Source organism: Salvelinus namaycush, chromosome 32 (genome assembly GCF_016432855.1).
Source record: "Salvelinus namaycush isolate Seneca chromosome 32, SaNama_1.0, whole genome shotgun sequence".
NCBI classification, from domain to species: Eukaryota; Metazoa; Chordata; class Actinopteri; order Salmoniformes; family Salmonidae; genus Salvelinus; species Salvelinus namaycush.
In genome coordinates this window covers 11,285,546-11,357,634 of record NC_052338.1, presented here as the reverse complement: position 1 = coordinate 11,357,634, position 72,089 = coordinate 11,285,546, and the positions used below count along the sequence as shown (strand labels likewise).

The window sequence follows — 72,089 nt, the reverse complement described above, 5'->3', positions numbered from 1 at the left end:
TAAGTTTCCCTGCATTAAAGTCCCTGGCTACTAGGAGTGCCATCTCTGAGTGAGCATTTTCTTGTTTGCTTATGGCGGAATACAGCTCATTCAATGCTGTCTTTGTGCCAGCCTCAGTTTGTGGTTGTACGTAAACAGCTATGAAAAATACAGATGAAAACTCTCTTGGTAGATACTGTGGTCTACAGCATATCATGAGATACTCTACCTCAGGCAAGCAATAGCTCGAGACTTCCTTAGATATCGTGCACCAGCTGTTATTTACAAAAATACATAGTCCACCGCCCCTTGTCTTACCAGATGCCACTGTTCTATCCTGCCGGTACAGCGTATAACCAGCCAAATATGTTGATAGTGTCGTCGTTCAGCCACGACTCCTTGAAGCATAAGATGTTACAGTTTTGAATGTCCCATTGGTAGTTTAATCTTCCGTGTAGGTCATTGATTTTATTCTCCAAAGATTGCACATTTGCTAGCAGAATGGAGGGAAGTGGGGGTTTATGCGATCGCCTACAAATTCTCAAAAGGCACCCTCTGGCCCCTTTTTCTCCACCTCCTCTTCACGCAAATCACGGGGATCTGGGGCTGTTCCCGAGAAAGCAGTATATCATTCGCGTCAGGCTCGTCAGACTCGTTAAAGGAAAAAAATATTCTGCCAGTCCATGGTGAGTAATCGCAGTCCTGATGTGCAGAAGTTCTTTTCGGTTATAAGAGACGGTAGCGGCAACATTATGTAATAAATCAGTTTTAAAAAGTTACAAACAACGCAAATAAACGAAGAAAAAAACACAACCGGTTGGGGACACATTGTTACAAAAAACATATATGTATATGAGTAATTGTGTGTGTGTTTGTTTGTCTTTTATGAAGTAGCTTCTATAAGTTATTTGCTCATGCTGTACTCTCGTTCATTCATGGGGAGTTTTTCGTCTTAAAATCATGAAAGATAATTTGATCATTAATGCCTAATTTGACTATTGTTTAAAATAGTAGGTACACTGTAGCGTGTAGGCCATCCCTTAGTCTCCTGAACAGTGTCATTTCAACATAGGCCTAAACGTCTCAGCAATGAGACATTGCGTCTGAGACATTGACAGATCCCTGAGTTAGGGCTTGCCAGCCCTCTCAAATACACTTGATCCTGTGGCTTTACAAATTTGGGCGTGGTGTCTGTTTTTCTGGAAGACAGCGAGGAGGAGTGGCGAGAGAGCAGGACATCGAAAACTCTGAATGCAGGACACACCCTTCTCCCCAGGGATACCAGTCGCTACTGAACCCGCATGTGAAACCAAACAGCTGCGCATTCTAGAGACACATTAACTGTTTTACCGTGGTATTCGATTATGACATGAATTCGTTTTTACAAGCATATGTTTAACAGAGGTGGGTGGTAGTGCGAAGCAGAGGGTTTGGACCCCGAGTGTGCAGATCCAGTATCTAGCCTAGATTTAGGCCTGTCAAAACAGCCAATCTGGTCTAATAGCATTTCGTATGATTCTGTATGTAAATCCAAGACAAATCATTTAGGATGATACAGTATGTTATGTTTCGCATGGTATGTATTAATTCCTGGATGATATGTTCCGAATTACAATTTTGTTTTTGCATTAATAAGTAACTTTGTGTCTTATGTAACGATACCAAACGTAACATATCATGGTAATTTGAGTGTCCCGGATTTGCTTTACCTATGTTACGTATAGTCAATGAGACCAGGCTGCAACAGCCCATTTCTTTGTGGTAGCATAATGAAGGATCTGGTTGACTGGTTTTCATGTAAACACCCCAATCGGCCTATGACAATTTATGGACAGAAACAGTTTTATCGAGTCCCATGTCTCCCCACCACTCTGTTAATAGTTACAAGAATGTTGTCGTGACTGTTCATTGTGCACACATCACTTTTTAGTTCGCCAGCACGTCCTTATCAACCTCTGATAACTTTGTAAAAAATGAATGTTGGCCTAATGGTAATTGGAATGGACAATGACAAACGACTTCAATTATAAACAACCTCGAAAAAAAAACTGCCCATAAGGACGGTCCATGTTTGCATGGTTCATAAAAGTTTCTTACAATAGGCCTATTGAGAAAGGTATTATTTTGGGTGGATATTCAAAGCTTTACAGAAACTGCATAAAATAGGTAGGCTTATACGAGGGGTTAAAAATTGCAACAATAAAGAAGAAAAATTCCAGTCTAAACTTGCAGACTGTTTCAACTTTTGCTAAATGTTTCCAGATGTTGAGGAAAGCACCCTCAGGCTCTTATTGAATAACCTATATATTTTAAATGTGTAGGCTACTCTCTGCAAAACTTCTAAATTAAAGAGAACTTTGCAATAAAATAAGGGTGGTAGGCCTATATGACTGCATGTGGTACTGTCTGCCTCGTGAAGTTTACAGTCCCAATGCATCGGGTTACACTGAGTACACTGTACTTTCCCATAGCTTTCTCTGACTGACACGGAAGGTGGAATCCAGTTGCATTTTTTCTTTTCTTGAGTGGGATAATTTACGAATCTTGCCAATATGTGACAGATGCAATTGAACGCTGAGCGAGAAAAGTAGCAATTACTGAACATCGTAGAGAGAAAACTTTACTTTGAAAAAGGACAGCACACAACGATCCAAATGGCTGAACAGGTAGGCCTACTATGCAATTTTAATATCATACCTTTGGTTTCTTTTTCTGTATTTATTTATCTATGTGTGTATGTATGTGTATATGTACAGTGTGTATGTATGTATATTATTGTACTGCTCTAGGGATGTAATTATTGTTTGGATAACCTTATTTACTATTATGTAGTGATTTTTACCTTACATTTTTCCACTCTTCATGCGATGTGCAATGCAGAGAACACCGGAAGAAGAATTATCGTTTCACAGTGAATTATTGTAATGATTGTTTATGTGTCAATTCATCCCATTAGAGATGGGTTGCCAACTGGTGATTTGACATGAAAATAAAATGTCATTCATTCATTTTCATTCATTAGCACTTGTCAAAACGTTGCAGTTAAAGAGATGGTGGCTTTACACGTCCTAGAAGCAACGAATGGAGTTGTTCTGTTGGTGATAACTTCCCCCCCACTTCTACGCATCGCTCTGGTTACCGTTGGAAGTGGCACAGATGTAGTTTAACCAAAATTCCATTGACATATTATGCTATTCAATTTATATCATGACACAGTCCATGAGATCGTATTAAGTCCTATAGGCGTTTGCATATAGCCAACTTTGCATGCACTCTTGCCAGCTTAACGTGAGTTTACCATGAATCATTTCAATGCACTGATCAGTGTGCATGCTGGACAGCAGCAAAGAATGTGGACAATAACAAATTAATCTAGGCCATATGCTGTTGAGGGAGCAAGGAGCAATTCTCAATTGTGTCTATAGACAGACCATGTGTGGAAATGGAAAGCACGGGGAGGCAATCAGTCCCTTCTTATTCCGACCCCATGGCCTATGCCACAGAGACCTTCTTTGGAGATTAGTGAGGGATGACAGCTAGACGAGCAGACAGACACACGGACGGACTGACACACCGCCCCAGTTTTTTCCTCAAGGCCACCATTATTAGCCAGATAGTGATAACCTTGTGTGAAAAACCAAAGTTAGACAGGCCCAATGGGTAAAAAATCTAACAGCCTATCTGGCATTTTGGGCAAATGCCAGATGGGCTGTTAGATTTTTTACCCATTGGGCCTGTCTAACTTTGGCCACTCCACCCCTGGCACACCCTGAAAATAAACAGTGAGGGGTTGAGCTGTCATACTGTAGCTACCCCAACATGCAGGTATTTCAAGTACCTTCTACATGTAGACAAGTTGTCTGAATTTGCCTTCCAATAGTCTCTCGTTACTTAAGCTTACTCCTCCCGCCCCACCCACAGATGCTCACATTTCAATAGCATATTCAAATATCTATTTGAATAAGGGTGAGTGACATAGCAAAGTTCCTTAACAGTTATTTAATGTTCGTGATTTAGGATAGAAATAAAAAGTAGTATGAACAAAAACCCAACAGTTACAATAGATTGGGTGTTTGGTTCTTGGTTGAAAGAGAGTATGGAATGATGCCCTTCACAATGACCAACATAACAAGTCTGTGTGACACAGTTTCATATGCCACCGCAAAACATAAGGTCTACTTTTCAAACAGGTGATTTGTAACCTGGAAGTATAACTAACTGTATAACTGTGGAGCAGTGCGTGATATGTGCGGAGAAGAATGCTGCAGTGTTGTTCGATGTTGTTGAGATGAAGTAATTCAAGGACAGGGTTAAACATCAAGAGTGGTATCTTTGCGTGGGGTTCAAACACGTGGAGGCATGCAAGATATGCACTTGAGGACGGATGTGAGTGTCTGACATTTTTGGGGTATTTGGGACTGAAGCGAGTGGAGGTCGGTACACTTTGGCACCAAAGGAGGTTGGTGGCACCTTAATTGGGGAGGACGGGTTCATGGAAACCATGTGTTTGAGTAGAATCTGAGGAAAAGTATCAAACACATGATTTCCATGTGTTTGATGCCATTCCATTCGCTCCGTTCCAGTCATTATCATGAGCCGTCCTCCCCTCAGCAGCCTCCACTGTTTGACACACACCTCGGGAGTCTGTCTCGAGAATATGTTAACTTTCTTTCTTTCTTTTGATCTATGATCTATTATAATAATAAACGTCACATAATAAACTTCAACGGACGTTTTTCTTATTGTTATATTATTTGATCCCCCCACCCTAACACGTTTATTTCTCCTCCTCTGGCGCAGCACTCCGACCTGGAAAAGGCCATCAACACTTTGGTCACAAAGTTCCATGCCGCTGCGGCCAATAACGGTCCCACGCTCCAAACCAAAGAGTTCAAAAACCTCCTCGCCTCCCAGCTGCCCAACTTAGTCAAGGTACATAAGCTGCAACGGTCGGCTACATTGCCCTCGCCCTCCCCGGCCACACCTGCCATTGATTCTACCAGTAGGGCGTGGCTCTGACTCTTACTACCCCCCCCCCACTCAACCACACACATACAGTACACACCACATCCTATGACTCCCAAACAAACACTCAAAAGCCTGTAGGCATTGGTTGCCAGGCTGGATGCAAAATAAACTTGGCTGTAATCTACTTGGCACTCAGTAACCAATTGAGTTTTAAACATGTTAGCACATATCATGAGCACCTACGCTGGATTGTAAACCATCTGGATGTCCATGGTTTAAAGGCCCAATCCAGCCATATTTTCTCTCAATATCAAATCAATTCTGGGTAACAATTAAGTACTTTACTGTTATGTTTTTCAATTAAAATGGTAAAAACTAGGACTGTCTGGGAGTGGTCTGAGTGAGGGGCCTAATTGGACGAGCCTAATGAGAGGGATATATAACCTGAAAACTAGATGTTATTGGCAGAGAGGTTTAAAACTCTTTGTTATTCGTCTATTAACTTATACCGCCTGGTGAGGTCACCAGGTAGGCCAAAACTCCATCCCACCAAAACAGGCAGAAATTTCAGCCAGTCTTTATAAACAGCTCTTCACAATTTCACAGTATTATTCCAACCTCATAGTATGTAAATATACACTGAGTATACAAAACATGAACACTTGGTCTTTCCATGACATGGACTGATCAGTCGAATCCAGGTGAAAGCTATGATCCCTTATTGATGTAACTTGTTAAATCCACTTCAATCAGTGTAGATGAAGGGGAGGAGACAGGTTAAAGAAGGATTTTTAAGCCTTGAGACAATTGAGACATGTATTGTGTATGTGTGCCATGGGCATCCTCATTGTGTCAAGAACTGCAACGCTGCTGGGTTTTTCACGCTCAACAGTTTCCCGTATGTATCAAGAATGGTCCACTACCCAAAGGAATCCAGCCAACTTCACACAACTTTGGGAAGCACTGGAGTCAACATGGGCCAGCATCACAGTGGAATACTTTCGACACCTTATAGAGTACATGCCCTGACGAATTGAGGCGGTTCTGAGAGCAAAAGAGGTGGGGTGCAACTCAATATAAGGCAGGTGTTCTTAATGTTTTGTACACTCATTGTATATAAAACACAATAAAACTTTTTTGGACTGCACTGGCCCTTTAAAGTTAAACGTCTCGCTAGGAACTGAATCTGACACATGCTTTATTTGAAACATTAAAAAGGCCAAAGTATCTTCATTTTGGAACTCGCTGCTTAGTTGTCTGAGGCCTAAGGCGGTTTTCCAGGACGAGTCTGAATCTGCCAGTGGGTGACAAAGATAGCTATGCTTCTGGAAAACAGGAAAAGGTCCGTTCAAATATATGAACAAGTGATGAAGGTTTAAGGTTGTTCTCTCATCTGGAGGGGGATTAAACGTTCTGACAGAGAAGTAAATAACAGTTTTCCTTATGAACAGAGCAGAACAACCGTAAGCCTAATTGTAATATGACTCATTGCACCAAGTCGACTTCATCCACCACTTGACAACCAAGTAGAGTATTTCTGCTACACAATAGTTAGCCACAACAGCTAGGACATACAGTACATTCAGATCGAGTGGCCAAAGAGCTCTATTTTCATGTCATCCAACAAATGTAAACGACTGGAGTTTGTTGAGCAGTATCGGCACTTGGATTAGAACCGGTGCCATGGTCAGATGACATCATAATAGAGCTCTTTGGCCACGCACACCAGTGGTGGGTTTGGCGTCGAAAGGTTGTATAAGCAGAAAATCAGTGGTGGAAAAGTACTCAAATGTCAAAGTTTAAGATACCTTAATAGAAAATGACTCAAGTAAAAGTCGCCCAGTAAAATAATACTTGAGTAAAAGTATAAAAGTATTTGTTTTTATACATACTTTAGTATCAAAAGTAAATGTAATTGCAAAAATATACTTCAGTATACAAAAGTAAAAGTAAAAGTATACATAATTTCAAACTCAGTAGGGATGACCAGGGATGTTCTCGTGACAAGTGCGTGAATTGGACCATTTTCCTGTCAAAATGTAATGTGTACTTTGGGTGTCAGGAAAAATGTATGGAGTAAAAGGTACATCATTTTTTTTAGGAATGTAGTGAAGTAAAGATACCCCAAAAAACTACTTAAGTATTACTTTAAAGTATTTTTACTTAAGTACTTTACACCACTGCAGAAAATAACCCCATACCTATTGTAAAATATGGTGGCGATTCCTAGAAAAAGAGCCATGGATCTTGAAACAAAGCCTGAAACATATGACACAGTTCACAAAGTACACACTTTGGCTGAATACCAAATCACTCCATTCCCCTCGCCCCTCCATTTGAGCGTTCACCCACGCTTCCGCCATATGCACATACTAAATGGAGGGAGAAAAATGTACATTTACTATTTTACGTCTACCCCTGAGTCCAGCTTGATACAGCTGCATACAGTACAGTTGAAGATTGGCCAATATTGGATTATGAAGTCAAACATAATTACTACACTGAGGATATCAGTAGTACTGTTGTGAATATAGCCTACCGAGTAATGTAGGCAACAATGTTATACTCTCAAAAGTGTAATAGACTAATTGCTAACTTCCTGCTAACACATGTCTATGCATGATTACTTTATTTCTTATTACATGTCCATAAGTGCTTATTAAGTGTTCAATACCGTGCCTATATAATAAAGAGTTGTTTTTGTGCTCCCTCCCTCCCCCAGACTGGAGGCTCAGAGCAGGGCCTGGGCAAGATGATGAAACAGATGGGTGTGTCGGACGGCGAGGGAATCACCTTCAAGCACTTCTGGGGCTTGATCCAGTCACTGGCCACCACGCAGCATGATCTCATTAGTAAGAAAGTGTCCAAGAGCAGCTGTGTGCTCCTGTAAGGTCCATGCCTTCTGACGGTGGTGTGAGCCAGGGGGAACCAGACAGCCTCATAGTATCCCACCCAGTGTCAGTACCCCTTCTCACCACACTGCTCCCATCCAGACCTGGACACTCACATATTACTCACCCCCCCACTACAGGCATTCTATTCCCCATGCTTGGTAGTGCCAGCAGTGCTCATCTCCTAGCTCTACGCTGCTTGGTTTACAATCATTTTTTGTACTCCCTCCCTTACAAAAATGTCCTGTGGTAATTTTACCACACACAGTCAAATATTCTTGTGGTACTAATCCTGTGGTAGTGTTGTCCCACTGGGCACCGACATCAGGTCAACATCTAGTTTTGATTTACATTTGGTTGATTTGTCAACTAACCATGAATTCAACGTGAAATCAACAAGAAATGTAACCATGTCATTGAATTTAGGTTAAAAGTTGGGTTAAAAAAAAGTCTAAATGCCCTAATTGGATTTTTTTTGCATATCCAATCAGTTTTCCACTTTGATTTAACATCATCACATTTGTTTTTGGGGTTGACATGACGTGGAAACGATGTTGACTCAACCAGTTTTTGCCCATTGGGGTGGAACTCCGGGCTATTCCTGTGGTACCTGACCTGTGGTATCCAGACATTGTGTGGTATTTTGGAACATTTTACTGCATGAATTTGTTATTGCTGGGGTACAAATCCTGTGGTTTTGTATGGTAATTTTGTTTTCTTTTTATGTGGTAATTCAATGTTTTTTGTTTGTGGTTATTTGGTGTAACCACATGGTATGGTAATTGTTGTTGTAATTGTAAATTGTGTGGTAGCTGTATACCACAGGAATTCAGGTTTATGTGGTAATCGGGATCCTAGCTGTACCACGAGGTTTTTTATGGGATCTATATGGTCCTGTGGAACTTTTTGGTTAACAACTGGTCCTGTGGTAACTGAAACCTATTGACATACTGTTATTAAAAATACAATAAAAAGAAACATGACTTAATTACAATACCAATAAAGGACTTAACTCCTAAAATCATATAATTTATTAAAATGTGTTTTTTCCCCAGCCAAGCAGTTATTTTGGTTCAACGTTTGCTTCTGGCAGCCCCCCTCGAGGTCTTCACTTTCATCCCATGATGCAGAAGCATAAGATCAGAACTCAGAATACAGAATGCAAAAACAGTAATACTGAAAGCTAAAACTTCATAACAATAGCAAACACATTCACAAATTCTCAAATAAAAATGTCAGTGTTTTCATAAATCACGAAAGATGTGCAAAACCACTAAATATACACCCAAACGTTACACAACGCCTGTTCTATGACGTTTTTCTCTCCGCCTTCTGGAAATACCTCTAATATTTTGTGACTGAATTGAAACATGTAAATGATCTATCTACAAGTCTGATAATAAATGATCTACAAGTCAGAATCTAATATTCGTACATCTGAGCGGCACCTTCAGCATTCAAAAGTTGTTAGAGCCAAGTGTAATACTGCATTGAAAATCAGACAAGGTCAAATCAGGCACTGTCCGGCATACAAAAAAGATAAGACATGCTGTTATTAGAAATGGGTGTAATTGGCTAATCTCTTCCTCTTCTCTGCAACTGCGCACGTGTGAGATTGAGTGAGCGACAACTAGAGCAAGCAAGAGAAAAAGGGGAGAAACTTTACATGACTCACCCAGAGGTCTGTTGAATCAGGACACAAGGGTTTTGCCCCCCCCCCCCCCCAAAAAAAGAGAAGAGACCAAAAGAGACTGCATAAAATATTACAAATACTGAGCTATATTCCATTCTCAATTTTTTATAATTGCTTTTTTATACAATTGCTCAAAGAAAGAGATTTTGTTAAATTGGTAATATATATTTCTTTTGACACCCCTGTTTTCAGTACTCCAGCACCCTTGTGAGGATAACGACACTGAGACTTAAACATTTTTTTTTATGAGATTACACTCTGTCACGCCCTGACCATAGAGAGCCCTTGGTTCTCTATGGTGTTGTAGGTCAGGGCGTGACTAGGGGGTGTTCTAGTCAATTCCTCGCACTCGCACTAAAGAGCTGGTCATCAGTCCGGTGCCATCTGTGCCAGCTCCCCGCACTCGCCCTGAAGAGCCAGAGACCGTCAGGGAGGCGATGGAGAAGTTGGGAGAGAGAAGAGAGAGATGTTGGTCAGGTGTGTTCTGCACAACATTCGACCTGAAGAGCCTCTCAGCAGTCTGGTGAAACCTGTGTCGGCTCCACGCATCAGGCCTCCAGTGCGCCTCCCCAGCCCGGTACGTCCTGTGCCGGCTCCCCGCACTCGCCCTGAAGTGCGTGTCAACAGTCCGGTGCCACCTGTGCCGGCTCCACGCACTCGACCTGAGGAGCGTGCCATCAGTCCGGTGCAACCTGCGCCGGTGCCCAGTTCAGGCACGGCGTCGAGGCACGGCGTCCAGGCACGGCGTCCAGGCACGGCGTCCAGGCACAGCGTCCAGGCACGGTGTCCAGTCCCACTCCAAGGCCAGAGCCTTCCTCTGTGCCGGTGCCCAGTCCGGGCACGGTGTCCAGTCCCGCTCCATGGCAGGAGCCTTCCTCTGCGCCGGTGCCCAGTCCAGGCACGGCGTCCAACCCAGGTCCATGGCCGGAGCCCTCCTCTGCGCCGGTGCCCAGTCCAGGCACGGCATCCAGTACTGCTCCAAGGCCGGAGCCTTCCTCTGCGCCGATGCCCAGTCCAGGCACGGCATTCAGCCCGGCGCCATGATCGGATCCGGGGTCTGGGCGGGGGCTACGACCCGCACCGAAGCTGCAACCGACACTAGGCACCCCCCCATTTGGTTTCAGGTTTACGGCCGGAGTCCGCACCTTTGGGGGGGGGGGGGGGGGGGTACTGTCACGCCCTGACCATAGAGAGCCCTTGGTTCTCTATGGTGTTGTAGGTCAGGGCGTGACTAGGGGGCGTTCTAGTCAATTATTTCTATGTTTGGGATTGAGTATGGTTCCCAATTAGAGGCAGCTGATTATTGTTGTCTCTAATTGGGGATCATACTTAAGGTGTCCCTGTTCCCACCTGCATTTGTTGGGATATTGTTTGTGTTAGTGTTTTGTGCACTGCGTTGCTTTACGTTTGTTATTTGTTTATTGTTTTTGTTGAAGTTTCACTTAAATAAAGATGTGGAACTCAAATCACGCTGCGCCTTGGTTCGTCCATTTCAACAACCGTGACACACTCTTTATTAGAGTGTTCACAACATTAAGAACACCTTCTTTAATATTAAGTTGCACCTACCCCCTTTGCCCCCAGAACAGCCTCAATTTGTCAGGGCATGGACTCTACAAGTTGTCGAAAGCGTTCCACTGGGATGCTGGCCCATGTTGACTCCAATGCTTCCTAGAGTTGTGCCAAGTTGACTGGATGTCCCTTGGGTGGTGGACAATTCTTGATACACACAGAAACTGTTGAGCGTTAAAAAAACATCAGTGTTGCAGTTCTTGACAACAAACCGGCACGTCTGGCATTTACTACCATACCCCGTTCAAAGGCACTTCAATATTTTGTCTTGCTCATTCACCCTCTGAATGGAACATCTCAATTGTCTCAAGACTTACAAATCCTTCTTTGACTTGTCTCCTACACTGATTGAAGTGGATTTAACATCAATAAGCGATCAAAGCTTTCACCTGGATTCACCTGGTCGGTCTATGTCATGGAAAGAGCAGGTGTTCATTCATGATGTTTGTACACTCAATGTATGCAACGGCAGATTTCCTCCTCTTTGTCTGAAGAGGAGGTGTAGCAGGGATCGAACCAAGACAAAGCGTAGTTAGTGTCCATGTTTTAATAATAAACAACTGAACAAGACACCATACAAAATAACAAAAGTGAATCTAACCGAAACAGTCCTATCTGGTGCAATGAACACAAAGACAGAAGACAACCACCCACAAACCCCAACACAAAACAAGCTACCTAAATATGGTTCCCAATCAGAGACAATGACTAACACCTGCCTCTGATTGAGAACCATATCAGGTCATACATAGAAACGGACAAACTAGACACACAACATAGAATGTCCACCCAGCTCACGTCCTGACCAACACTAAAACAAAGAAAACACAAAAGAACTATGGTCAGAACGTGACAATGTATTTATTTATTTTTGAAAAAAAATTGACTAGATTATTGTATGGGACAATATTCAAAAGTTTTTGAGAAAGATAATTTGAAAAATGGAATGTTATTGAGTAAATGTATTAATTTGTTTCTTTTCATTTTGATAAGAGATGAAAATGTAATGGATTGAAGATTATTTGTTGATGTAAAAATGTAAATTAATAGATTTTAAGGTTGTGTCATTAGATTTGAGGTGGGGTTGTGAGAAATTCTTGAGAAAAAAATGTGGTTCAGTCGATAAACACTGCCTTGTATTCACACCCCTTGACTTTTTCCACATTGTGTTGTGTTACAGCCTGAATTTTTTATTAATTACATTTAGATTTTGTGTCACTGGCCTACACGCAATACCCCATAATATCAAAGTGTAATTATGTTCTGAGATTTTTTGTTGTTGAAATTAATAAAAAATTTAAAGCTGAAATGTACTGAGTCAATCATTATTCAATCCCTTTGTCATTGCAAGCATAAATAAGTTCAGCAGTAAACATTTGCTTAGTCACATAATAAGTTGCATGGTTTTTGAATGACTATCTAATCTCTCATACAATTATCAGTTGAGCAGTGAATTTCAAACACAGATTCAACCACAAAGACCAGGGAAGTTTTCCAATTCCAAAGAAGGGAACCTATTTCTAGATAGGTTAAAAAAAGAGGAAAAAGAAGGAAGCCTGTACATAATACAAATATTCCAAAACATGCCTGTTTGCAATAAGGCACTAAAGTAAAACTGCACAAAATGTGACAAAGAAATACACTTTTGGCCGGTTTCACAGACAGGGCTTAGATTAAGCCAGAAGTAGGCCTTAATGTGTACTAGTTAAACTAGGACATGTAAGTAGCTTTCATGAACGTGGCTTAAATTTGGCTTAGTTAGTCAACGACTGTAGAGTCCTGGAGTAAGGTAAGTAAGCCTAAATGAGAACACCTGGGTTAAGCCTGATTAGGTTAAGTATGAGCACATGCTGTTGGTCTAATGGTGCTCACAAAAACCCGGAATGGAATAGAAAACACCATTACTGGTGTGAATCTTGAGACAAAACAATGGCAGAGGCAAAAATGATTTGTTCCAAAAACTTTAGTGAGTATATAAAAACGCTACTAAAACATATTTTGTCAAACCATCCAGTTGTTGAAAGTAAAAACCATACTTCTGCTACTGAGCAAAAGAAAAAGAGTGGTTGGGCTGCAATTTGCAGTGAATTCAATGCAAATGAAAATGTAACCACAAGAATAGTACAACAACTTCAGGTGAGATATCTTCATTATCAGGATTTCTCATATTCATATTATTGTGACATCACTTATATTGAATGATGTCTGCCTTTATAGACTCTGTGGAAAAACCTTAAACTGGCTTTAAAAAGAGAGAATGCAGAGATCAGAAGAGAGCGATTTACTCCTGGTGGTGGACCACCAAGACAAGACAAGATTGATCAATTGAGTGACTTGCTGTCTGGAATAATAGAGCACCAGCAACCTCTGGATGGTATACCAGACGATGACCATTTGGAAAGTTTAGATGAAGAACTGAGCACAAACGGTACATATACCAAAGAAAGTACATGTACCATGAAATGAAAATGAGAATTCTACATGTTGATTTGGATATGACGTTGGAAGAGAGGGGTATGATCCAAAAAAGATACAGTAATGAGAGACAATTGTGATTACCAGCCATGGTGAACAATATGTAAAAAATGTTTTGTCATTTGGATATTCATGAGTGAGTATTTAAATCACCATAAACTACATTTTAAACCAGCCTTGGTTTAGTCACTCATTTAATTTTGCTGCAAACTATTTGAAATTTGTACAGAACAAACATTATCAAAGCAGAAATAAGCCATAATGAATACATGTCATATTTAAATGCATCTCATCTAGTTGAAGTGCTGCAATGTGAAAACAACTCTTTGTGCAAGTCCTCGTTGGTCATTGCCTGCCTCAGCCATGTGCACATCTGCTTGATCCTGATCTTCCATTGGAGGACAAGGTACTTGTGCAGCACAGCTGTAGCAATGATCACCTTGCAGCATCTTCTTGGCTTGAAACGAAGTGTATTGCGTAAACACTGGAATCGATTTTTCCATACTACAAACATACGCTCGACCATCCATCTCGTACGAATATGAGCTATGTTGTATCTTTGCTGCTCAGCTGTTGTGGGATTTATGTATGGAGTGAATAAAAAGTTACTCTGACCATATCCACTGTCACCAAGTAGTAGTCCACTATGTTGTCCTCTCTGAAACTGAGCACACAATGAAGAGTTGAGAAAAATCCTTGAATCGTGAGTTGCACCTTTCCAACGGGCAACAATGTTTGAGACCTCTAAATTAGGAGTGCATACACCCTGAACATTGATAGAAAACCAGTTCTTACGGTTCCTGTACTCCTCAGCATCTGGAGTTGATGGGAACATGACATCCATCTATACAGCCAATCACTCCTGGGAAGTGCCCATATTCATAGAATTGCACTTTATAGTTGGCTTGGCCAGCAGCACCAGGGAACTTGATGTAAAGACTCCTCAGTTCACAAATGGCCCTGCAGACTTTATAGTTGGCTTGGCCAGCAGCATCAGGAAACTTGATGTAAAGACTCCTCAGTTCACAAATGGCCCTGCAGACTTTATAGTTGGCTTGGCCAGCAGCACCAGGAAACTTGATGTAAAGACTCCTCAGTTCACAAATGGCCCTGCAGACTTTATAGTTGGCTTGGCCAGCAGCATCAGGAAACTTGATGTAAAGACTCCTCAGTTCACAAATGGCCCTGCAGACTTTATAGTTGGCTTGGCCAGCAGCACCAGGGAACTTGATGTAAATACTCCTCAGTTCACAAATGGCCCTGCAGACTTTATAGTTGGCTTGGTCAGCAGCACCAGGAAACTTGATGTAAAGACTCCTCAGTTCACAAATGGCCCTGCAGACTTTATAGTTGGCTTGGCCAGCAGCACCAGGGAACTTGGTGTAAAGACTCCTCAGTTCACAAATGGCCCTGCAGACTTTATAGTTGGCTTGGCCAGCAGCACCAGGGAACTTGATGTAAAGACTCCTCAGTTCACAAATGGCCCTGCAGACTTTATAGTTGGCTTGGCCAGCAGCACCAGGAAACTTGATGTAAAGACTCCTCAGTTCACAAATGGCCCTGCAGACTTTATAGTTGGCTTGGCCAGCAGCACCAGGAAACTTGATGCAAAGACTCCTCAGTTCACAAATGGCCCTGCAGACTTTATAGTTGGCTTGGCCAGCAGCACCAGGGAACTTGATGTAAAGACTCCTCAGTTCACAAATGGCCCTGCAGACTTTATAGTTGGCTTGGCCAGCAGCACCAGGGAACTTGATGTAAAGACTCCTCAGTTCACAAATGGCCCTGCAGACTTTATAGTTGGCTTGGCCAGCAGCACCAGGAAACTTGATGTAAAGACTCCTCAGTTCACAAATGGCCCTGCAGACTTTATAGTTGGCTTGGTCAGCAGCACCAGGAAACTTGATGTAAAGACTCCTCAGTTCACAAATGGCCCTGCAGACTTTATAGTTGGCTTGGCCAGCAGCACCAGGAAACTTGATGTAAAGACTCCTCAGTTCACAAATGGCCCTGCAGACTTTGAACTATTCTACACACAGTTGCTTCACTGGCACCACACAAATCACAAGATTCCAGATGCCAAAACCTCAAAGTGATCAGAACTTGGAGAGAATTGGGTAATGGCCTTCCTCTTTGAGACAGAGAGGAAAGTCTAGGCTCAAGCAAAGATATTATCTCCTGTTACACACACACAGGATACCGGTATTTGTATCTTGTGTGTATCTTTTCTCTCCCCTCACAGGTGGCAATCATCATTCCCCAATCAGTCACCAATCAGTCATCAATCAGAAGACACACCTCCTCCTGTTTCCATTACCCAATCACATCCCCTTTCCCTTGGTTTAAAAACCCAGTCGGTCCATCTCTCTGTAGATCTCTTGTTTTTGCAAATACATGGCACTTTGTCTGGTATCCTGTGAGTATTGTTTTGTTATGGTGGTTGACTGTTTGTTTGATGGTGGGTAAAGGGGGTACTAAGACAAGTCGCCCATGGGCATACACTACCCATAGGAATACTTTGTTTAAGAACACTAGTTAGAACTGGGCGGACCACCCACTGTATTTTGGTTAGTTAGCTGTTGTTGAAGTAGGCTAGTCTAGCTTAGGGGTGTTTTGGATATGTTTCTTTCCTTGGGTCCAGCTCAGCCCCTTTTCCTGCCCCCCCTTTGCTGTGTGTTCACCAAATAAACCATGAGTGTTTGTTACGAGTGGATATGACGGTGGATATTTGTTCTCACTGTTACTTTTTCACTGTTATAATGTGCATGAGTTATGTTACAGTCTCGTTGCCATCCCCCCCTAGACTGTAGAGCCAAAGGGATTCGTAACATCTCTGTAACGGGCCTCCTCCTTCTCTTCCCCCGAAGAGGAGTAGCAAGGATTGGACCAACGTGCAGCGGGTTGTGAATACATAATGATACTTTATTAACAAGACGAAACTAAACACACGAAGAACACTTGATAATTTTACAAAACAACAAAACGAAGTAGACAGACCTGAACGAGAGAACTTACATAAAACATGAAGAACGCACGAACAGGAACAGACTATTACAAACGAACGCTACAGTCCCGTGTGGTGCGCAGACACAGACACGGACGACAATCACCCACAAACAAACAGTGAGAACAACCTACCTTAATATGACTCTCAATCAGAGGAAACGTCAAACACCTGCCTCTAATTGAGAGCCATACCAGGCAACCCAAAACCAACATAGAAACAGAAAACATAGACTGCCCACCCAAAACTCACGCCCTGACCAATAAACACATACCAAACAACAGAAAACAGGTCAGGAACGTGACAATCTCCAATGCATTTTCTTTGTACATACGAAAGCGGTCTCAAAAAGCTATGTCATCAAAGTAATTTAATGGATTACTCCTATCCACAAGTACTCGTCTGGCTGGCCTATCCACAAGTACTCGTCTGGCTGGCCTCTGTAGTGCATGTTGGTCTTCATTTAGATCAGGGGTGTCAAACTCATTCCACGGAGGGCCGAGTGTCTGCAGGTTTTTGGTTTTTCCTTTCAATAAAGCCCTAGACAACCAGGTGTGGGGAGTTCCTAACTAATTAGTGATGTTAATTCATCAATCAAGTACAAGGGAGGAGCGAAAACCCGCAGACACTCGGCCCTCCGTGGAATGAGTTTGACACCTGTGATTTAGATATTCCAAATAGTCCCTGCTCCCTCACAAACAGTACTAAGCAGAAGTTAAACCTGCCTCTTTGAAGGATTCATTTAAGATTGCATTTAGTCCTAGAGTAGCTCTAATCCTCCCTCTTGCAATTGTCTTTGTTTAATCCAGAACAGGCTAAATCTACTACTATTTTAAGATAAGTCTGTGCAAGTCGCTTTGAGTTAAGACATCTCAAACAGGCATTTTAGTCTGGGACTAGGCTTAAGCCTTGTCTGTGAAACCGGTCCTACATGTTCTGAATACAAAGCACTATGTTTGGGGCAAATCCAACACAACACATCACTGAGCACCAATCTTCATATTTCTAAGCATGGTGGCTCCATGTTATTTATTTTAAAAATGTATTTATTTTTTATTTCACCTTTTATTTAACCAGGTAGGCTAGTTGAGAACAAGTTCTCATTTACATCTGCGACCTGGCCAAGACAAAGCAAAGTAGTGCGACACAAACAACCACAGAGTTACACATGGAATAAATAAGAGTACAGTCAATAACACAATAGAAAAAAAAAGAATGTCTATATACAGTGTGTGCCAATGGCGTGAGGAGGTAAGGCAATAAATAGGCCATAGTAGCGAAGTAATTACAATTGAGCAAATTAACGCTGGAGTGATAGATGTGCAAGTAGAAATACTGGTGTGCAAAAGAGCAGAAAATAAAAACAATATGGGGATGAGGTAGGTAGATTGGATGGGCTATTAACAGATGGGCTATGTACAGCAGCAGCGATCGGTTAGCTACTCAGATAGCTGATGTTTAAAGTTAGTGAGGGAAATATAAATCTTCAGCGATTTTATTTATCGCTTTATTTTTTTGCAATTCGTTCCAGTCATTGGCAGCAGAGAACTGGAAGGAAATGCGGCCAAAGTAGGTGTTGGCTTTGGGGATGACCAGTGAGGTATACCTGCTGAAGCGCGTGCTACGGGTGGGTGTCGTTATCGAGACCAGTGAGCTGAGATAAGGCGGAGCTTTACCTAGCATAGACTTACAGATGACCTGGAGCCAGTGGGTCTGGCAACGAATATGTAGCGAGTGCCAGCCGACTAGAGCATACAGGTCGCAGTGGTGGGTGGAATATGGGGATTTGGTGAAAAAACGGATGGCACTGTGATAGACTGCATCCAGTTTGCTGAGTAGCGTGTTGGAGGCTATTTTGTAAATGACATCGCCAAAGTCAAGGATCGGTAGGATAGTCAGTTTTACTAGTGTATGTTGGGCGGGCGAGTGCGGGCAGCGAACGGTTGAGGAGTGTTGTATGGCATTGAAGCTTGTTTGGAGGTGTGTTAACACAGTGTCCAGAGAAGGGCCAGATGTATACAGAATGATGTCGTCTGCGTACAGGTGGATCAGGGAATCACCCCCAGCAATAGCGACATCGTTGATATATACCGAGAAAAGAGTCGGCCCGAGAATTGAACCCTGTGGTACCCCCATAGAGACTGCCAGAGTTCCGGACAACAGGCCCTCCGATTTGACACACTGAACTCTGTCTGAGAAGTAGTTGCTGAACCAGGCGAGGCAGTCATTTGAGAAACCAAGGCTGTTGAGTCTGCCGATAAGAATACGGTGATTGACAGTCAAAATCCTTGGCCAGGTCGATGAAGACAGCTGCACAGTACAATCTTTTATCAATGGTGGTTTTGATATCGTTTAGTACCTTGAGCGTGGCTGAGATGCACCCGTAACCAACTCGGAAACCGGATTGCACAGGGGAGAAGGTACGGTGGTATTCGAAATGGTCAGTGATCTGTTTATTAACTTGGCTTTCGAAGACTTTAGAAAGGCAGGGCAGGATGGATATAGGTCTATAACAGTTTGGGTCTAGTGTCACCCCCTTTGAAGAGGGGGATGACCGCGGCAGCTTTCCAATCTTTAGGGATCTCGGACGATACGAAAGAGAGGTTGAACAGACTGGTAAATAGAGGTTGCAACCATGGCGGTGGATAATTTTAGAGAGGGTCCAGATTGTCTAGCCCAGCTGATTTGTACGGGTCCAGGTTTTGCAGCTCTTTCAGAACATCTGCTATCTGGATTTGGGTGAAGGAGAAGCTGGGGAGGCTTGGGCAAGTAACTATGGGGGATGCGGAGCTGTTGGCCGGGGTTGGGGTAGCCAGGAGGAAAGCATGGCCAGCTGTTGAGAAATGCATATTGAAATTCTCGATTATCGTGGATTTATCAGTGGTGACAGTGTTACCTAGCCTCAGTGTAGTGGGCAGCTGGGAGGAGGTGCTCTTGTTCTCCATGGATTTAAGTGTCCCAAAACATTTTGGAGTTAGAGCTACAGGATGCAGATTTCTGTTTGAAAAGGCTAGCCTTTGCTTTCCTGACTGTGTATTGGTTCCTGACTTCCCTGAAAAGTTGCATATCGCGGGGACTATTCGATTTTAGGGAGCGTTTGACAGTGAAGGACTAGGGAGTTTTTTTTAGGATAAAAATAATTAGAGTAGAGCTAAGCACAGGCTAAATCTCTGAGGAAAACCTGGTTTGTGTGCTTTCCAACAGACACTGGGAGACAAATTCACCTTTCAGCAGGACAATAACCTAAAACCCAAGACTAAATATACACTGAGACGACATGGAATGTTCCTGAGTGGCCTAGTTACAGTTTTGACTTAAGTCGGCTTAAACATCTATGGCAAGACTTAAATGGCTGTCTTGCAATAATCAACAACCAACTTGACAGAGCTTGAAGAATTTCAAGAAAAATTTACAAATATTGTACAATCCAGGTGTGCAAAGCTCTTAGACTTACCCAGAAAGACTCACAGCTGTAATTGATGCCAAAGGTGATTCCAACATGTATTGACTCAGGGCTGTGAATACTTATGTAAATGAGATATTTATTTATTTCATTTTCAATAAATTTGCAAAAAATACTGAATGTTTTCACTTTGTCATTATTGGGTGTAAATGTGTGTAAAATTATATTTAATCCTTTTGGAATTCAGTCTAACACAACAAAATGTGGAATAAGTCAAGGGGTATGAACCTGGTCTCAGAGCATTTCATATTATTCTGTACTGTACTATTCTGTAATCCTACACATCCGTTTAGTATGATATGTTAAGTTTCATATGGTATGTATTAAATTGTGGATGTCCATCACCCATTTGGTATGTTATGAATTACAATTTGTATCATAGGTTTATGAATTTGCAAAACGTACAATGTTACGAATTAAAAATATATATATATATATATATATATACAATATGTTACAAATTTGCTAAATAATTCTAGCAAGGTGGCTAATGTTATTTAGGCTAGGGGTTAGGTTTAGGAGTTAGGTTAAAGGGTTACCAAAAAGTGTTTACGGTTAGGGTTAAGGTTAGCTAACATGCTAAGTAGAAGCAAAGAAGCTAAAAAGTAATAAGTAGTTGAAGTTGGTAATTAGCTAAAATGCTAAAGTTGTCCGTGATGAGATTCGAACCCGCATCCTTTGGGTTGCTAGACGTTATACGCCAACCCATCCACGCCAACCAACCACCCTACTTTCGTTTTTGCCTTAAGTAACCATCTGTCTTATGTAACCATATCAAACGTAACATATTGTCACGTTCCTGACCTGTTTTCCTTTGTTATGTATTTGTTTTAGTTGGTCAGGGCGTGAGTTGGGTGGGTTGGTCTAGGTTTGTTTTTCTATGTTGGGATTTTGTGTTCGGCCTGGTATGATTCTCAATCAGAGACAGGTGTATTCGTTGTCTCTGATTGAGAGTCATACTAAGGCAGCCAGGGTTTCACTGGTGTTTTGTGGGTGTTTGTTTCCTGTGTCAGTGTTTGGGCCACACAGGACTGTTTTCAGGTTAGTCACGTTTGTAGAGTTTCGTAATTTGTAGTGTTTGTCGTTTGTTCATTAAAACATGAATACCTACTACTCCGCATCTTGGTCCGATCCATGCTCCTCCTCGTCTGAGGAGGAGAACGACTACGACAGCCGTTACACATATCATACTAATTTCAGTGTCCCGGATTTGCGTTTACTATGTTACGTCTGTCTATTTAACGCAAATGGTCTCATAGACTAGATGTAACATAGTAAATGTAAATCTGGAATCTCAAATGTTATATGCTATGTTAGGTACGATTACTTAAAATACCTGCATTAGCTATTTAACGCAAAAGTTTTTGTGACCAAACTATTGGTAGAGTTGAAAATGTGATAGAAACACATTGAACTTTGAATTTTTATTCGGTACATGAAAACGTTGGGAAATCCGCATGTATAGTGCATTCAGAAAGTTTTTTTTATTTTATCCATTTAAGAATAAGGCTGTAACGTAAAAAAAAAAGTGAAGGGGTCTGAATACTTTCCAAATACACTGTATAGCTTGCCTGATAATCAGATTGGCAGGTGACATTAAGTGGCAGGTTTTTTCCCCAAACAGCTCTCAGCTCTTTCAAAAAGGGTATTATCATAATTTGAGTGTTTCGACCTCAGTGTGTTGAAATATCATACAAAAAAAACAGGAAAGCACAGTTTTAACTGCACTATCCATGAAAGTGTTTTTCACAAATTTCTAAATAAAAAAATCCATAATGGGGACCTTATGGGTCCTTGAGGCAAATATGTTCCTTGTGAGGCGAAGGACCTACCGAATTTCAGGACTTTAGCTAAAATGGGGTGAAGGGCGTGAGCTTTCAAAGTTTGCATCTTCTGTCACATTTTATAGTCAATTGGCATGTCATTCTTTTTTTTATGGCCAATTCACATGTCATTGCTTGAGAGGGTATGGCCCTTAGCCCATTACTAGGGGTGCAACGGTACAGTTATTCGTACTAAACTGTTGCATATGGGGACCTCTGTTCGGTCCACACTGTAAACGCCAAATGAATACATTAAAAAAATATTAAAACCCTAGGCCTACACTGCGTTGTACGTCTCTTGAGTAAATCTAAGCTAAAAAAAAACAAACATTTCAGGCTATTTCGTTAATCCCACTAGAGCCTATGTGATAGAGGTCTTTACAGGTCCAAAAGGTTGGGCTTGTTTCTAAATGGATCCGTGGATTTCCCACCCGACCCAATTATGCATAAATAGATCCAAATTTCACTGAGACCTGTTCCGAATGGACCCGATCACCCTCAGACCCGTTCCGAAAAGGACCGTGGAAAACAGACCCAAACAGACCCGTGCTGGTAGGGATCCGAGAGACTCGTTCAGATCCGAGAGTATAAAGAGAGCAAGAAAGAAACCTCCAACTGGGCACTGCCAGTGCCATCAATAAACAAGCAATATTGGCCAAATGATCCACAGTTACGTGTCCTTAACGGTCTATAACAAATAAAATAAAATATACCTTTAGTAGTTTTGATGTGTAGCATATTCAAAATTGTATAATCTACTGTTTCATTGGTTTATACTTTACTAAAACAATAATTGTCTACCTCACGGTTCAGCTGAGAGTTGAGTACTAAATGCATATAGGCCTAATCGCCCAACATCAGTGACCGACCTCACTAATTCTCTTGTGGCTGAATGGAAGCAAGTCCCCGTAGCAATGTTCCAACATCTAGTGGAAATATACAGATATAGGCTTAAAGAAGACAAATTCATGAATTTTCGATCAGAATATTTTTATATAAAGTTATATAAAGCATTAACCTAAAACATTCTTCCTCACCACAAGTTGAACTATCAGAGTCGTTTGGAGTGCCGGTGCACAATGCCTTCATAGGCCTGCATTAGCAATATTAAAAAGTTGTCCCCGAGGACATTCCCCTTGTCGGCTTCTTTTCACTATACTCTTTCTCCTCTAACTTTCATTTTACTTCAATGAAAAAGGACTCCATCTTCGCAATCAAAAGTAAGCTAAGCCAATTCGCTCTCTTCAATTTGCTTTATTGGCATGACCTAACAATGTACATATTGCCAAAGCTTATTTTGGATATTTACAATCTAAAAATGAGAATCAAAATTGTCAACGGGACAACAGTAACAACAATAACCAAGTGTCAAAATAACCATACATTCAACAATAACAATAAGCATACAGTAGAGTACATGTGCAGGTTGATTGGTTTGTCAGACACTGTCCCTCAACTTACGGCAGGTAGCAATGTAGTGCGCTGCCAACCCACAGCTCTCTGCGTCCTCCCCCAACAGGACGGGTAGCCTACTCTCATCAGAGAGGTCTTTCAAACCTTGAATAAGGGTTTCAAATTTGGGGAAATGACACACTCTAATTGTTTTATATTTTTTTACATTTTGTCAGGAAATGCAGCGCCGTCTCAGGTTCTGCTATTGTGCAGTGGTTACACATCCTTTCCTCTACAGGGAGCCAGGTTTTCCTGTGTCTACCCTTCTCAATGGCAAGGCTGTGCTCACTGAGCCTGTACTTTGTCAAGGTTTTTCAAAGGTTTTGATCAGTAACCATGGTCAAATATTTAGCCACAGTGTACTGTCGATTTAGGGCCAGATAGCACTGCATTTTGCTTTGTGTTTGTGCTTGTTTCCCAATAAGTAATATAGTTTTGTTTTGACTGTTGTAATTTGGTTTATCCTGATTGATTGGATGTTCTGGTCCTGAGGCTTCAGTGTGTTAGTAGAACAGGTTTGTGAACTCAGCCCCAGGACCAGCTGGATGAGGGGACTCTTTTCTTTGCTCAGCTCTTGGCATTGCAGGGCTTGGTATTTTGCATGTTGTATTTTAGATGTTTCCGAAACTTAATTGCTCTGAGTTTTTATTATTAGTGGATATTTGCCTAATTCTGCCCTGCATGCATTGTTTGTAGTTTTCCTCTGGACATGTAGGATAATCTTACAGAACTCTGCATGCAGGGTTTCAATGGGGTCCCATTTGATGAAATCTTGTTTTGCAAGTGGACCCCACACCTCGATGCCATAAACTGCAATTGGTTCAATGACATATTCAATTAGTTTTAGCCAAATTTTATTAGGTATTTCAATTTGAATTTGCTTTTTAATGGTGTAGAATGCCCTGTGTGCTTTCTCTCTGTTCATTCACTGCCTCATTAAGGTGTCCAGTTGAGCTTATTTTTAAACCTAAGTAATTGTAGTGTGTGCGGTACTCTATATACACTGCTCAAAAAAATAAAGGGAACACTTAAACAACACAATGTAACTCCAAGTCAATAACAATTCTGTGAAATCAAACTGTCCACTTAGGAAGCAACACTGATTGACAATAAATTTCACATGCTGTTGTGCAAATGGAATAGACAAAAGGTGGAAATTATAGGCAATTAGCAAGACACCCCCAATAAAGGAGTAGCCTGCTGGAGGTCATTTTGCAGGGCTCTGGCAGTGCTCCTTCTTGCACAAAGGCGGAGGTAGCGGTCCTGCTGCTGGGTTGTTGCCCTCCTACGGCCTCCTCCACATCTCCTGATGTACTGGCCTGTCTCCTGGTAGCGCATCCATGCTCTGGACACTACGCTGACAGACACAGCAAACCTTCTTGCCACAGCTCGCATTGATGTGCCATCCTGGATGAGCTGCACTACCTGAGCCACTTGTGTGGGTTGTAGACTCCGTCTCATGCTACCACTAGAGTGTAAGCACCACCAGCATTCAAAAGTGGCCAAAACATCAGCCAGGAAGCATAGGAACTGAGAAGTGGTCTGTGGTCACCACCTGTAGAACCACTCCTTTATTGGGGGTGTCTTGCTAATTGCCTATAATTTCCACCTTTTGTCTATTCCATTTGCACAACAGCATGTGAAATTTATTGTCAATCAGTGTTGCTTCCTAAGTGGACAGTTTGATTTCAAAGAATTGTTATTGACTTGGAATTACTTTGTGTTGTTTAAGTGTTTATTTTTTTGAGCAGTGTATTTTGTACCAATTGAGAAATGTACTCTAATTCCCTGAGATCTGGATCTTCTCTGGAAAATCATTATTTTAGTCTTTTTGGGGTTTACTGCCAGGGCCCAGGTCTGGCAGTACTGCTCTAGCAGGTCCAGGCTCTGCTGTAGGCCTTGTGCTGTGGGTTTTATTGTTTTACTATTTTCTTTTGATCTTTTTGCTAATTTTCTTACTTTTTAAATGCTTTGTTGGGAAAGGGCTTGTAAGTAAGCATTTCACTGTAAAGTCTACACTTGTTGTATTCGGTGCATGTGGCAAATAAAATGTTATTTGACTTGATTTATAATAGCAATAAGGCACTTCGGGGGTTTGTTGTTTATGGCCAATATACCATGGCTAAGGGATGTATCCAGGCACTCCGGTTGATGTTCTGCCTAAAAAAACGTGGTATATTGGCCAATATACCACACCCCCTCGGGACAGTTATTGCTTAATCAATCAGGTGCAGGGGGAAATGAAAACCAGCCGGAATGCAGCACCTGAGGATTGATAGTGATAATGCTGCTTGTTCTGTATTTAAATTGTGCTACCTTCTATGCCCTGTAGGGTGCCTGATGTTTCCTCAAGGGTAGAGGATGAGGGTAGCAGGAAATCTATGAGTGCATCTCAATAATCTAAAACGCCTTCCTCTCAACGTCTTCTTTGTTTACACTGAAAAACAGGTGAAAGTATACTCCGGTTGGAGAGGAAGCCACTTCAGACTATTGAGACGCACCCTTACACTGTACTCATCCATTTGACTGCCTGCGAAACGGGATCCTGCCAGGTTCTCATCAGCTGTATCAGCGCCTCACCTCATGACAGGGTGTTGAGCCACACATAAGTTGCAGCGTTGTCTATGACCAAGTATGCAAACAAGACCGGAGCATAGTCAATTCACTGTGCTGCAAGTTTTAACAGGTTCTGGCATTCCGTAATAATGAGGTGACTGAAGGGAGAGGAAGTTGTTTGGCTGGTTGTTTTTTGGGTTCACTTGAAAAGAATCTAACAGTATCTCTCTCTCTCTCTCATAGTGAAACATAATTCTGATTTAAAATATAAGTGATATGATGTCCTTGTGGAAGCAATCAAAATATATACATATTTGAATAACTTGGTAAGCACATACCCAGAACTACCAAAAAAGTTTAAAATACTGGGACTGTGGTCAGCCTGTTTGCCTTGCGCATGAGACCAAGAGTTTGATACGACGCCCCCACATTGCTGCACCATATTTCATCTATGAGACTCAGTCGGTTAAGGACTCAAGACTATACAAGCACAGACAGACTTTGTCAAAGAACTGAAAGGTAGTCCAAACAGTTCAAATCGCTCTTTTCAGACTTATCAAGTAACAGACAGACAGGCTGACAGACCAATGCATGCAGACATTGGAATGAGACATCACATAATGACACTATTACAACACAAAGGGCATGACTGTCTGAAAGTGAATTATGTGGAAGACTGTAAGACTGCACTGAATTGCCTGTTCCAGAGTGTGTGCCTGTTTCCTAACCAAAATCATATCTGTATATGAGTAATTTTGTGTGTGTGTGCGTCTTGTATGAGTTATTTACTCATACTGTACTTTCCTTCTTTCTTAGGGAATTTTTAATCTTAAGGTCCTTAAAGATAATTTTATCTCCTAGTATGTTTGTACAAAATATTATGACCCCCTTCCTGAATGCTTCGACTCCCAGGAACACATCTATGTGCCTTCTGTTTGCCTCTCTCATGCTCACAATGACTCTTTAGATGGAATTGTGACAAAAAAATACACATAATGACTGAAGGAAATTCATTCAAAGCATTCTTCCTTCAGATTGGATTTTGTCATTTCCTGATTTGACACAACGTTGCATTATTTATTGAGATGCTTCGTTTTCAAATGATTTTTAAAATGACCTAATTCGTTTTAATAAGCTTGTAATTGTTTTTTAAATTACATTTAAAAAACTGAGCATTTGTGCCTTTTCCTTTTCAATGATTATCAAATGTTTTGGGTGCACCTCGAGTCACGTTGGTTGAGAGGCCTCCACTTCTTTCCTAAACTTTTAGCAATATTTAATGTTAATAAAAGTGCTTTATTGGTGTGTGCGCGTTGCTTTTTTTAAACAGTTCTTCCAAAGAATAATCGCATGTGGATAATGTCCAGCCCCCTTGCAATGAACCTTTTTTACATCTGGCCCCTGTAAGAATATAGTTGAATAGCCCTGGTGTAGACCATCCCTTAGTCTCCTGAACAGTGTCATCTCAACATAGGCCTAAACGTCTCTGCAATGAGACATCGTACCAGAGACATTGACAGATACCTCAGTTAGGGCTAATCAGGCTCTTAAATCCCATGTCTTCGCAAATTTGGGCGTGGTGTCTGTTTTTCTGGAAGACAGCGAGGAGGAATGGCGAGAAAGCTCTGAAGGGAGGACACACCCTCCTCCCTAGGGATACCAGTCGCTATTGAATCCGCATGTGAAACCAAACAGCTGCGCATTCTAGAGACACATTAAGCGTTTTACTGTGGTCTTCGATTATGACATGAATTCGTTTTTACAAGCATATGTTTAACAGAGGTGGGTGGTAGTGCGAAGCAACGGAATTGGACAATGATGTATATAAACCCTGGATTGACTATTCTATGTATTGGCCATTGAGAGGCTTTGAAGCCACCGGTCAGCCACATTGGCGCTCCCCAGCTGGAGCAGTCCTCCATAGGAATTAATGTTATTCTACAGGATTTCAATTCAATGTTTCGAGGACAAAATTAAATGGTTTTAAGCATTTTGGGGGTTGTAATGGGGACAGCAACATTAGTAATCTCAATAGTTTAATAAGGGTATTTTCTTAATGTATTTTAATTTTTTTATGTTTAGCTCACATAATATAATTTAAAAGTATGCATTAAAGTATATGTAATAGAATAAATGTGGTAAGAATTAATGTAGACATGCATTTCTAGAGCTTCCAAAATATATATTTTTTTTACAAAGTGGGGGAGTGCAAAGATGGCGGTATGGTGTCTTCAACACAGCGCCCCGTATCAGTCATCTATTATAAATCATTGGCATGGACCCGACTGTGCAGATCCAGTATTTAGGCTAGATTTAGGCCTCTCCATTCTATGGTCCAAACAGCCCACGACTTTGTGGTAGCATAATGAAGATCCTGGTTAACTGGTTTTCATGTAAACACCTCAGTAGGCCTATGACAATTTATGCACCGATCCGTAGCCACTGGAAGTATACAGAATAAATATCTAAATGCAACATGCAACAATTTACTGAGTTACAGTTCATATCAGGAAATCAGCCAATTGAAATAAATGAATTATGCCCTAATCTATGGATTTCACATGACTTAGAATACAGATTTGAATCTGTTGGTCATATATACCTTTTTTTTTTAAAGGTAGGGGCGTGGATCAGAAAACCAGTCAGTATCTGGTGTGACCACCATTCACCTCATGCAGGGCGACACACCTCCTTCGCATAAAGTTGACCAGGCTGTTGATTGTGGCCTGTTGAATATTGTCGCACTCCTCTTCAATGGTAGTGCGAAGTTGCTGGATATTGGAGGGAACTGGAACACAATGTCATACACGTTGATCCAGAGTATCCCAAACATGCTCAATGGGTGATATGTCTGATGAGTATGCATTATCATGCTGAAATGGTGGTGGATTAATGGCACGACAATGGGCCTCAGGATCTCGTCACGGGATCTCTGCATTCAAATTGCCATAGATAAAATGCAATTGTGTTCGTTGTCCGTAGCTTATGCCTGCCCATACCATAACCCCACTGCCACCATGGGGCACTCTGTTCACAACCTTGACATAAGCAAACCACTCGCCCACACAACACCATACACGTGGTCTGAGGTTGTAAGGCTGGTTGGAAGTACTGCCAAATTCTCTAAAATGACGCTGGAAGTGGCTTATGGCAGAAAAATTAACATTAAATTATCTGGCAAGAGCTCTGGTGGACATTCCTGCAGTCAGCATGCCAATAGCACACTCCCTCAACATGAGACATCTGTGGCATTGTGCTGTGTACCAAAACTGCACATTTTAGGGTGGCCTTGTATTGTCCCAGCACAAAGTGCACCTGTGTAATAATCATGCTGTTTAATCAGCTTCTTGATATGCCACACCTGTCAGGTGGATGGATTAACTTGGCAAAGGAGAAATGCTCAATTAAAGGGATGTATCATTTCAACAATGGCCTAAAAACAAAGGCAATGGACAGATCCAGTTGTATCTAGTCCCATGTCTGCCCACCCCTCTGTCTCTATAGTCATGAAACCGGCTTTCAAGAATGTGGTCGCGCCTGTTCATTGTGAGCGCATCGCTTTTTCCAGCATTTCCTTCTCAACCTCTAATGACCTATCAAAGTGAATGTAGGGCTAATGGAAATTGGAACGGACAGTGACAAACTACTTTTATTATAAACGACCTCGGGAAAAAAATGCCAATGGGGACTGTCCATGCATGGTTCATAAAGGTTTCTTACAATATTGAGAAATTTATTATTTTGGTGAATATTCAAAGCTTTACAGAAACTGCATAAAATAGGTAGGCTTATATGAGGGGTTAAAATTTGCAACAAAGAAAAACTCCAGCCTAAGCTTGCAGACTGTTTCAACTTTTGCTAAATGTTTCCAGATGTTGAGTGACGCACTCGCAGGCTCTATTCTTGAATAGCCTACATTTTAAATGCACAAATCTGTAGGCTACTCTCTGCAAAACGTGGAATACTTCGAAACAAAAGAGAACTTCACAATAATAGTTAAAAGAAGGGTGGTCGGCCTATATGACTGCATGTAGACTTTTTGCCTCGTGAAGTTTACAGTCCCAATGCATCGAGTTACACTGAGCGCACTATAATTTTCCCCATATCTTTCTCGACTGACACGGAAGGTGGAATCGAGTTGCAGTTGTATTTTTTTGGGGGGGGGGGGGGGGGGGAGTGGGAGGATTTAGGAAGCAATGGAACACTGAGCGAGAAAAGTAACAATTAGCATACCGAACATCGCAGAGAGAAAACTTTACTTTGAAAAAGGACAGCACACAACGATCCAAATGGCTGAACAGGTAGGCCTACTATACAATTTTAAAATCAGCACTTGTCAAAACGTTGCAGTTGAAGAGATAGTGGCTTATCTCGTCCTAGAAGCAAGGAATGGAGTTGTTGCATTCTTTTGGTGATAACTTCCCCCAACTTCTACGCATCGTTCTGATTACCGTTGGAAGTGGCACAGATGTAGTTTAACCAAAATTCCATTGACATATTATGCTATCCAATTTATATCATGACACAGTCCATGAGATCGTATTATTTTTATAGGCGCGTTTGCATATAGCCTACTTTATATGCACTTTTAACGCGAGTTTACAAGTTATCATTTCAATGCACTGATCCGTGTGCATGCTAGAACAGCACCAAAGAATATGGCCAATAAGAAATTAATCTAGGCCATATGTTGACGAGGGAGCAATGAGCTATTCTCAGTTGTCTATAGACAGAGACCGTGTATGGAAATGTAAAGCACGGGGAGTCAATCAGTCCATTCAGATTCTGTCCCCGTGGCCTAGGACACACCAACGTTCTTTGAATATAGGCTAGTGTGTGAGGGATGACAGCTAGACGAACAGAAATACAGACAGACATTCATACAATGAGATACTTACTGTCGGTTAGCAAGCGCCGTACCATGGTTACGTACTGTATCAATGTTATGCCTTTTGTTGGCTGCGTTGAGCTATCTGTGGAAACGTTATAAAATGAACCCTGTAGTAGGATAGGCCTACCACGAGATTTTTATGGTGGCCTAGTGAGTCAGGCTTTTTATTCTACATTATTTCCTACCCTGACAACTGAAACAACAACTTTGTTTTTAGATGTGTCAACGAATTTGGTTTAGTGTTTAGGAGAATACAGTTTGAAGTAACCACTGATTCCTCACCCTGTTGCCCAAGCCTCTCATGCACGAATCGGTTACGGACCATAAATCGGCCCTGGCATTTCTAAGACACTGGCCAAGTTTTTCCTCGAGGCCCCCACATTGGCTCATTTGCCCCGTTAGGCCCCCATTATTAGCCAGTTCATTTTGCGTGAAAAAAATCTAAATTAGACAGGCCCAATGGGCTACAAATTGAACAGCAATTGAACGGCCACTCCACCCCTGGCACACCCTGAAAATAAACAGTGAGGGGTTGAGCTGTCATACTGTAGCTACCCCAACATGCAGGTATTTCAAGTACCTTCTACATGTAGACAAGTTGTCTGAATTTGCCTTCCAATAGTCTCTCGTTACTTAAGCTTCTCCTCCCACAGGTGCTCACATTTCAATAGCATATTCAAATATCTATTTGAATAAGGGTGAGTGACATAGCAAAGTTTCTTAACAGTTATTTAATGTTAGTGATTTAGGATAGAAATAAAAAGTAGTATGAACAAAAACCCAACAATTACAATAGATTGGGTGTTTGGTTCTTGGTTTAAAGAGAGTATGGAATGATGCCCTTCACAATGACCAACATAACGAGTCTGTGTGACAGTTTCATATGCCACCGCAAAACATAAGGTCTACTTTTCAAACAGGTGATTTGTAACCTGGAAGTATAACTGATCTTGTTGGAGTATAACTGTTCTCGTATTGTTTCTCACAATTTTTTGGTTAACCACTAAGCTTTCAGCGACACTGATAGTGTGAAAGGAGCAATACAAACACACGTTAATTAACTGAATGGAGCAGTGCGTGATATGTGCGGAGAATAATGCTGCAGTGTTGTTCGAACAGTCACTCAAGGACAGGGTTAAACATCGGAGTGCCGTCTTTGCGTAAACTTCTGACGCATGGAGGCATGCAGGATATGCACTTGAGGACGGATGTGAGTGTGTCTGATTGTTTTGGTATTTGTGACTAAATTGAGTGGAGGTCGGTACACTTCGGCACGCACCTGGGGAGTCTGATGAATATGTTAACTTTCTTTCTTTCTTAATGATCTATTATAATAATAAACTTCAACGGACGCTTTTCTTATTGTTATATTATTTGATCCCCCCACCCTAACACGTTTATTTCTCCTCCTCTGGCGCAGCACTCCGACCTGGAAAAGGCCATCAACACTTTGGTCACAAAGTTCCATGCCGCTGCGGCCAATAAAGGTCCCACGCTCCAAACCAAAGAGTTCAAAGACCTCCTCGCCTCCCAGCTGCCCAACTTAGTCAAGGTACATAAGCTGCAACGGTCGGCTACATTGCCCTCGCACTCCCCGGCCACACCTGCCATTGATTCTACCAGTAGGGCGTGGCTCTGACTCTTACTACCCCCCCCACTCAACCACACACATACAGTACACACCACATCCTATGACTCCCAAGCAAACACTCAGGAACGGCCTGTAGGCGTCAGTTGCCAGGTTCAATACAAATCCAAGATTTCTGTGATCTACTGTGCTTCAGTCACCAATTTACTTTTAAACATGCTTTATTTCAATCACTGAAAAGGCCAATGTATCTTGCCATGTATTCATGTTGGAACTGGCTGCTTAGTTGTCTCAGGCCCAAGGCGGTTTTCCAGGATGAGTCTGAATCTACCAGAGGGTGACAAAGATAGCTATGCTTTTGAAAAACAGGAAATGGCCGGTTCAAATATATGATGAGCGAGTGAGGAAGGCTCAAGGTTGATCTTTCATCTAGAGGGGGTGAAACAAACTGACAGATAAATAAATAACTGTTTTCCTAATGAACAGAGCAGAATCTTTTAAAATTGTAATGACTCCTTGCACCAAGTCGACTTCATCCACCATAAACGAGACAGCCAAGTAGAGTATTTCTGCTACACAATAGTTAGCCACAACAGCTAGGACATATTTGTTGTGAAAGGCAATTGAGGTCAAGGGGAGGGGGCAGTATACACAACTGTTGAAGTGAATATTATGTTTAATTACCAAGTCCATATGTTTTTCATTATGCCCAGTCTTAGACTTATCCAAAACCAGAGTCTATTTCAAAGGAAAAGTAATGATCACATTTAAATGGGATTCCTGGAAACAGCTCTTTATATTGTCTCAGCTGTGGTGCAGCGTTCAGGACAGGAAATATTTTCCCAAATCAATTTCCTATTGTTTCCAGCAGACAGAAATATCCACTGTGTTTGCATGTGCCTGGCTGGCAGCTTTATCACATTTCAGAATTAAAATCTATTCCACATTTTGTTGTGTTACAGCCTGAATTCAAAATGGATTAATTTGTTTTTGATTCTTGATCATTGCTAGACAACCATTTTCAGGTCTTGCCATAGATTTTCAAGCCGATTTAAGTCAACTTTAACTAGGCCACTCAAGAACATTCAATGTCATATTTTGTAGTATTACTTAAGTGCCTTGTTGCAAACAGGATGCATATTCTGTACAGGCATCCTTCTTTTCAATCTGTAATTTAGGTTAGTATTGTGGAGTAACTACAATGGTTTTTCTTTATTTTTACTATTTTCTACATTGTAGAATAATAGTGAAGACATCAAAACTATGAAATAACACATGGAATCATGTAGTAACCAGAAAAGTGTTAAACAAATCAAAATATATTTTATATTTGAGTTTCTTCAAAGTAGTCACCCTTTGTCTTGATGACAGCTTTGCACACTCTTGGCATTCTCTCAACCAGCTTCAAGAGGTAGTCAGTTGGAATGCTTTCCATCATTACTTTAAGACATCTAAACTCAGCAAAAAAAGAAACGTCCTCTCACTGTCAACTGCGTTTATTTTCAGCAAACTTAACATGTGTAAATATTTGTATGAACATAACAAGATTCAACAACTGAGACATAAACTGAACAAGTTCCACAGACATGTGACTAACAGAAATTGAATAATGTGTCCCTGAACAAAGGGGGGGGGTCAAAATCAAAAGTAACAGTCAGTATCCGGTGTTGCCACCAGCTGCATTAAGTACTGCAGTGCATCTTCTCCTCATGGACTAAACCAGATTTGCCAGTTCTTGCTGTGAGATGTTACCCCACTCTTCCTCCAAGGCACCTGGACATTTCTGGAGGAATGGCCCTAACCCTCACCCTCCGATCCAACAGGTCCCAGACGTGCTCAATGGGTTTGAGATCTGGGTTCTTCGCTGGCCATGTCAGAACACTGACATTCCTGTCTTGCAGGAAATCACGCACAGAACGAGCAGTATGGTTGGTGGCATTGTCATGCTGGAGGGTCATGTCAGAATGAGCCTGCAGGAAGGGTACCCCATGAGGGAGGAGGATGTCTTCCCTGTAACGCACAGCTTTGAGATTGCCTGCAATGACAATAAGCTCAGTCCGATGATGCTGTGACACACCGCCCCAGACCATGACGGACCCTCCACCTCGATCCCGTTCCAGAGTACAGGCCTCCGTGTAACGCTCATTCCTTCGACGATAAACGCGAATCCGACCATCACCCCTGGTGAGACAAAACTGCGACTCGTCAGTGAAGAGCACTTTTTGCCAGTCCTGTCTGGTCCTGCGACGGGGGGTTTGTGCCCATAGGCGACGTTGTTGCCGGTGATGTCTGGTGAGGACCTGCCTTACAACAGGCCTACAAGCCCTCAGTCCAGGTGTTGTTACACGTGGTCTGCCACTGCGAGGACGATCAGCTGTCCATCCTGTCTCCCTGTAGCGCTGTCTTAGGGGTCTCACAGTACGGACATTGCAATTTATTGCCCTGGCCACATCTGCAGTCCTCATGCCTCCTTGCAGCATGCCTAAGGCACGTTCACGCAGATGAGCAGGGACCCTGGGCATCTTTCTTTTGGTGTTTTTCAGAATCAGTAGAAAGGCCTCTTTAGTGTCCTATGTTTTCATAACTGTGACCTTAATTGCCTACTGTCTGTAAGCTGTTAGTGTCTTAACGACCGTTCCACAGGTGCATGTTCATTAATTGTTTATGGTTCATTGAACAAGCATGGGAAACAGTGTTTAAACCCTTTACAATGAAGATCTGTGAAGTTATTTGGATTTTTACGAATTATCTTTGAAAGACAGGGTCCTGAAAAGGGGATGTTTCTTTTTTTGCTGAGTTTATAACCACTAGAGGGTAACAATGCCTGAAACGTGACACAGTTAGTTGACAAAGTACTCACATGCTGTATTTATAGAGCTGCATACAGTTGAGATGCTAATAGTAGATTATGAAGTCAAACATGTTGACAGTAGTTATTCAGTTTAATTATTGATACAATAATTACTGCTGGGAATAGCAGTACTGTTATGAATGTAGCCTACTGAGTAACGTAGGCAACAATGTTATACGCTTAAAAGTGTAATAGACTAATTGCTAACTTGCTTCTAATACATGTCTATGCATGATTACTTTATTTCTTATTACCTGTCAATAAGTAAAATACTGTGTCCATATAATGAAGAGTTGTTTTTGTGCTCCCTCCCTCCCCCAGACTGGAGGCTCAGAGCAGGGCATGGGCGAGGTGATGAGACAGATGGGTGTGTCGGACGGCGAGGGAATCACCTTCAAACACTTCTGGGGCTTGATCCAGTCACTGGCCACCACGCAGCATGGTCTTCTCAGCAGCGAGAAGGTGTCCAAGTGCAGCTGTGTGCTCCTGTGAGGTCCATGCCTTCTGACGGTGGTGTGAGCCGGGGGGAACCAGACAGCCTCATAGTATCCCACCCAGTGTCAGTACCCCTTCTCACTGCACTGCACCCATCCAGACCTGGACACTCACATAGTACTCACCCCCTCCACTACAGGCCTTTTTATGTACATCTCCCATGCTTGGTAGTGCTAGCAGTGCTCATCTCTTAGCTCTATACCACTTGGTTTACAGGATTTTTGTTGTACTCCCTGAGTGTTATAAGTGTTGGTCTTTCCATCCAAATATCCCTTCTATTCAAATATCCCCATTCTCAAACCCTGAACGGCTTTCCTATAGGCCTACTACCAGTGTAACCACTACAAAGAATCCTTAGATGACATATGACCTAAAGTGAAATCAGAAAACCATGAGCCAGCTTTAGGTGCTTTGCAAGAAATAAATATGAATTTCCATATGCCAGTACACATTAGTGGAAAGCACCTTTGAGCCACCAGTAGTCTCATACATACAGTACTGGTGATGCAGTGTCCCCATAGCATGTTTCCTTAAACAATGTTTTCCCCACTGTGCTAGTGCAGTTTTGTATTTATACTTTGTAATTCTCTTTATTCTGGCCATTGTAATAACATCTTAAAACGTGACCATAAATGTTCTCATAAAATATTGCAACAATGGTGACCTCCATTATTCTGATTTATTTTGGTTGAATTAGCATTTTAATCATTAAATCGACATATTACCCACTGGCAGATAAGCATTTCACAAAACACATTTTGTGATCAAACAAAAACAAATCATCATATACATATTTCAGTGTATGAACTAGAAGGTGTATGGTTGGCACAACTATACAGCACATATCACATTCAGTGTGGAATTGTTACACTCTTACTACAGTATTATAATTTAGGCAAAATAAGTCTATTGGGCAAATGGCATTTATTACACATTTTCATACAACCTCTGAACATCACATTGTCTAATTCATCAGCTCATTTTGAATTGTTCAGTGGGAATGTCTTATCTAAACGTTCACAGTTTGTAGATTTGCATTCATCCATGACAGCTACTAGAAGCATTATTTTTGCATGAGTGCTACCAGGTCCAGTGAATCCCTGTATGGAGAATGCCATTCTGAACTACAATCCCCAATGCTAAAAGCAACGGTATCTTCCTAAGTCAGCAGTACAGTTTTTTAGTCACATTATGCTTCGCAATTATTCAAATAACCGAGCCAACCCAGCAACTTACTTAATTAGGCCTTTGTATTCCTTACGGAACCTAGCCAACACACCAACCCAGAACTGTACTCAAAGGATAAATCCCCGGATGGATGAATATTTAATAGATAGTACAGGAATTACCCTCAAATGATTATACATTTTTGTGTCAATTAGCTTGTACCAATACTAGCTAGAACCATATTCTGATGTATATAGTTTTGTGCTAAATAAAAGCAATCGGTGCTAAATCTAACAACATTCCTTACAGGTTTGAAAACTTGATGGCCTAAACGTTAATGAATGTTTCATTATTTGGATAATTGCTCATAACTGATAAACCACACCAATCACAACTAGGCCTACTTCGTGAAATAAATGGAGATGGATTTAAATGCCACACACATGTTTCTTGAAACAGCATTTTGCCAATAGAGATTAACATAGACATGAGACATTCATTATAAACCAGGAAGTTTGGGTCCTGGATGATGATTGGCTGAAACAGCATTTTAGCTGTGTGTGTGTATATCAGACAATATACCACGGCTATGATGCAAAAATACTTGTTTACTATTCTATTTATGTTGGTAACCAGTTTATAAGAGCCATAAGGCACCTCCGGGGTTTGTGTTATATGGCCAATATACTGTACCACGGCCAAGAGCTGTATCCAGGCACTCCTCTTCGCGTCGTGCTTAAGAACAGCCCTTAGTCGTGAAATATTGGTCAATATACCACACCCCCTTCACCCATATTGCTTAATTAGACATTAATTAAACTATAATTTTGCCTCCCATATTTAACGGATATTAGCCAGTAACAATGATTACAATTTTGCAATCTCGTTGAATAGGGTTTAGGTCACCTAGCAGCCATGTACTATCCTCATGCTCTGCATCCTCTTGCCAGCTTCTTCCCCTCTGGCGTTCCTCGAAAGAATTCAAGGTAAGATGAAAACACATATTTATTCATGACCTTGACCCTCCCGAAGATATCGAGCTCTGTCTCCTGGTCGTGGTCGACGCCACTCATCATCTGCTTGGACTTGGAAAAGAGGGCGTTCTCCTTGGAAACAACCTGATCCAGCCAGTCGAGTGTGTCTCGTTTGGTCATCATCTCCTCAGCTTTGCCCACTGTGCAGCCATAAAACCCGCGTCTACTGCGTTCAAGCCAAGGGTCGTCCCCTACCATAGGGTGGTCATCCCCAACAAAGGCTGTGCAGAGCGAGCTGTCAGAGCCTTGGGATCGGCCCACCTCGCAAGCGATAACACTCATAAGGAAGAGTGAGAATGTGCGGAAGTTTCGGACAGATGCAGAGAACACAGCAGCCATGAAGTAGTGGCCCCAGCGTTCACAGTCCTGGACACATCGTTGCAGCTGGAACGTCTGGCGGCAGAAGTTGTTGAATTCGGACGCCTTGAGGCCCTGTCTAAGCTCTTGGAGGGAGTAGTCCTCCTTCTGGTGCCGGAAAGCATCAGTGAATTTCTCAATTTCTTCCAGATGGTTAGAATGAATGTACTTCCCCACCAGGGAGGCGTAGAAGGTTCTCCTCTGCACCTTAAAGATGCAGTCGTTCAGAACGTAATACAAGTCAAAGTCGGCGTCTTCCCTGGCGTTGTACCTGATCTCTACCAGCAGATCGAGAATGGTGGTGAGGTGCTTGATGGGAATGTCTTCCATGGGTTTGTGGTCAGCCAGCCACACGGACGTGAGGTTCCCCTGGTCGAGCACTGGGATGTAATCTGGAGCGCGCCTTCTTTCATTTTCCTCAAAAAACAGGCTCCATGTAAGCCCCTCTAAACAGTCAATTGAGGTGTACTTCTTACGCAAGTTTGCTGAGACAAACATTTGAGGGTGGGTCGGCCATTCTAAAGTCTGTATGTATAGGGCGTGCCCCTGGTAGTTGGGAATGACCTGTCCTCTGTCGCCCCCCTCCACTCTGGTCAGCAGGTTACCGTTCTGGTCCAGCTGGGCGATGACTTTCTTACTGCCGTCTTTGTGCCTCCAGACCCCCTCCTCTCTGGTCACCTTCTCTCCGTTGGGCCTGACGGATAGTGCTGAGCTCCTCAGGTGCAGTTTGGTCTCCACGTTGAGTGAGATGAGCACTCGTAGCAGCCGCTCTACAAACTGGAGGTCCTTTCCTAGTGCACAGCCCACCAGGCTGAGAGTGTGCAGATGCCCATCTTCTATCTTCATGGCCACCACGACTTTGGCAAGCTCCTCTGGCCCATAACCTCCTAGCCTGGCCACACCATCACTGCCCTTGCTGCCATGACCCACCAGTACGACACGACTGTCTCTGGTCAAAAGGGTCTGAGAGCCCCTGAGGACTTTCAGCGCCCCCTTGTGGTACCTCAGTAGAGTCGACACAGAGGGGCGCTTCTCAAAGAGGAAGGAGGCTGACTCCATCACTACAGGGTCATCCTCCAGGATCACTATATTCTGGTGGTCAGAATAAATCAAAATGTCCCTCACATTTACCTCAGATACAGTATCGTGTTGATCAATTCTATCAGAGTCAATCTGGACTAATGATTTTGGTGTAACTGTCTTAAAAAGACTAGAGAACAAGTGTAAAGACATTGTGACAACCTCTAATAAACCTGTTATTACTTTCACCACCAAACGACTAGCTTCTGATTGAACGAGGGACCAAATAATTTTCAAACCCCTTTCACAGTACCTTCTTAGTATAATATGGCTAACACTGACATTTCCAAACAGCCTACAATGTGACTCAGATGTGATAAGGGCTTTCACGGGCCACAACTTGGCACTATTGGGCACTGCACAGGCTTTCTGTGGCTTGGCATGCTCATGTAAATCAGCACTGGATAATGCAGTATCTGAGTATGTTAGTGAGGAGACAAGATCCTGGGGAGTCTTTTCAGTTGGTGGCAGTATGTACCTGACAAAACCAAAACTTGGTTAGAAAAAAAAGAACAATATCTTCATAGTTCCTCATTTTCAACAAGGTGATTTAGGCATGTTATTTGGATTATGCTACAAAGGTCCTAAAAGGTCATAGGTTTTGCACCCTATGATGCTTATCAAACCTGGATCATTGAAATACTACATTGAAAAAAAATCTATAATGCACGTTACACAATTCAAATAACTGCATTCAAAACACATTTGGAAATAAATGCTGGTGAACAGAAGTTTTGAAAATGTTGTTGATGCCTTACCTATCAGTTGTATTGGACTCAAATGCCACATTCTGAGTTTCCCAGTCCACTCCTTTGCAAACAGACATTACAAGCATTTTAAACCAAAAACTCACATGATACCTCTTGTTGTGAGTATAAGGCATGTAGGCTCTGTCTAGTGTGCTGTCGTTTTGCTGGAGCTAGGTCAGACATAAAGAACCCTGGTACTGTATACTTTTATTTGGTCAAAGTCCCATTAGCAGCTGCAAATTAATGCAATGAACTTCAGGTCAAATTTTACTTTAGCTGAATGAAATTTAGCGAGCCGTATCCCATTTTGACATAATAGCATATAATATGATCCCATTGTAATTTCCTTTTTTTTATCACGGCTTTAAGCCTATGCAATATAACTTTATATATTTTCAGGTAAAGCAAGGTTGTCAGCAATACCTTCACCCTTTTTGATGCTTGTGTTTTGCTCAGTGTGTACTGTTACAGTATATCTGACTCTCTGACGCAGAATATACTGAAATATGTCTCTTCAACCGACCACTGCCTAATATTTCGGGGATGGTACTATTGGGACTATATACAACTGACATGGTCAGGTCATTTCTATTGTAAAAATAAATAAATATACATTTCTGAACAAAAGTATAATTCTAGACTAGATCAAAACGACATACACACCCAATGAATATCCCAAACAAATAAATGCATGTTGTCGAAGAGGAAATGTATTTATCTCACCTGCAACATAAGGCTTTGGGGTCAAAGACGACTGAAGGATGAAGGTAAGGTAAAAGTTTAGGGTCCTCATTGTAACGCTCGAAGGGTTTTAGAGACTTTCTGCTGCATTCATCATCGCCAACAAATAGGCAAATAGGGTTCCTGGGGTGTGGTTGCTATATACAAAGACGGTTAAGTTTGGCTCTTGGACACACGTGACTGTTTGACTGTGATAACTCTAGGCAAATTTAACCAGATAAGGAAGAAGGTAAAGCTAACCATGACATAGTATAGCAGAGAACGTGGGGATTGCACTAGAAGAATATACTTAACCTTAATAAAGACAACAACGAATATTTGGTACTCTAGGGAGTGTGTCTAGGAATTTATAAGAAATTGAATTCATGAGTTAAATGGGCATCAATGGTTAACGTTCTGGAAAAGTGGGGTAGTACTTAGAAATGTATTATTTCTTCCAACAAGTGTATTCTAACATTACAGTGCACAGCTATAGTGCACAGTTGTTCATATTAACAACATTTCTGGAGAGGATAGAGTCGTGGATTCAAATGTCTCTGCTGTGACCCATGTGACGGTAGCCTAAGGAACGGGTGGAGTAAAACAGGTGCTACATGCAGTAAAATACTGTCCTCTTAGAGGCAATTGAGACGTGTCCTTATGAAGAAAAAGCAGTCATTCAAAAGAGATAGTGTAGGCCTAATTGCGATCATTGTGCCTCTAATAAATAGTGCTGCGCGATTATTGACTGACATTGGTTCAATTACTTGAATTCCATTTAATTCTGTATTTTTGTGAGCCCAACATGTCAATTCTCTAGAGAGAAATCAAATAATTCACGAGAGAAATCAACTCAAGAACTATGGGATCCTGGACTGAAGGGAGTTCTATTTAAGAAAATATTCAACCTAGTTTAGCGCAGAAACGTCATAATTAGCAGTTGTGGAAAAAGTACCCAATTGTCATACTTGAGTAAAAGTATAGATACCTTAATAGAAAGTTACTCAAGTAAAAGTAAAAGTCACCCAGTAAAATAGTACTTGAGTAAAAGTCTAAAAGTATTTGGTTTTAAATATACTTAAACACAAACTTGGACCACACTTCCACTCCACTGAATAGCAGGCTAGTGATTGCTTTGCAACTATTGCAGTTAGCCACTGATTTCTTCCAAACCACTCATTGTTGAATTTGCAATTTCCAACTTGTTGTGTAGTGTTTATGTCCAATGGCCGATGAGCACCGATACTTTTTATCTATAATTTATCTTCATATGACTCGGATTGAAAAGGATTTGCCAGTAGATTGTCGACGTGATTCATGATGATGACTGCTTGTCTAGCTTGCTAGCTCCAATTTTGAAAGTATGTTGTTGACATGATCAGTCCAATCAAAGCTACGGTAGATATATAACTCTATCCTCCTGATTCCTGCTTACAAGCAACAATTAAAGCAGGGGGCACCAGTGACTCGATCTATAAAAAAGTGGTCAGATGAAGCAGATGCTAAACTACAGGACTGTTTTGCTAGCACAGACTGGAATATGTTCCGGGATTCTTCCGATGGCATTGAGGAGCACACCACATCAGTCACTGGCTTTATCAATAAGTGCATTGAGGACTTCGTCCCCACAGTGACTGTACGTACATACCCCAACCAGAAGCCATGGATTACAGGCAACATTCGCTTTCAAGGAGCGGGACTTTAACCTAGAAGCTTATATGAAATCCCGCTATGCCCTCCGACGAACCATTAAACAGGCAAAGCATCAATACAGGACTAAGATCGAATTGTACTACACCGGCTCCGACGCTCCTCGGATGTGGCAGGGCTTGCAAACTATTACAGACCACAAAGGGAAGCACAGCCGAGAGCTGCCCAGTGACACGAGCCTACCAGATGAGCTAAATAACTTCTATGCTCGCTTCGAGGCAAGTAACACTGAAACATGCATGAGAGCATCAGCTGTTCCGGGTGACTGTGTGATCAAGCTCTCCGCAGCCGATGTCAGTAAGACCTTTAAACAGGCCAACATTCACAAGGCCGCAGGGCCAGACGGATTACCAGGACGTGTGCGTGCTCAGTCCCCTCCTGTACTCCCTGTTCACTCATGACTGCACAGCCAGGCACAACTCCAACACCATCATTCATTTTGCTGATGACACATCAGTGGTAGGCCTGATCACCGACAACGATGAGACAGACTATAGGGAGGAGGTCAGAGACCTGACCGTGTGGTGCAAGGACAACAACCTCTCCCTCAACGTGATCAAGTCAAAGGAGATGATTGTACAGGAAAAGGATGACTGAGCACGCCCCCATTCTCATCGACGAGGCTGTAGTGGAGCAGGTTGAGAGCTTCAAGTTCCTTGGCGTCTACATCACCAACAAACTAACATGGTCCAAGCACACCAAGACAGTCGTCAAGAGGGCACGACAAAACCTATTCCCCCTCAGGAGACTGAAAAGATTTGGAATGGGTCCTCAGATCCTCAAAAGATTTTACAGCTGCAACATCGAGAGCATCCTGATGGGTTGCATCACTGCCTGGTATGGCAACTGCTTGGCCTCCGACCGCAAGGCACTACAGAGGTTGTGCGTACGGCCCAGTACACCTCTATACCAGGCGGTGTCAGAGGAAGGCCCTAAAAATTACAAAGACTCCAGCCAGACTGTTCTCTCTGCTACCGCACGGCAAGCGGTACCGGAGCGCCAAGCCTAGGTCCAAGAGGCTTCTAAACAGCTTCTACCCCCAAGTCATAAGACTCCTGAACAGCTAATCAAATGGCTACCCAGACTATTTGCAACCCCCCCCCCCCCCCCCACGCTGCTGCTACTCTCTGTCATCATCGATGCATAACCACTTTAATAACCCTACCTGCATGTACATAATTACCTCAACTACCTCGACACCGATGCCCCCACACATTGACATATTGACTCTGAACCGGTACCCCTGTATATAGCCCCGCTATTGTTATTTACTGCTGCTCTTTAATTATTTTTTATGGGGGGGTATTTTCTTAAAACTGCATTATTGGTTAATTATGGGCTTGTAAGTAAGCATTTCACTGTAAGGTCTACTACACCTGTTGGATTCGGCGCATGTGACAAACCAAATTGGATTTCATTTTATAACGTGATTTGACATATTTTTATCTGTGGCCAATGACGTTGAGCCTTCTTGGATGGGCACTTCTAATGTAACTCTATGGCAGCACCCAAGGGGCTTGAATTTTCGAGCTCTACCTACAGATTTTGCGGTGACATTGTGTCCCCGTGAGTGACAGAACACTGAGCCAATCACGGCGCAACTAGAGAACATTACCAACCCCTACGCTCCGTATTTTCTGCTGGCTGCCCAACCACCACAGAAAGCACTGAGCTAGGCTTAAACACCTGTATTTTGGAGCTGCCTTACTCAAGAAACCATGTTTGTATGGGGCTTTATTAACTCAATAAAATCTTTGTTTTTTACATTGTTTGAAAACTGATATGTGACAGGTACTAATGCCAAAATAACATGCAAAACAGGCCCCATCTGCCCTGAATGACAGGTCGCCACTGCAATACATATAGGCCTAGGGTTACATATAGACAGTACATATAGGCCTAAGGTTACATATAGACAGTACATATAGGCCTAGGGTTACATATAGACACTACATATAGGCATAGGGTTTTATTACACATCTCCATTTCAACCAGTGCATTTAATGTTTGGATTTGATTTTGTCCTATTCTTTAACCACGATTCTTGGTTGAGATGGAGACGTGAATTCAACCTATCAATTATTAATTTGTAGACAAAGTGGAATTAAAAAGTCAGACAAAGTCACTAAGTTATCTCCTTCAAATGTTGATATTTGGTTGCATTGTCAACACAATTCCATATGATTTTTGTAACACAGTAAGTAGCCTAAAGTTAAAGCTATCTTACAAACGAATGTAACAGTTTGTATTCAACCTTAAAATGAGTAACTCATCCATAGCCACATTTTGAGGTTACTGTACCTATAAAAGTATTATTATGTAATCTTAGAAAGCGTGCATGTTCAAGGTAGCATGCAAAGGTCGCAGGTCTGTGGAGACCTTCACAATATAAATATCTGTGCAGAATCTCCAACAGCATTGATCAAACTTGCACTATAATGTAATCTCAACTACAATCCAGGTCGTTTAGTTATGCTATTCGATTAAGCTTTCGTAAAATTATTTCTCGCTGATATGAAAGACCAGGTCTTTATGCTTCCAATACCGTACCGCAAGAGACAAGTGTTAACGTTCAGATTGCGTGTCGGGGATCTTGACAAAACTCCCTCCCTAAAGACAACCTGGTCTCAGAGCATTTTTCAGGATGCTCATTTAGTATAAAATGTTATGTTTCGTATGGTATGTATTAATTAGTTTGTCATCACCCATTTCGTATGATATGTTATGAATTACAATTTGTATTTTATGTTACGAATTTGCTAAACGTATGATATGTTATGAATTCTAGCTAGGTGATTACTAACGTTATCTAGGCTAGGGGTTAGGGTTAAGGTTAGGTGTTAGGTTAAAGGGTTCAGTTTAGGGCTAGGGGAAGGGTGAGCTAAAAGGGTTTAGGTTAGGGTTAGCTAACATGCAGCTAAGTAGTTGCAAAGTAGCAAAAAGTAGTAAGTAGTTGAAAAGTTGATAATTAGCTACAATGCTAAAGTTGTCCATGCTGAGATTCAAACACACAACATTTGGGTTGCTAAACGTTCGCGTTATACAACCAACCATCCTACTTTCAACCATCTGTCCTATGTAACCATATCAAACAAAACATACAGTATCATAATAATTTGAGTATCCCGGATTTACATTTACTATGTTACGTCTGCTACATAAAACACATTGAAATGCTTACTTACAAGCCCTTAACCAACAACGCAATTTTGTGTTCATTAAAAACAAAATCGAAAAAATTTGGCGGCCAGTATGTTGTAATAAACTTTTGTGAAATATATACGGAATATATTTACAAAATAATACATATAGCAGCAGTCAGCATTATACATCAGGACGAACAACTGCACGCATTTCGACTACTAGAGTCTTCCTCAGGCAGCGTTGTAGACGGAAGCTGACGTGGCGGGGGCAAGTAAATGTCGCATGTCAGGAAAATAAAGTATATACAAAACATAAATACAACATGATCACGTCAATGTATAGAGGCAACGTGAAAAATAAATGCAACATGAAAATTAACGCACAGGGATGTATACAACGGAAGTGCGTAAAGGATCATCTATCACAGTTTTGCGCGTAAAAGACAATACATGCACTTGTGCATCAAACACGTTCTATAAAAAACAATACGCACACCATGGCGATTATCAAAAACTCAGAGGAACAAGGGAAATACAGAGTTCATATACTAGTCAGTTTAAGAAGGTCTACTGTAGTCTAATTCTCATTTAATCCGTGGGGAGTGACAGTATCTAGGAGGCGCAGGAGGCTGCTGAGGGGAGAACGGCTCATAATAATGGCCGGAAATGAGCAAATGGAATGGCATCAAACACCTGGAAACCATATGTTTGATGTATTTGATACCATTCCACCGATTCCACTCCAGTCATTAACACAAGCCAGTTCTCCCCAAGTAAGGTGCCACCAACCTCCTGTGCTAGGAGGTGGATTCATTTAGCCTCTTTTTGTAGCAGGAAACGGTCTATATGTATTATTTTGTAAAGATACTATGTTAATAGTTTACTAAAGTTTATTGCAACATACTGGCCGCATACTTGTTTTCTTTCTCCTATTAATGTTTTTCTATAGTATATTTTGCTCATCTTTATCAAGGGTGCCAATAATTCTGGACCTGACTGTATGTTTTGATTATAAATTAACTAAACCATAGCCCAACAGAGCAGTTGTATTGTTACATTCTAAATTGAATCAAATAAAAACCTCCCCTCCTAATTTCATTAGAATCTATAGAGATGTTCCACTTTGTATTCCCCTGACTCAGAGGAGCTAGCTGTGTTTCTCTGTGTGCAAACAATCAATCACAGGAGATGGCGAGTGAATTACAGTCGACTGTCTGTGTACATGTGCTCTTAGGCCACAGAGGAAATAGAATTCCTGGGCATATTGAAACGGACACCACACCGGATTGCTCAATGACAGGGCTTATGATGACTGGTATGTGTAATGTAATGGAACTGAGAGTCATTATCAAGGGCGCAACCCATGTGGTGACACTGCATCTAGTAGGTGGTGAATGTCTTGTTTGTGTAAGGTCAATGCATTTTGATAGTCTATACATGAGAGCTTTCCTTTGCTATACCTTTCAATCTTGATATGCCGATAGAACTACATGCTGTTCATTTGTGCTTGAGGTTTGCTCATTCTATTAAAATGTGATTAAAAGGAAAACAGGAATTTACAGGGATGATATAAGTTGAATGGTGTTGTTGGAGCTAAGAGAAATTACTTAAATTTGTAGACAGGTGAAAACTCATTGAAGATAAACTTGTGTTTGGCATTAGTGCTACAATGGTTTAAATTAAAGGGAAAGAGTCATGTACTCTGAAAGACTAATTGCCCATTCATGAAATACAAACAAAATAGATTCTGTGCTCTTATCTTGTTTTCACTATGTGACTTAGATCATCGTAAATAGACATTTAATAAAGCATTGGAGGGGGGGGATAATTATGAGATCTTGTGTTTTCAGAACATCAAAATCAGTAGAGTGTTTTTAATAAATATTTTCATGGCTGGAAAATAAAATACAAAGAAACAAATGATGATGATACTGTAATGTGGAGAATTTACACTGCATTTATAATGGTCTGGTTAGGTAACATTTACCATGAAGAGCAATGTATCAGCAATGCTATGTTACTGTACTGTCATCGTGACTTAACGTTTCAACTAGTAGTACTACTGGCAGTAGTTTATCCTGTAGGAGAATGTGAATGTCCCAGAACTGTGGTAAAGCAAATTGACTAGTTGATTTAAAAATGTTGATAGACCTTCAATCATTTTGAATTGTAATAGGAGATGTGTAGTAGCTACACTACCGTATTCTTCATGCACACAAGCTGTACTCACTGCACCTGTGCTCTGACTGAACAAATAATGGAACCACTTAGCTACACTGCTAACCTCATGTGATGATGATATGTCAACTTTTACATTATGAACATGTGCTCCTGTAACATAAAATACACAGATGGGACATCATCAAATGTAAGCGGCTGCATATATTTTCAAAACATTGCATATTTCAAAATGCTGGACGTGGCCTGGCCAGGCTAGACTATAGGCCTACAGTATCATCACACCATTCGCTAATCATCAGTCGAGCCCTACGATAAACATATTTTTGCCCCCTCAGTTTTTAAGCTTGCTCTCCCCCACCTTCCCCTCAGCAACCAGTTCAGTTTCCATCTCTGCCCTTTTGGCTACAGTGGTTTATTTTGCAACATCCATGCATTCTGAAGTCACTGACACCCACAGGGTTACACTGCTGTCCAAGCTGTGTCACGAAAGCGCTCTGTACCAGTAATGGTGGCTGTGGTGAGGTTAAAGTGTGAGAAGAGTGTGTGTGAATGACTCACATAAAGATTTTTTAGATAAAAAAAACTGAAAAATTATCATTCAAGATATTACTAGTAAAATGAAACTACGTTTTTCAACCATATGAAATCCACCTCATATTTTAACTCGAAACATATTCATATGTTTGGTCTCCCATCCAGTGTTTTAACCAAGTCCTTCTTAGCTAAGATATTTGTCACTGACTACTGCCAATGTGCTATCGTGAAAATGAATGTTGAAAGATCTCGACTTAACACTAAATTGATTCACCATTGCTATCGAAGTCATTCCATAGGGTAGGCTTAACAGAGCAAATTAAATGTGACAGTACTTTATCCCTCATATTCATCAATGATGCTATTTAGGCCTATATAGCATTTGCAAAGTCATCAATAGCTATTGTTTCCATTCAAACAATACTTCAACTAAAAATAGACAATACAATAGGCCTCGGGCTTCAAGCTCTGATTGATTTCAAATGTAATGATATTTAGTGATATTGAATTGTGTTTTGGTTGACAACCAAACATCAACATTTGAAGGAGATGTATCTACTGCTTGGATAGTTCCATCTGTGCCACTGACTTAGACTGGCTTTAATTCCAGTTTGTCTACAAATTAATAATTACTATGTTGAATTCACGCCTCCATCTCATCTAAAAATCTAAGTTAAAGAATAGGACTAAATCAAATCCAACTTTATTTAAAGTGCATTTAAAGTTTGACTTGATTTAGTCCTATTCTTTAACTTAGATTTTTGGTGTAACTAACCCTGATTCAGATGACCATCCTACCCATGCTAGATTACGGAGACGTAATTTATAGATCGGCAGGTAAGGGTGCTCGCGAGCGGCTAGATGTTCTTTACCATTCGGCCATCAGATTTGCCACCAATGCTCCTTACAGGACACATCATTGCACTCTATACTCCTGTAAACTGGTCATCTCTGTATACTTGTCGCAAGACCCACTGGTTGATGCTTATTTATATAACCCTCTTAGGCCTCACTCCCCGCTATCTGAGATATCTACTGCAGCTCTCCTCCTCCACATACAAAACCCATTCTGCCAGTCACATTCTGTTAAAGGTTCCTAAAGCACACACATCCCTGGATCGCTCCTCTTTACAGTTCGCTGCAGCTAGCGACTGGAACGAGCTGCAACAAACACTCAAACTGTACAGTTTTATCTCCATCTCTTCATTCAAAGACTCAACCATGGACACTCTTACTGACAGTTTTGGCTGCTTTATGTGATGTATTGTTGTCTCTACCTTGTTGCCCTTTGTGCTGTTGTCTGTGCCCAATAATGTGTGTACCATGTTTTGTGCTGCTACCATGTTGTGTTGCTATCATGTTGCTGTTATGTGGTGTTGCTACCATGCTGTTGTCATGTGTTGCTGCCTTGCTATGTTGTTGTCTTAGGTCTCTCTCTATGTAGTGTTGTCTCTCTTGTCGTGATGTGTGTTTTGTCCTATATTTATATATTTTTATAATTTTTATTTCTAATCCCAGCCCCCGTCCCCGCAGGAGGCCTTTTGCCTTTTGGTAGGCCGTCATTATAAATAAGAATTTTTACTTAACTGACTTGCCTAGTTAAATAAAGGTTAAACATTTTTTTTATTAAATAAACACGTAAAATGGGACATAAACCTAACAACTTCAATGACTTATTTCTCTGATCATGGGGTAAAAAAACATCACAAAATTCACTGGGAATACATTAAATAGGATGAAGAAACAATACTCCAAGCCACAGCTCCATACTACTTGTCAGACATAGAGAACTGATTCTATATACAATACGTTGTTGAGGTGGGAGTGGCGTGGGGTGTGGAGGGTCCATGGGTGGCTTTTGACCATTTCTTTGGATTCCTCATATCTAAATCATTGCTAGAAAAAAAGTTTGGTCCAAATTGGATGTTAGGTACTATATTTATTGAATATTATATGAATCATATTCATTTAAATGACCAATTTGGGTGCAATCAATTAGCCTAACTTCTCAGAGATCAAATGATATTGCAACAAAATAATGTTGCAGGAATGCTAATTGTATCCGTTTCTAACAACAGAAACAATTTCAGAACAATTTGAGATGGTGAGTGTCAAAATTCTCTTTCTTGTGCTTTTTGAGGTGGAACGACCCTAATGTAACATTCAACTTTAAAATGAGTAACACATCCATTGCCACATGTTTAGGTTACTGTAACCATACATGTATTCTTATGTAATCATATAAAGCTTGCATGTTCAAGATAGCATGCATAGGTTGTCGCAGGTCTGTGGAGATCTTCACAACTGCTGTAATATTCTGCGCAGAATCTCAAACGGGATTGATCACTTGCACTATGTACCTTTTTATGTAATTTTAACTGAAATCCAGGTCATTTGGTTATGGTGTTAGATGAAGCACAGTGATAACACATTAATCTGTTGAATAAATAAACAAATTCCCATTTGAACTTTGCTGTTCTTTTAAATTGTTAAAAGCGTAGTGATAGACACTTGGGTGACAACTAAGCCAACATTTTCAACCAGCAACTATCAGGAAATAAAATCACACTTTTACACTGTTAGTTTCATAAGCTGTTGTGCAATAGGACACAAAACACAATCATTTATTTTTATTTTGAATGCACTGGGCCTTTAAAGTAAAGTCTTAAAATGTTACTTCATATGCACTGTATTGTAATTGATCTTGTTCTCACTATGTTAAAGACTTAGATCATCGTAAATAGACATTTAATAAAGCATTTGGGGGGATAATTATGAGTTCTTGTGTTTTCAGAACATCGAAATCAGTAGAGTGTTTTTAATAAATATTTTCATGGCTGGAAAATAAAATACAAAGAAACAGATTATGATGATACTGTAATGTGGAGAATTTACACTGCATTTATAATGGTCTGGTTAGGTAACATTTACCATGAAGAGCAATGTATCAGCAATGCTATGTTACTGTACTGTCATCGTGACTTAACGTTTCAACTAGTAGTACTACTGGCAGTAGTTTATCCTGTAGGAGAATGTGAATGTCCCAGAACTGTGGTAAAGCAAATTGACTAGTTGATTTAAAAATGTTGATAGACCTTCAATCATTTTGAATTGTAATAGGAGATGTGTAGTAGCTACACTACCGTATTCTTCATGCACACAAGCTGTACTCACTGCACCTGTGCTCTGACTGAACAAATAATGGAACCACTTAGCTACACTGCTAACCTCATGTGATGATGATATGTCAACTTTTACATTATGAACATGTGCTCCTGTAACATAAAATACACAGATGGGACATCATCAAATGTAAGCGGCTGCATATATTTTCAAAACATTGCATATTTCAAAATGCTGGACGTGGCCTGGCCAGGCTAGACTATAGGCCTACAGTATCATCACACCATTCGCTAATCATCAGTCGAGCCCTACGATAAACATATTTTTGCCCCCTCAGTTTTTAAGCTTGCTCTCCCCCACCTTCCCCTCAGCAACCAGTTCAGTTTCCATCTCTGCCCTTTTGGCTACAGTGGTTTATTTTGCAACATCCATGCATTCTGAAGTCACTGACACCCACAGGGTTACACTGCTGTCCAAGCTGTGTCACGAAAGCGCTCTGTACCAGTAATGGTGGCTGTGGTGAGGTTAAAGTGTGAGAAGAGTGTGTGTGAATGACTCACATAAAGATTTTTTAGATAAAAAAAACTGAAAAATTATCATTCAAGATATTACTAGTAAAATGAAACTACGTTTTTCAACCATATGAAATCCACCTCATATTTTAACTCGAAACATATTCATATGTTTGGTCTCCCATCCAGTGTTTTAACCAAGTCCTTCTTAGCTAAGATATTTGTCACTGACTACTGCCAATGTGCTATCGTGAAAATGAATGTTGAAAGATCTCGACTTAACACTAAATTGATTCACCATTGCTATCGAAGTCATTCCATAGGGTAGGCTTAACAGAGCAAATTAAATGTGACAGTACTTTATCCCTCATATTCATCAATGATGCTATTTAGGCCTATATAGCATTTGCAAAGTCATCAATAGCTATTGTTTCCATTCAAACAATACTTCAACTAAAAATAGACAATACAATAGGCCTCGGGCTTCAAGCTCTGATTGATTTCAAATGTAATGATATTTAGTGATATTGAATTGTGTTTTGGTTGACAACCAAACATCAACATTTGAAGGAGATGTATCTACTGCTTGGATAGTTCCATCTGTGCCACTGACTTAGACTGGCTTTAATTCCAGTTTGTCTACAAATTAATAATTACTATGTTGAATTCACGCCTCCATCTCATCTAAAAATCTAAGTTAAAGAATAGGACTAAATCAAATCCAACTTTATTTAAAGTGCATTTAAAGTTTGACTTGATTTAGTCCTATTCTTTAACTTAGATTTTTGGTGTAACTAACCCTGATTCAGATGACCATCCTACCCATGCTAGATTACGGAGACGTAATTTATAGATCGGCAGGTAAGGGTGCTCGCGAGCGGCTAGATGTTCTTTACCATTCGGCCATCAGATTTGCCACCAATGCTCCTTACAGGACACATCATTGCACTCTATACTCCTGTAAACTGGTCATCTCTGTATACTTGTCGCAAGACCCACTGGTTGATGCTTATTTATATAACCCTCTTAGGCCTCACTCCCCGCTATCTGAGATATCTACTGCAGCTCTCCTCCTCCACATACAAAACCCATTCTGCCAGTCACATTCTGTTAAAGGTTCCTAAAGCACACACATCCCTGGATCGCTCCTCTTTACAGTTCGCTGCAGCTAGCGACTGGAACGAGCTGCAACAAACACTCAAACTGTACAGTTTTATCTCCATCTCTTCATTCAAAGACTCAACCATGGACACTCTTACTGACAGTTTTGGCTGCTTTATGTGATGTATTGTTGTCTCTACCTTGTTGCCCTTTGTGCTGTTGTCTGTGCCCAATAATGTGTGTACCATGTTTTGTGCTGCTACCATGTTGTGTTGCTATCATGTTGCTGTTATGTGGTGTTGCTACCATGCTGTTGTCATGTGTTGCTGCCTTGCTATGTTGTTGTCTTAGGTCTCTCTCTATGTAGTGTTGTCTCTCTTGTCGTGATGTGTGTTTTGTCCTATATTTATATATTTTTATAATTTTTATTTCTAATCCCAGCCCCCGTCCCCGCAGGAGGCCTTTTGCCTTTTGGTAGGCCGTCATTATAAATAAGAATTTTTACTTAACTGACTTGCCTAGTTAAATAAAGGTTAAACATTTTTTTTATTAAATAAACACGTAAAATGGGACATAAACCTAACAACTTCAATGACTTATTTCTCTGATCATGGGGTAAAAAAACATCACAAAATTCACTGGGAATACATTAAATAGGATGAAGAAACAATACTCCAAGCCACAGCTCCATACTACTTGTCAGACATAGAGAACTGATTCTATATACAATACGTTGTTGAGGTGGGAGTGGCGTGGGGTGTGGAGGGTCCATGGGTGGCTTTTGACCATTTCTTTGGATTCCTCATATCTAAATCATTGCTAGAAAAAAAGTTTGGTCCAAATTGGATGTTAGGTACTATATTTATTGAATATTATATGAATCATATTCATTTAAATGACCAATTTGGGTGCAATCAATTAGCCTAACTTCTCAGAGATCAAATGATATTGCAACAAAATAATGTTGCAGGAATGCTAATTGTATCCGTTTCTAACAACAGAAACAATTTCAGAACAATTTGAGATGGTGAGTGTCAAAATTCTCTTTCTTGTGCTTTTTGAGGTGGAACGACCCTAATGTAACATTCAACTTTAAAATGAGTAACACATCCATTGCCACATGTTTAGGTTACTGTAACCATACATGTATTCTTATGTAATCATATAAAGCTTGCATGTTCAAGATAGCATGCATAGGTTGTCGCAGGTCTGTGGAGATCTTCACAACTGCTGTAATATTCTGCGCAGAATCTCAAACGGGATTGATCACTTGCACTATGTACCTTTTTATGTAATTTTAACTGAAATCCAGGTCATTTGGTTATGGTGTTAGATGAAGCACAGTGATAACACATTAATCTGTTGAATAAATAAACAAATTCCCATTTGAACTTTGCTGTTCTTTTAAATTGTTAAAAGCGTAGTGATAGACACTTGGGTGACAACTAAGCCAACATTTTCAACCAGCAACTATCAGGAAATAAAATCACACTTTTACACTGTTAGTTTCATAAGCTGTTGTGCAATAGGACACAAAACACAATCATTTATTTTTATTTTGAATGCACTGGGCCTTTAAAGTAAAGTCTTAAAATGTTACTTCATATGCACTGTATTGTAATTGATCTTGTTCTCACTATGTTAAAGACTTAGATCATCGTAAATAGACATTTAATAAAGCATTTGGGGGGATAATTATGAGTTCTTGTGTTTTCAGAACATCGAAATCAGTAGAGTGTTTTTAATAAATATTTTCATGGCTGGAAAATAAAATACAAAGAAACAGATTATGATGATACTGTAATGTGGAGAATTTACACTGCATTTATAATGGTCTGGTTAGGTAACATTTACCATGAAGAGCAATGTATCAGCAATGCTATGTTACTGTACTGTCATCGTGACTTAACGTTTCAACTAGTAGTACTACTGGCAGTAGTTTATCCTGTAGGAGAATGTGAATGTCCCAGAACTGTGGTAAAGCAAATTGACTAGTTGATTTAAAAATGTTGATAGACCTTCAATCATTTTGAATTGTAATAGGAGATGTGTAGTAGCTACACTACCGTATTCTTCATGCACACAAGCTGTACTCACTGCACCTGTGCTCTGACTGAACAAATAATGGAACCACTTAGCTACACTGCTAACCTCATGTGATGATGATATGTCAACTTTTACATTATGAACATGTGCTCCTGTAACATAAAATACACAGATGGGACATCATCAAATGTAAGCGGCTGCATATATTTTCAAAACATTGCATATTTCAAAATGCTGGACGTGGCCTGGCCAGGCTAGACTATAGGCCTACAGTATCATCACACCATTCGCTAATCATCAGTCGAGCCCTACGATAAACATATTTTTGCCCCCTCAGTTTTTAAGCTTGCTCTCCCCCACCTTCCCCTCAGCAACCAGTTCAGTTTCCATCTCTGCCCTTTTGGCTACAGTGGTTTATTTTGCAACATCCATGCATTCTGAAGTCACTGACACCCACAGGGTTACACTGCTGTCCAAGCTGTGTCACGAAAGCGCTCTGTACCAGTAATGGTGGCTGTGGTGAGGTTAAAGTGTGAGAAGAGTGTGTGTGAATGACTCACATAAAGATTTTTTAGATAAAAAAAACTGAAAAATTATCATTCAAGATATTACTAGTAAAATGAAACTACGTTTTTCAACCATATGAAATCCACCTCATATTTTAACTCGAAACATATTCATATGTTTGGTCTCCCATCCAGTGTTTTAACCAAGTCCTTCTTAGCTAAGATATTTGTCACTGACTACTGCCAATGTGCTATCGTGAAAATGAATGTTGAAAGATCTCGACTTAACACTAAATTGATTCACCATTGCTATCGAAGTCATTCCATAGGGTAGGCTTAACAGAGCAAATTAAATGTGACAGTACTTTATCCCTCATATTCATCAATGATGCTATTTAGGCCTATATAGCATTTGCAAAGTCATCAATAGCTATTGTTTCCATTCAAACAATACTTCAACTAAAAATAGACAATACAATAGGCCTCGGGCTTCAAGCTCTGATTGATTTCAAATGTAATGATATTTAGTGATATTGAATTGTGTTTTGGTTGACAACCAAACATCAACATTTGAAGGAGATGTATCTACTGCTTGGATAGTTCCATCTGTGCCACTGACTTAGACTGGCTTTAATTCCAGTTTGTCTACAAATTAATAATTACTATGTTGAATTCACGCCTCCATCTCATCTAAAAATCTAAGTTAAAGAATAGGACTAAATCAAATCCAACTTTATTTAAAGTGCATTTAAAGTTTGACTTGATTTAGTCCTATTCTTTAACTTAGATTTTTGGTGTAACTAACCCTGATTCAGATGACCATCCTACCCATGCTAGATTACGGAGACGTAATTTATAGATCGGCAGGTAAGGGTGCTCGCGAGCGGCTAGATGTTCTTTACCATTCGGCCATCAGATTTGCCACCAATGCTCCTTACAGGACACATCATTGCACTCTATACTCCTGTAAACTGGTCATCTCTGTATACTTGTCGCAAGACCCACTGGTTGATGCTTATTTATATAACCCTCTTAGGCCTCACTCCCCGCTATCTGAGATATCTACTGCAGCTCTCCTCCTCCACATACAAAACCCATTCTGCCAGTCACATTCTGTTAAAGGTTCCTAAAGCACACACATCCCTGGATCGCTCCTCTTTACAGTTCGCTGCAGCTAGCGACTGGAACGAGCTGCAACAAACACTCAAACTGTACAGTTTTATCTCCATCTCTTCATTCAAAGACTCAACCATGGACACTCTTACTGACAGTTTTGGCTGCTTTATGTGATGTATTGTTGTCTCTACCTTGTTGCCCTTTGTGCTGTTGTCTGTGCCCAATAATGTGTGTACCATGTTTTGTGCTGCTACCATGTTGTGTTGCTATCATGTTGCTGTTATGTGGTGTTGCTACCATGCTGTTGTCATGTGTTGCTGCCTTGCTATGTTGTTGTCTTAGGTCTCTCTCTATGTAGTGTTGTCTCTCTTGTCGTGATGTGTGTTTTGTCCTATATTTATATATTTTTATAATTTTTATTTCTAATCCCAGCCCCCGTCCCCGCAGGAGGCCTTTTGCCTTTTGGTAGGCCGTCATTATAAATAAGAATTTTTACTTAACTGACTTGCCTAGTTAAATAAAGGTTAAACATTTTTTTTATTAAATAAACACGTAAAATGGGACATAAACCTAACAACTTCAATGACTTATTTCTCTGATCATGGGGTAAAAAAACATCACAAAATTCACTGGGAATACATTAAATAGGATGAAGAAACAATACTCCAAGCCACAGCTCCATACTACTTGTCAGACATAGAGAACTGATTCTATATACAATACGTTGTTGAGGTGGGAGTGGCGTGGGGTGTGGAGGGTCCATGGGTGGCTTTTGACCATTTCTTTGGATTCCTCATATCTAAATCATTGCTAGAAAAAAAGTTTGGTCCAAATTGGATGTTAGGTACTATATTTATTGAATATTATATGAATCATATTCATTTAAATGACCAATTTGGGTGCAATCAATTAGCCTAACTTCTCAGAGATCAAATGATATTGCAACAAAATAATGTTGCAGGAATGCTAATTGTATCCGTTTCTAACAACAGAAACAATTTCAGAACAATTTGAGATGGTGAGTGTCAAAATTCTCTTTCTTGTGCTTTTTGAGGTGGAACGACCCTAATGTAACATTCAACTTTAAAATGAGTAACACATCCATTGCCACATGTTTAGGTTACTGTAACCATACATGTATTCTTATGTAATCATATAAAACTGGCATGTTCTAGATTGCCTGCACAGGTTGTCGCAGGTCTGTGGAGATCTTCAATACGGCTGTAATAATGTGAGCAGAATCTCAAACGGCATTGATGACTTGCAGCATGTACCTTTTTATGTAATTTTAACTGAAATCCAGGTCATTTGGTTATGGTGTTAGATGAAGCACAGTGATAACACATTAATCTGTTGAATAAATAAACAAATTCCCATTTGAACTTTGCTGTTCTTTTAAATTGTTAAAAGCGTAGTGATAGACACTTGGGTGACAACTAAGCCAACATTTTCAACCAGCAACTATCAGGAAATAAAATCACACTTTTACACTGTTAGTTTCATAAGCTGTTGTGCAATAGGACACAAAACACAATCATTTATTTTTATTTTGAATGCACTGGGCCTTTAAAGTAAAGTCTTAAAATGTTACTTCATATGCACTGTATTGTAATTGATCTTGTTCTCACTATGTTAAAGACTTAGATCATCGTAAATAGACATTTAATAAAGCATTTGGGGGGATAATTATGAGTTCTTGTGTTTTCAGAACATCGAAATCAGTAGAGTGTTTTTAATAAATATTTTCATGGCTGGAAAATAAAATACAAAGAAACAGATTATGATGATACTGTAATGTGGAGAATTTACACTGCATTTATAATGGTCTGGTTAGGTAACATTTACCATGAAGAGCAATGTATCAGCAATGCTATGTTACTGTACTGTCATCGTGACTTAACGTTTCAACTAGTAGTACTACTGGCAGTAGTTTATCCTGTAGGAGAATGTGAATGTCCCAGAACTGTGGTAAAGCAAATTGACTAGTTGATTTAAAAATGTTGATAGACCTTCAATCATTTTGAATTGTAATAGGAGATGTGTAGTAGCTACACTACCGTATTCTTCATGCACACAAGCTGTACTCACTGCACCTGTGCTCTGACTGAACAAATAATGGAACCACTTAGCTACACTGCTAACCTCATGTGATGATGATATGTCAACTTTTACATTATGAACATGTGCTCCTGTAACATAAAATACACAGATGGGACATCATCAAATGTAAGCGGCTGCATATATTTTCAAAACATTGCATATTTCAAAATGCTGGACGTGGCCTGGCCAGGCTAGACTATAGGCCTACAGTATCATCACACCATTCGCTAATCATCAGTCGAGCCCTACGATAAACATATTTTTGCCCCCTCAGTTTTTAAGCTTGCTCTCCCCCACCTTCCCCTCAGCAACCAGTTCAGTTTCCATCTCTGCCCTTTTGGCTACAGTGGTTTATTTTGCAACATCCATGCATTCTGAAGTCACTGACACCCACAGGGTTACACTGCTGTCCAAGCTGTGTCACGAAAGCGCTCTGTACCAGTAATGGTGGCTGTGGTGAGGTTAAAGTGTGAGAAGAGTGTGTGTGAATGACTCACATAAAGATTTTTTAGATAAAAAAAACTGAAAAATTATCATTCAAGATATTACTAGTAAAATGAAACTACGTTTTTCAACCATATGAAATCCACCTCATATTTTAACTCGAAACATATTCATATGTTTGGTCTCCCATCCAGTGTTTTAACCAAGTCCTTCTTAGCTAAGATATTTGTCACTGACTACTGCCAATGTGCTATCGTGAAAATGAATGTTGAAAGATCTCGACTTAACACTAAATTGATTCACCATTGCTATCGAAGTCATTCCATAGGGTAGGCTTAACAGAGCAAATTAAATGTGACAGTACTTTATCCCTCATATTCATCAATGATGCTATTTAGGCCTATATAGCATTTGCAAAGTCATCAATAGCTATTGTTTCCATTCAAACAATACTTCAACTAAAAATAGACATACAATAGGCCTCGGGCTTCAAGCTCTGATTGATTTCAAATGGAATGATATTTAGTGATATTGAATTGTGTTTTGGTTGACAACCAAACATCAACATTTGAAGGAGATGTATCTACTGCTTGGATAGTCCCATCTGTGCCACTGACTTAGACTGGCTTTAATTCCAGTTTGTCTACAAATTAATAATTACTATGTTGAATTCACGCCTCCATCTCATCTAAAAATCTAAGTTAAAGAATAGGACTAAATCAAATCCAACTTTATTTAAAGTGCATTTAAAGTTTGATTTGATTTAGTCCTATTCTTTAACTTAGATTTTTGGTGTAACTAACCCTGATTCAGATGACCATCCTACCCATGCTAGATTACGGAGACGTAATTTATAGATCGGCAGGTAAGGGTGCTCTCGAGCGGCTAGATGTTCTTTACCATTCGGCCATCAGATTTGCCACCAATGCTCCTTACAGGACACATCATTGCACTCTATACTCCTGTAAACTGGTCATCTCTGTATACTTGTCGCAAGACCCACTGGTTGATGCTTATTTATATAACCCTCTTAGGCCTCACTCCCCGCTATCTGAGATATCTACTGCAGCTCTCCTCCTCCACATACAAAACCCATTCTGCCAGTCACATTCTGTTAAAGGTTCCTAAAGCACACACATCCCTGGATCGCTCCTCTTTACAGTTCGCTGCAGCTAGCGACTGGAACGAGCTGCAACAAACACTCAAACTGTACAGTTTTATCTCCATCTCTTCATTCAAAGACTCAACCATGGACACTCTTACTGACAGTTTTGGCTGCTTTATGTGATGTATTGTTGTCTCTACCTTGTTGCCCTTTGTGCTGTTGTCTGTGCCCAATAATGTGTGTACCATGTTTTGTGCTGCTACCATGTTGTGTTGCTATCATGTTGCTGTTATGTGGTGTTGCTACCATGCTGTTGTCATGTGTTGCTGCCTTGCTATGTTGTTGTCTTAGGTCTCTCTCTATGTAGTGTTGTCTCTCTTGTCGTGATGTGTGTTTTGTCCTATATTTATATATTTTTATAATTTTTATTTCTAATCCCAGCCCCCGTCCCCGCAGGAGGCCTTTTGCCTTTTGGTAGGCCGTCATTATAAATAAGAATTTTTACTTAACTGACTTGCCTAGTTAAATAAAGGTTAAACATTTTTTTTATTAAATAAACACGTAAAATGGGACATAAACCTAACAACTTCAATGACTTATTTCTCTGATCATGGGGTAAAAAAACATCACAAAATTCACTGGGAATACATTAAATAGGATGAAGAAACAATACTCCAAGCCACAGCTCCATACTACTTGTCAGACATAGAGAACTGATTCTATATACAATACGTTGTTGAGGTGGGAGTGGCGTGGGGTGTGGAGGGTCCATGGGTGGCTTTTGACCATTTCTTTGGATTCCTCATATCTAAATCATTGCTAGAAAAAAAGTTTGGTCCAAATTGGATGTTAGGTACTATATTTATTGAATATTATATGAATCATATTCATTTAAATGACCAATTTGGGTGCAATCAATTAGCCTAACTTCTCAGAGATCAAATGATATTGCAACAAAATAATGTTGCAGGAATGCTAATTGTATCCGTTTCTAACAACAGAAACAATTTCAGAACAATTTGAGATGGTGAGTGTCAAAATTCTCTTTCTTGTGCTTTTTGAGGTGGAACGACCCTAATGTAACATTCAACTTTAAAATGAGTAACACATCCATTGCCACATGTTTAGGTTACTGTAACCATACATGTATTCTTATGTAATCATATAAAGCTTGCATGTTCAAGATAGCATGCATAGGTTGTCGCAGGTCTGTGGAGATCTTCACAACTGCTGTAATATTCTGCGCAGAATCTCAAACGGGATTGATCACTTGCACTATGTACCTTTTTATGTAATTTTAACTGAAATCCAGGTCATTTGGTTATGGTGTTAGATGAAGCACAGTGATAACACATTAATCTGTTGAATAAATAAACAAATTCCCATTTGAACTTTGCTGTTCTTTTAAATTGTTAAAAGCGTAGTGATAGACACTTGGGTGACAACTAAGCCAACATTTTCAACCAGCAACTATCAGGAAATAAAATCACACTTTTACACTGTTAGTTTCATAAGCTGTTGTGCAATAGGACACAAAACACAATCATTTATTTTTATTTTGAATGCACTGGGCCTTTAAAGTAAAGTCTTAAAATGTTACTTCATATGCACTGTATTGTAATTGATCTTGTTCTCACTATGTTAAAGACTTAGATCATCGTAAATAGACATTTAATAAAGCATTTGGGGGGATAATTATGAGTTCTTGTGTTTTCAGAACATCGAAATCAGTAGTGTTTTTAATAAATATTTTCATGGCTGGAAAATAAAATACAAAGAAACAGATTATGATGATACTGTAATGTGGAGAATTTACACTGCATTTATAATGGTCTGGTTAGGTAACATTTACCATGAAGAGCAATGTATCAGCAATGCTATGCTACTGTACTGTCATCGTGACTTAACGTTTCAACTAGTAGTACTACTGGCAGTAGTTTATCCTGTAGGAGAATGTGAATGTCCCAGTACTGTGGTAAAGCAAATTGACTAGTTGATTTAAAAATGTTGATAGACCTTCAATCATTTTGAATTGTAATAGGAGATGTGTAGTAGCTACACTACAGTATTCTTCATGCACACAAGCTGTACTCACTGCACCTGTGCTCTGACTGAACAAATAATGGAACAACTTATCATCACATGAAGTTAGCAGTGTAGCTATGTCAACTTTTACATTATGAACATGTGCTCCTGTAACATAAAATACACAGATGGGACATCATCAAATGTAAGCGGCTGCATATATTTTCAAAACATTGCATATTTCAAAATGCTGGACGTGGCCTGGCCAGGCTAGACTATAGGCCTACAGTATCATCACACCATTCGCTAATCATCAGTCGAGCCCTACGATAAACATATTTTTGCCCCCTCAGTTTTTAAGCTTGCTCTCCCCCACCTTCCCCTCAGCAACCAGTTCAGTTTCCATCTCTGCCCTTTTGGCTACAGTGGTTTATTTTGCAACATTAAGGAGAACCCAGTGCAACATCCATGCATTCTGAAGTCCCTGACACCCACAGGGTTACACTGCTGTCCAAGCTGTCTCACGAAGCGCTCTGTACCAGTAATGGTGGCTGTGGTGAGGTTAAAGTGTGAGAAGAGTGTGTGTGAATGACTCACAAAGATTTTTTAGATACAAAAATTACAGAGCAAGAACATCATTGAACATATTACTGTCCAAGTAAAATGAAACTACGTCTTTCAAGCATATGAAATCATCCTTAAATATTTTTTACTTGAAACAGAATAAATATTATCTTGCATAACCAAACTCCTAAAACTCTTAGTTGTTGCATTCTAATGCTAAAGCCACCAACTGACTTGTCACCCAATTACAACAGAGGAGAATGTGTTTTTTTGTTTTTGCATTGAAATTTGGGGTTTGCCACTAAATATTCTGTGAAAATGACCAGCAAAAAAACCTCAAGCCACCCAGCAGTGTATTTAAAGGCTCTTCTCTCTCATCCAATATAGAATCAAGAAACAACTGTCTTCGTTTTACATCTCCAAGAGAAAGAGCACATGGTATGATATGAAGTCTCAAACTTTATACATGTTATCTTTTGATCTCTAGTCATAAAACCTGAAGGACAACAATTATTCATACAGATCTTAAGGTATATTGTCCTATTTCTTAACACTTTATTTAATGTGCACTGTACTGTAATTGATAAGTACTTAGTGCTTGGAACAACACATTAGTACAACACATTTACTCATAAATTACCATTACAAGCTCACTACAGTGTGTCACTACAGTGTGTGGTGGCAGGTAGCCTAGCAGTTAAGAGCATTGAGCCAGTGACCGAAAGGTTGCTGTTTTAAATCCCAGAGCTGACGCTGACTAGGTGAAAAATCTGTTGATGTGCTCTTGAGCAAGGCACTTAATCCTAATTGCTCTGGATAAAAATGTCTGCTAAATGATTTTGACTAATTCTACTTTTTTCTTTTAAGAGGGTGATGAAGGAGCTGTGTCTACTTTTACTGATCTGCTGGGCAGGCACACTCCAGTGCCTGGCAGGGAGTTTGAGGGGAAAGATTCCTGGCAAGCCACAGGAATGTAAGCAGGCCGAGTTTGTCCCTGGTTACAACCTGGCAGGGGAAGGTTTCGACATTGTGAAGATGCAGCGAAAAGGTTCTTATGTGATCGACATGGAAAATTGGGAGAGGGAGGGAGACACTTGCGAGTTAGGTGTCAATTTCTATTTGGGTGGAGTAAAACAGAAGCTTCCCGCAGCCATGGCAAACTGGAGAGCCCTCACCGACTGCAAGCGGGAGGTCTCAAGCAGCATCTATGAATCCAGTGAGTCCCTCATCAATACCACAACTTCAGCCGTGACCAACAACTGGAAACTTGGCCTGGACCTTGAGATGAAGGGAGTAAAGTTCAATACAATCATTGGAGGGACAGATTCCAGAGAAGCAACATATGTCATTGCAAAGTCGAAGCAGGACAGATACAGTTTCACCAGGCATGAAGTCCATTGTAGCATCTACAGGTAATGCACTCAACTTCAGCGACTAAACTAAAAGATTCTTAAAGAGACTGTAATATGAGGCTAATATGATGCTTTTCATGAATATTGTGTATCCATTGCATGATAAGTTCACATACAATACCATCACATGCTTACCAATTGCGTTCAACTTAACTGCTATTAAAGACTAAAATACAACCGATTATTGTTAAATGTTAACCAAACCATTGTCACTTTTTTTCTCAGATATAGCCTGGTCGAAGATCCTCCTCTTCACAAACAATTTCTGAATTCAGTGAAGAAGCTCCCCACTGTTTATGACCTCATTTCTAAGCCGGCCTATAGAAACCTGATAGACACATACGGCACTCATTTCACCTCTCAAGTCAACCTGGGAGGGAAAGTGAGCGCTGTAACTTCCATCAAGTCTTGTCAGGCGACTATGAACGGACTGACAATCACTGCAGTGAAGGACTGTCTCGATGTCGAGACCTCCTTGTCATATCAATTCAGTGCTAGTTTGACCGCCGAGCTTCACTACTGTAATGAACTAAAGAAGAAACTTGGCACCAACCAAAGTTTCAACAGCATGTTCAGTGACCGCCACTCAGAAATTAAAGGAGGGGTAGTAAATGGAGGCGACCTGCTGTTCACAGGTGCGTTGAACGCAAAGGCCTACAAAGAGTGGCTGGAGTCCTTGAAAACAATCCCTGACGTGGTGCACTACTCCCTTAAGCCCCTTCACTTCCTGTTGAAAAGTGAACATCCTGCTCAACCTGGGCTGAAGAAAGCAGTGGAGGAGTACATCCTTGAAAACACCCTGATAAAGAAATGCTCAGAGTCCTGTCAGATAGGTACGAGGACCAGCAAAAGGGATCACTGTGCCTGTGTCTGCAACAGTGATCAGAGCATCAAGTCCAACTGTTGCCCTGCTGGGAAAGGCCTGGCCAGGCTGCAAGTCTATCATTTGAGAGCAAAGGGCCTATACGGGGACATCTTAACCGAAACGGATAGTTTTGTTGAGATCTCATATGATAAACAAGTCAAACTCACTGAGGTGATCAAAGACGACAACAATCCCGTTTGGCCAGAGAGCTTTGAATTCGGACCCATCCATATCAACTTTGCCACTAAACTCACTTTCAAGGTGTATGACACAGACGGGGCTGTTTGGAACAAAGATGTAATGGGTGAATGTTCCTTTGATCTGCGTAGAGGAAATGTGACTGACGTCTGTGTGTTCAAATATGGCACATTCTTCTTCTCCTACACGGTGCAATGTGCTCCCAGCCTTGGAGGCTCACGCTGTGAAGAGTACATCCCCTCTCCTATGAGCGCCTCCCTGGCAAAAGTCTTCCACTCCAGAAATGGCATGCTGGCTGGGGAGAAGTGGCGACTTGAGTTGGGCAGGAATACCACCAATGATGCGGTTGACAAGTTTGGCTTAAAGAGATGTCATGGTGAATAAGGTATGAGGTGAGCAACGAGTTGGTGACTGCTTCGCATAGCATAGTTCAGCATTTCAGATGGTCCCTTTGGCCACAGGCAGGATCATGGTTAGATGATTCATGTGAAATTAAGTGAAATGTGTCATGTGTTTCTGTTCGATCTGTAACATTGATAGTATGAGGAATTGCTTTGCATTGGTTTCTTTTTTGCATTAAAGCACTGAGAAAGACAAAATATGTTTTCGTTTTTTCTTTGTATCTTTCGTCTCTGTGTTTCATAATTGTCCTTCAATTTACAAGAGGCTGAATGTATCGAACAGGAGAAAGCATCTGAGCGAGTGAAACAGCGCCCCTCTGTCTCTCTATGTGTAGGCCATCTATCTGATGCTGTCTGGTCCAAAAAGGTATGACCATGTTTGCCGCCTGTAGCGTTGAAGGCAAGGGAAGCCAGCGAGCATCTGACCGCACTTGACAAAAAAAAGTATAAAACATGTGCTAATTTTACTCATCTCATATGTATATACTATATTATATTCCACTGTATTTTAGTCAATGCCACTCCGACATCCTAACATTGATATATTTCTTAATTCCATTCTTTTACTTTTAGATATGTGAGTATTGTTGTGAATTGTTAGATACTAGTGCACTGTTTGAGCTAAGAACACAAGCATTTCGCTACACCCCCAATAAGATCTGCTAAAAATGTGTATGTGACCAATACAATTTGATTTGATTTGATATCACGGTCGCAAGGCATATGAATTAACAGGTTATAGAGCAAACAACGCAATTATCCAGGCACATAGATAGTAACAATGGCTTTTTGGGGGAAGGGGGGGGATTGGCTTACCCAGTGATTTTACCTGACATACCGCTACTGATGGGCCTAGTAGTAAATATGTAATTTCACAGATTTTTTTAAATTACATTTTCATTTGGCATGAACACATCCAGGGAACCGTGTCTCAGTTCATTTTCTTCAAGCTTGGGAATGTACAGCACACCTGAGCTGTTATTGGGTTAGGACACACAAGTCAGAGAAAGCATTTTTGTCTTTGATAATAAAGTTTACTTTTGTTCACTTGTAGTGGCTACACTAGGTAAAGATAGAAAATACACAGTAGCCTATAGTCCACAATGATGTGTATAAGTTAATACGCACAGTACCAGTTAAAAGTTTGGACACACCTACTCATTCAAGGGTTTTTCTTTATTTTTACTATTTTTTACTTTGTAGAATAATAGTGAAGACATCAAAACTATGAAATAAAACATATGGAATCATGCATTAACCAAAAAAGTGTGAAACAAATAAAAATATATTTTAGTTTTTAGATTCTTCAAAGTAGCCACCCTTTGCCTTGATGACAGCTTTGCACACTCTTTTTTAAATTTTGTTTTAGGTTTTTAGGTTGTTCCTAACCTAGCATTTGTATGTTTGATATATATACATATACACATATACACATATATATATATATATAGAAGATTTTGAAATGAACACTGACCTTCTACTTAATCTAATAACCATGTGCATGCTATGTATTACTTTGGAAAGGAAAGAGAAAGGTGGATACCTAGTGTGTTGTACAACTGAATGCATTAACTGAAATGTGTCTTCTGCATTTAACCCAACCCCTCTAAATCTATTGTAAGTCTTCATTAAGCTTGTTTGGTTCACCCCAGAGAATTTTGAACTCTCAGGAGTCAGGTATGTAGTGTCTCTTCCAACTGATAGAGGGCAGTGTTTACTCGGAATTCCATAGGTCAGGTGATAATGTACACTACATACCCTTCAAATTTGTGGATTTGGCTGTTTCAGCCACACCCGTTGCTGATAGGTGTATAAAATCAAGCACATAGACATGCAATCTCCATAGATAAACATTGGCAGGAGAGTGGCCCGTACTGCAGAGCACAGTGACTTTCAACGTGGCACCACCATAGGATTCCACAATTCCAACAAATCAGTTAATCAAATGTATTGCTGCCCCAGTCAACTCTAAATGCTGTTATTGTGCAGTGGAAACGTTTAGGAGCAACAACGGCTCAGCCGCAGAGCCACAAGCTCACAGAATGGGACCGCAGAGTGCTGAAGCGAGTAGCGTGTAAAAATCGTCTGTCCTCGGTTGCAACATTCCCTACCGAGTTCCAAACTGCCTCTGGAAGCAACGTCAGCACAAGTACTGTTCGTCGGGAGCTTCATGAAATGGGTTTCCATGGCCGAGCAGCCGCACATAAGTTTTAGATCACCATGTGCAATGCCAAGCGTCGGCTGGAGTGGTGGTAAGCTCACCGCAATTGGACTCTGGATCATGCTTCACCCTCTGGCAGTCCGACGGACGGATCTGGGTTTGGCATATGCCAGGAGAACGCTACCTGCCCCAATGCATAGTGCCAACTGTAAAATTTGGTGGAGGAGGAATAATTGTCTGGGGCTGTTTTTCATGGTTCGGGCCCCTTAGTTCCAGTGAAAGTAAATCTTAACTCTACAGCATACAATGACATTCTAGATGATTCTGTGCTTCCAACTTTGTGGCAACAGTTTGGGGAAGGCCTTTTCTGTTTCAGCATGACAATGCCCAGGTGGACAAAGCAAGGTCCATACAGAAATGGTTTGTCGAGATCGGTGTGGAAGAATTTGACTGGCCTGCACAGAGCCCTGACCTCAACCCAATCGAATACCTTTGGGATGAATTGTAACACCGACTGTGAGCAAGGCCTAATCGCCCAACATCAGTGCCTGACCTCACTAATGCTCTTGTGGCTGAACGGAAGCAAGTCCCCGCAGCAATGTTCCAACATCTAGTGGAAAGCCTTCCCAGAGGAGTGGAGGCTGTTATAGCAGCTAAGGTGGGAACAACTCCATATTAATGCCCATGATTTTGGGATGAGATTTTCAACGACCAGGTGTCCACATACTTTTGACCATGTAGTGTATCTCTAGTGCCTAGTTGCCACTGGAAAAATGTCAGCCTTAGTAGCGGGGTGGTTAGGACTAGCCACTAGTTCACCTTTTGAGCTATTTATGTATTGATGGTTAGAGTTGCAGTCTGACCCCTTAATCCTAATTTTTTGGGGATGTCTGTATAAGGACTGAAATGAAAGAAAATGTAACTTCCTCTGTGGAGATGGGAGAACCTTCCAAAAGGACAACCACCTCTGCAGCACTCCACCAATCAGGCCTTTATGGTAGAGTGGCCAGACAGAAGCCACTCCTCAGTAAAAGGCACATGACAACCCGCTTTGAGTTTGCCAAAAGGCACCTAAAGGACTTTCAGACAATGAGAAACAAAATTCTCTGTTGAAACGAAGATTGAACTCTTTGGCATGAATGCCAAGCATCATGTCTGGAGGAAACCTGGCACCATCCCTACGGTGAAACATGGTGGTGGCAGCATCATGCTGTGGAGATGTTTTTTAGCGGCAGGGACTGGTAGACTAGTCAGGATCGAGGGAAAAATTAACGGAGCAAAGTACAGAGAGATCCTTGATGAAAACCTGCTCCAGAGCCTCAGACTGGGGCGAAGGTTCACCTTCCAACAGGACAACGACCCTAAGCATACAGCAAAGACAACGCAGGGATGGTTTCGAGAAGTCTCTGAATGTCCTTGAGTGGCCCAGCGTCGTCCGGGTTTGGCCAGTATATGCCGTCATTGTAAATAAGATAAAGGTTAAATAAATAAATACAAAAATAAACATAGGTCCTTCAACAAAGTACTGAGTAAAGGGTCTGAATAGTTATGCAAATGTGAAATTTCAGTTTTTAATTTTTTATAAATTTGCAAAAATTTATAAAAAGCTGTTTTTGCTTTGTCATTATGGGGTATTGTGTATAGATTGATGAGGGGAAAAAACGATTTAATACATTTTAGAATAAGGCTGTAACATAAAAAAATGTGAAAAAAGTCAAGGGGTTTGAATACTTTGCGAATGCACTGTAACAGTTTATCAAGGATAACTGCCAGCATTTTAAATGTTCCTAATCTTACCTTCTGGTAACTTTACACAGTGGGTACTGAAGGCTGATGCATCGCCCACAGTCTTCAAAATGGTCCCGCAGCCAGGAGGAAGAAGAAGGTGGGAAATTCCTAGAGGAAAGGGCAAACAGACTGTCATAAGCCTACAGACTAGGTAAGAAAACTTAACAATCAAAAATGTGTTAATCGCGTGTGGATATGGAAGTACGGTGTCCGGTGTGATTGTAGTCGTACACTTTATGATTATAAAACTATGAGTCGCTATGGTACATGTAGCGCAGAGCTGTGATGCGTGATAATAGTCATCTTCCCTTTTTTCTGAGGTCCCGCTATCTGAAAGTGGAACAAGACAGCCAGAATGGCGCACAACAACAAACTGAAGACAAAAATATAGGTAGTGGTGAACAAGTTCATTGCTCTGAGACACCCAATTGGGAACCGAATAGCCAGATGGAACAGGACACAGTCCCTCCCTCCCCCCAGGGAATATCTGCACCAACTGTCAAAACACCCATCAGGTGCTTCACCCGGAGACCCTCCTGGCTCTCCATCCTCTCCCTGTCCTCATTCCCCATCGCAATACATGCGCCTCCCTCCACCTCCGGCTTCTACCTGCACAAGGAACACAACTATCCTCAGCACTGTCCCCTGGTGTGGTGGAAGTGTTATGAGAGAGCCACCGACAGCCTGGAAAAGTCCCTGCGGCTGCTCAGTGCGGCCAGGCGGAGGGAGAACCGGCTGCGGCATGCGCTCCTGCACCTTAGAGAAAATCTTCTGAAACACACCCTGCTTCGCTCACGGGACAGAGCTAAGGGCAGGGGAGGTCGAATTCAGGGGTTGGAGAGGAGATGGAGATAGGGCAGGAGGAGGTGCCAACCTGGCCGAGCCAGAGGAGACTGAGATGGATGAAGTGCCAGAGGACTTGGGGTTTAAGAGGAGGGGGGTTACTACTTCTACTGTGGAAGAGGGCGAGAGGACGATGGGGTTAAAGTGTCCGGGGGAAGCTCTCGGATAAGAAAAGGTGGACAGGGAACTGTGGATGATGGCTCTTGGAGCTCTTGCGTTGATGAGAGGGAGAAAGAGGGTCGAAGAGGAAGACGAATTCCAAAGAAGGCTCGAGGTCGAAAGATTGGAGAGGCCACAATATATGAAGGAGCGCCACAGCAAATCTATGAAAGCTACTACTGTCACTGTGGCGCATCAGAGTGGTGGAGGTGTGCTGGTAGTCAAGGTAGCGCTGCCACCTGAGAAAGGGGTGAAAGCTGGCATGGAACTTCACTGCAACCCTCAGCTGTCCATCCCCCTGTTGCAAACACAATCACAGGTGGACCTGCAGCAGATACAGGCACAGCCCTCGGGCAGAACAGCACTGCAGGATACCCACAGCCGGGTTCAGTTTCTGCAGCCTGGCCCAGCCTCCCAGCAGGGGCTACTCCTCACAGACCTGAACTGCATAGAAGCAGAGCCAGCGGACAGCCAGCAGCAGGAGGAGCAACTGCTCTTAGTGCCTGTACCCTCCGAAGACTGGCTAAAGAGCACAGTTGGGATGGAGGGAGTGGCAGAAGAGGTGGGAGCACAAACCATATTAGTGTCAGAGGTGTGATTTCCCAGAGACTTGTTGGAGGACAAGGGTCTGTGCTTAGAGGGTAAGGGTAGAGGACTGAGGCTTATATTACCCACTGATGGACAGCGAGGCCATCGCTTCAGACATCAGGACTACTGTGGTGACCAGTGATGTGAGGGAGAGCTGAAAAGAACACTTTGAAGGGTTTCAGCTCCAGCTTAGCAGTGAGTTTGTTGACTGAAGGCTGTATTACATTAACGGGCCAAAGGGTGGAAGCCTTTATGTAGAGAGTGCAAAGATGTCCGCATACTGTTGTGTTTTATGTACTAAGATGATGGTATGCTAACTTATAACTTAATCAGATGAAAAAGGAGCCATTTAGCAGGACAAATAAGTCAGTCATATTCTTACCATGCAACACAAAATGCTTCATAAAATGTTTAACAATTTGCATTCCATGTGCTCACTTCACTTAGGCTTGTGTAGTAGAGCATACAACGTGGAAATGAAAACATGACAGTATTAATCAAATAAATCATGCTCAATTACACATTTCATTGCCTGTACTTACAATTATTACAGTATTAATCGAATAATGTATAATAATTTCACCATCCGTAGGCCAAAGACTTTGTTCATGCTTACACATTTTGGTTGCGTGTCCACTCGCACCTCATCAGGCAAA

General features: G+C 41.0%; 3 protein-coding genes across 3 annotated transcripts; all 3 read left to right on the top strand.

Annotated features, from left to right (window-relative positions):
• The first annotated feature begins 2,561 nt into the window (after nucleotides 1-2,561).
• On the top strand, nucleotides 2,562-7,837 carry LOC120026947 (protein S100-A14-like). The gene is made up of 3 exons (XM_038971730.1): nucleotides 2,562-2,645; nucleotides 4,780-4,911; nucleotides 7,670-7,837. Exons 1-3 carry the CDS (start codon nucleotides 2,634-2,636, stop codon nucleotides 7,835-7,837), a joined length of 312 nt encoding a protein of 103 aa, XP_038827658.1. The 5' UTR covers nucleotides 2,562-2,633.
• Nucleotides 7,838-30,061: 22,224 nt separating this feature from the next.
• Nucleotides 30,062-36,370, top strand: s100v2 (S100 calcium binding protein V2). Its single transcript, XM_038972008.1, has 3 exons — nucleotides 30,062-30,177; nucleotides 32,188-32,319; nucleotides 35,528-36,370. The coding sequence occupies exons 1-3, from the start codon at nucleotides 30,166-30,168 to the stop codon at nucleotides 35,696-35,698; spliced, it is 315 nt and encodes a 104-aa protein (XP_038827936.1). The 5' UTR covers nucleotides 30,062-30,165; the 3' UTR covers nucleotides 35,699-36,370.
• Nucleotides 36,371-63,891: 27,521 nt separating this feature from the next.
• On the top strand, nucleotides 63,892-65,877 carry prf1.8 (perforin 1.8). The gene is made up of 2 exons (XM_038971533.1): nucleotides 63,892-64,430; nucleotides 64,656-65,877. The coding sequence occupies exons 1-2, from the start codon at nucleotides 63,892-63,894 to the stop codon at nucleotides 65,875-65,877; spliced, it is 1,761 nt and encodes a 586-aa protein (XP_038827461.1).
• Nucleotides 65,878-72,089: the final 6,212 nt, after the last annotated feature.

Excerpts from the sequence above, each read along its gene's own strand:
- s100v2 (XM_038972008.1), top strand. Across the intron at positions 32,320-35,527 it reads AGCTGCCCAACTTAGTCAAG|ACTGGAGGCTCAGAGCAGGG; the intron begins GTACATAAGCTG and ends TCCCTCCCCCAG.
- prf1.8 (XM_038971533.1), top strand. The coding sequence starts at position 63,892 with ATGAAGGAGCTGTGTCTACTTTTACTGATCTGCTGGGCAGGCACACTC. Across the intron at positions 64,431-64,655 it reads GTCCATTGTAGCATCTACAG|ATATAGCCTGGTCGAAGATC; the intron begins GTAATGCACTCA and ends TTTTTTTCTCAG.
- LOC120026947 (XM_038971730.1), top strand. Across the intron at positions 4,912-7,669 it reads AGCTGCCCAACTTAGTCAAG|ACTGGAGGCTCAGAGCAGGG; the intron begins GTACATAAGCTG and ends TCCCTCCCCCAG.